Here is a 58,566-nt window from a genome sequence, read left to right on the forward strand (position 1 = left end):
TGAGATAGAAGAGATGAGAAGTATTCCATATGCTTCGGCAGTTAGAAGTCTCATGTATGTTATGCTTTGTGCAAGGCCTGATATTTGCTTTCCTGTTGTCATGGTGGCAATATATCAGTCGAATCCGGGCCAAGGACATTGGACTGCCGTAAAGAACATACTCAAGTACCTTAAACGGACTAAAGAGTATGCTCTAGTTTACAATGCAGCCGAGCTCTGTCCTTTGGGATATACTGACTCAGATTTTCAAGCTGATCAGGATTCGAGAAAGTCTACTTTTGGATATGTGTTCACCTTAGGAGGTGGAGCCGTAATTTGGAAGAGTGTGAAGCAGAAATGCATCGCGGACTCTACCATGGAAGCCGAATATGTGGCCGCTTCGGAGGCTACAAAAGAGGCTGTATGGTTCAAGAACTTCCTTATGGACTTAGGTGCAGTTACGAATCTGCCCAAGAGCATCACCATTTATTGTGACAATTCTGGTGCGGGATGGGCAGTGCAATATTACTTCTATAGTGGCTGCTCGTAATATTCCAATATAAGCTTATGTTAAATTGTGGGTTTAATTTAATTAGTAAGAAGCTAATTGGGGGAGGCCATATCCAAATTCTTCCATAAATCCCTGACTGGGCCCAATATGTGACTTAATATAAATAGGAGAATAAAGGAGACAGAAAATACACATTATTTTCATCAAAATTTTCAACCCCTCTCTGTATTGAAGAGGGGCGATTTTCAGCTCTCCTCCGTGAGCAGTTTCCGTCTTCCTTATTTGAGTCCTAGTATTCTGGTGAGATCAGCCCACACTGATATCAATTTACAGTCCGGGAACCAGTCAGAAGATTCATGGTTTAGTACTCAAGATCTTCACGTGGAGAAGGCGCTAACTATCTTCGATTCTTTGGAGAATCAACGAGGTAAATTGGCTAACTCCGTAGTAAGCATGCTTTAGGTGTTAATTGCGCTAAAGCATGTTTGAATTCAAGTTATGAGCATGATACATGTAAAACTCTTTGGAATTCGAATGTTGAAACTTGAAGATGAGTTTTGAGAGAAAGAAATCTTGAATTGAGCTGAATGAATCGAGTTACAAAACTGCATCTCATCTCTACTATTTAACCGAGAGAAGAAAACAAAACAAGCTAACTAACTTGATCAACTAACTTTGATTAACGGTTTATATTCAAACTAATCTAACGGTCTATAAATCAATGGACTAGATTTAACTATCTGTTACACCTTCTTCCTCACCAATTCTTGTTGTGTGTGTGCGTTGAATCTGCATGGAAGCTGCGGGAGTGACTTGATCAAGCTGCTTGTGTGACTTGATCTAGCTGCTTGAGTGACTTGATCAAGTTGTTCGAGTGACTTGATCAATCTACAAATCTCCACTTTCACTCAATCAGCTGTACCACAAGTTTGCAGCATGATCAACTTTCTACAAAGCTCCACCTTTTCTCTAGGCAAAGCTTTAGTAAGCATATCAGCCAGATTCACCTTCGTGCTCACTTTAAACACCTCCGCCTCCCTTTCTTCAATCTTTTCTCTGATGAAGTGTAAGCACACGTCTATGTGTTTACTCCGCTCATGAAACACTTGATGTCTTGCAAGAGCAATAGAACTGCTACTATCACATCCAACTGCAATGCACTTCTGGATCACCCCCAGTTCTGCTGCCAGACCTTTCAACCAGAAACTCTCCTTGATAGCTGCCGCAAGTGCCAAATATTCAGCCTCAGTTGTGGACAATGCCACCGCATTTTGCTGACTTGATTTCCAACTTATTGCAGAGCCATACATTGTAAACACATATCCTGACTGTGACCTTCGATTGTCTACATCTCCAGCATAATCTGAGTCACAGAAGCCAAGTAAGGCATTACCATTTGAAGTCTGATTTCCTCCATACAGAATTCCCAACTTTACAGCACGTTTCATGTATTTCAGCAGCCATTTCAGAGGTAACCATTGTTCTCTTCCATGATCAGCCATGAATCTGCTTGTAGTGCTGATAGCATATGCAATGTCTGGCCTTGTGCAAACCATTGCATAGATTACACTGGCAATTATATTAGCATAGGGAATTAGTTTCATTTCCCTTCTTTCCTCTTTACTCTGAGGTTTCTGATCTGCTGATAATCTGAAATGTTGAGTTAGATGAGTTGCATTTTCTTTTATGTTATCAATCTTGAACCTCTTCAACATCTTCAGTATATAATCAGATTGGCCAAGCCATATAGTCCCTTCCTTTCTGTTTCTTACTATGTTCATTCCCAGAATCTTTCTGACAGGTCCGAGGTTTTTCATATCAAAGCCAGACCTTAGATCTTCCTTCACTTGCTCCACCTCCTTCATGCTTGATCCAGCAATGAGCATATCATCCACCTTTCTTCTTGAAATACACACAAGAATCAAATCTTGATCTAATAAAACCACTGGCCAGCATGTGAGAGTTGAACTTCTTGTGCCACTGTCTACTTGCTTGCTTAAGACCATAGATGCTTTTGATCAGTTTACACACTTTTCCCTCTTGTCCTGTAGCAGCAAAGCCCTCAGGATGCACCATATATATAGTCTCTTCTAAATCCCCATTGAGAAAAGTTGTCTTCACATCCATTTGCTCAAGCTCCCAATCATTTTTTGCAACAACTGATAACAACATTCTGATGGAGCTATGCTTTACAACAGGGGAGAACACCTCGTTGTAATCAATGCCATATTCTTGAGTAAATCCCCTTGCTACTAGCCTGGCTTTAAATCTGATTGAACCATCAGCTTCAATTTTCCTTTTGAAAATCCACTTACAAGTGACTAGCTTTCTGTCTTCAACTTTATCCACAAGCACCCAAGTTTTGTTTCTGGTGAGAGAATCCATCTCCTCTTTCATTGTTTGTAGCCATCTATCTTTATCCTTGCTTTCCATAGCCTCTTTATATGTGAGAGGCTCCTCAAGCTCTATCTCTTCTGCACCAATCAATGCATAGAATATAGTCTCATACTCAGAAAATCGGCTTGGTAGCTTGCCAACTCTTCTTGCTCAATCTCTGGCCAACTGATAGCCACTTAGATCATCATTCCCATTATGAGCAATACAGGCTCATTATCAGAAGCTCCAGCTACTCCAGAAGTTGATTCCCCATCCTCTGCATTAGAACTGCTATCACCTTGAATCTGATCTGTGCGTTGAATCTGCATGGAAGCTGCGGGAGTGACTTGATCAAGCTGCTTGTGTGACTTGATCCAGCTACTTAAGTGACTTGATCAAGTTGTTCGAGTGACTTGATCAATCTACAATACATATGAGAATTACACGAATAGAATTTGTCTAAATAATTTGCTAAATAGATCAGAATTATTATGTGATCAATTCCATGCACGCTTCCGCTGCCAACCCGTTCAGGATTCTTATCGTGTTTTGTCAAATACTACTATATATTGCTCCATTGTGATTCTTTCCTATAATAATCTGAAAATTTAGTAGTACTGTTAAATTAAACACATACGTTTTTTTCTGAATTTTATTGTACTAGTGTCACATTAATTTATTTTATTAACATAAACAACTTGAGATATAAGTACTTCACTATATATAGTCCTTAGCCACACGCAACATATCGAATTGAAATGATACCTAAGGTTAACTTAAATCTCTTTCTTGCGCATGAAAAATGGCTATTCTTGCTTAGTTTCTTCCATAAGTTTAAAACTAATGATATTAATAATCTCGTGTTTAAAACATAGACGCAGATCAAATACTTCATATATTCACAAAATATAATCTTATCTTTTAATTTTCGATGGTTCACCACAGTTAGTCATATATTAGAAAATGAAAAGTTACTTTCAATTTAGCAGTACTTGCCTTTTGTCTTTTTCTCTCATATTTTATTTATATTTTATCTTATCTCTCTATCTCTTCTATTTTATCTCTATATCTCTTATATTTTATCTACTTTATTTATTTTTTCTCATAATTTATTTTTTTACATTTAAATTTATACTCCCTTTGTCCCTCAAGAATATGCACTCTTTTCTTTTTAGTCCGTCCCACAAGAATATGCAGTTTTCAATTTTGGAAACTTTTTTCTCTCTTATGACGTGGGACTCATTCACCATTAAAAATACTTTAATTATCTTTTCTCTCTACCTCTCTCTTATCTTACCAATTTTGCATTAAAATCTGTGTTGAATCCAAAGTGCATATTATTTGGGTAGAGAGGGAGTATTACTCCCTCCGTCCCCGAACAAGAGTCGCTAATTTCCTTTTTGGGTCGTCCCCCATTAAGAGTCACTTTTCATTTTTACCATAAATGGTAGTAGGTCCCACATTCCACTAACTCACTCCACTCACATTTTATTATAAAATCAATATAAAAAGTGGGTCTCACATTCCACTAACTTTTTCAACTAACTTTTCTTTACATTTCTTAAAACTCGTGCCCGGTCAAACAACAACTCCTATTAGGGGACGGAGGGAGTATTTATTAATAACACTGTTTTTTATGGAAGAAAGGAGTACTATAATTTATTCATCAAAACTCAAGAAATTGTTATTTTGAAGATGAATTTAAATGACTGAAAACTTGAAATGAAGGGTGAGATCGAGAATGGTCAATGGGAAAGTTTATTAAAAGATTGATAAAAGTTAAGGATTGACGTGTGCATAGAATTGGTGTATGTGGGCCAAATAAGGGACGAAGGCCGGTGGCGTTACTTTAGTGTGGGGCCCACCGCTCCAGCTATGATCAATAGCAAATGGGACCCAGCAGTCGGCCGACGTGGACTCCTTTTCGATATCTCAATCTTGTCCACCATCCGTGGGACCCGCCAAATGCTGCTTTCCAAGAGTAGGAATCTCGTGACATGGGTCCCACATACGTGCCGTCAGATGGCACCACGCTGGATCGCAGTCATCACCTCTCAATTCCTGTCCATTGTCTCCCCTCTCTCTCCAGCTAAATACCATTATGTTTTAAAGCTTGAAATAGCAAAAATAATTATTTCTACATAAATTTCTTATGGGCACCCACAATGGGGCGCACAATGGCACGCTCTATGCGTGCCATCGTCCTCAGGCACGGACGATGCCTTCATTGTGAGTGTTCACCATAGGGCGCGCCCTATGCCCACGCCTTAAGCTTCGGGCGCGGAAGAAGCGTGGACGATGGCCTATCGTTCGCGTCATCGGGCACCATTATGGGCTCGGCGGACGATGGACGATGACACGCATTTTTGAAATTTTTTTTTCCGAATTTTGTCTATTTAAATCTCGTTATTCATTCACTTGTTCATACGAACATCTCGTCTCTCTCATTTCTCTCATCTCGCACATTTCTACCTCTCTCACTTACCAAAATGAACCACGACGACGACACTAGTTCTAGTTCCTCGGAGTCAGGTAGTCCGACCTCGGAAGCCTTAGATGCAGCCGTTGAAGAGGTCATGGCGGAATGCTTAGTCGAAATGCAGCGCGAGGAGGCGGCGGCGGAGCAGATCCACGGTTGTCCGACGCGACCACACGGCAGCTCACCAACGCCTGATTGCAGACTATTTTGCCGAGCAACCACGGTGGGGACCGACCATTTTCCGCCGCTGGTTTAGAATGCCGCATTACCTTTTTCTCAGCATTGTCCGTACTTTGTCGTCACGTGATGAATACATGACGTATCGGGAATATGGAGTCGGCAGACCCGGCCTTACACCGTTGCAAAAGTGCACGGCTGCACTCCGTCAGTTGGCCTACGGCACCACGGAGTACATTTTTTACGAGTACCTCCACGTCGGGGAGACAACAGGCCGGGAGTGCCTGAAGAGATTTTGTAGGGGAGTTGTGGAGGCCTACGGCGACACATATTTGCGCAGGCCGACTGCCGTTGATTGTCAGAGCCTGATGAAGATGCACGAGACGGCGCACGGCTTTCTTGGGATGCTAGGGAGCATCGACTGTATGCACTGGGAGTGGAAGAATTGTCCGACGGCGTGGAGAGGCCAATTCAATAGTGGATACAAGGGCAGCCACCCGACGATGATCCTCGAAGCCGTCGCTGACCATCGGCTCTGGATCTGGCATGCTTACTTTGGCGTGGCCAGGTCGAACAACAATATTAACGTCCTCAACTCATCCACCCTCTTCACCGAGCAATGCAATGGCAATGGCCCGGCCATCGAGTTCACTGCCAATAGGCGCTAATACCACATGTGGTACTACTTGGCCGATGGCATATACCCACGGTGGTGTTTTTGTGAGGACGATCAGCTGCCCAATTGGTGAGAAGAGAGTTTTATTTGCGCAAAAGCAGGAGGCGGCGCGGAAGGATGTCGAGCAGGCATTTGGTGTGCTCCAAGCACGGTGGGCAATTGTGAAAGGGCCGGCTCATCTCTGGTTCAAGGAAGTCATCGCCGATGTCATGTATGCGTGCATAATCATGCACAACATGATAGTCGAGCATGAAGGTGGGACCATCACCGACTGGAACGATGATGAAGGTGCATCTAGCTCTTCCAGCACGGCGACCGAGCCCCCGCTAGTGGATTACCGACGGGCTTCAATGAGGTTCTATCTAGACAGGCCTCAATGCGCAACCAACAAGACCATGCCCAGCTCATGAACGACATGATTGAAGAAGTGTGGGCCCGTAACCGCCGTCGCTGAGTTTGCGTATTTTTTAATTCGTATTGTAATGTATTAATTTTTATAAATGAAATGAAGTTTTTTCCCAATTTTTGTAGTTATTTAAATATTCAAATAAAAGAAAATGCATATGGCACGCCTTAGGGCGCCACACTGCAGGTGGGAGGGTAGGAGGATAAAAATGATGACGTGACGGTGTATAGGGTGCGCCTTAGGGCGCCCCATTGCTAATGCTCTTAAATGTCGAGTTATATGAAAAAGTAAAATGAAATACATATATTAGTTCTTCTATATTCTATACATATGTATGTATGTATTATTAAATAACTGAAGGATATAAGTTAATTTTCATAGTATTAGAGTTATTCAAAGTGACGTAGACATTAGCAAGAATACACACTACTTATAAAATAATGTGGGATGTTAAATCATTAGATTAGAAAAGGGAATATTTAATCGTAAAGATAGGAAGAAATGGGCGCAGTATCTCATGCCAATTGTGTAATCAAGAATATGGTCAGTGTTCTATGTTAGATCCAAATCATTTGATTCTGAAGAATTAGATTAATTGTTAAAGCATGATTTAGCATAAGAAGATTAGATGATCATTTCTACGGATTCAAGCGGCCAAGAATTAGGATGGCCAAGATTATATGCATATCAATAAAATGGTGGCCTATAGATGTTTATGACTTAAAAAAAATCACCCTATCGTATAGAAATGCACTTTTCAGTATATATCTTGAGCCTTGAGGTTGAAGCACAATACAAGTAGAATAATTGTAATTGATGTCCAGCCACCTTTAAATGAAAAAAAAAGAAACACAAATGCATCCATAATCCATTGCCATAAATTCTATATACGTGGAAGCTAATAGATTGTCAATTGTAATCCGACGCAAAAAAATTAAATCGAAAGGACTAAAATTTTAAATTTGACACGATATGAATTTTTAAAAATATGAAGAAAAGTGATTGAAAAAAATTTGTGAAACATTATTCTTATTTTTATATATTAATTTTATTATAAAATATAAGTTGATTGTTGTAGTAAAATGGGTAACTTATTTATCAAACATAGACTAAGTAAAAAAAGATATTCTCTTATTCAAAAAAATTAGTTTCATTGTGAATGTAACAATGCTAATTGCTAAAGTACGAGAAAGAAAAAGAAAACATGATAAAGTACTCCCTCTGTCCCATCATTAAAAATGAAACGTTTCTTAAAATGGAAACTACTCTATCTCTACTTTTTCATCTATCTCACTTTACTCTCTCTTCATTAACTTACAAAACAAGACTACATAAAATCTCATGCCGATTCTCAAATGTTTCATTTTAAGTGGGACGGAGGGAGAAGTAAACAGAAAGAGAAAAGAATGGGAGAATGTTCTATAAATAGATTCATCCCCTAATAACAAAGATTTTTTTGACGATATAAATTTTAATGTGAAATTAGTATAGTAGTACGAATAATAAAGAGAAAAATAATTGAAGTAAGTATAATAAGCAGAGGCGAAGCTAGGATTTTGACATTGAGGGCCCCAAACTACTATTAATAGTTGTGAGATATATGATTAGCGTTGCTGGAAGTAAATTCGACATCAACAATAGAAGTCGCGAGATAGATGATAATGTTAATAATATGATTTTTTTGGAGTAATATAAACTAGAGATATATACGATGATTGTTGTTAAAAAACATCATTGTCGAAAGATCCTGCCTTATCATAAAAACATTAGTGGCACTAATAACAAGGCTTCCTTAAACTATACAATCAACATCTTTAATCATAGAACTCCATGATGTAATTCACGATAACTAATAAAGAAACGAATAAATAATATACTATTAATTTTTATAATAAAAATCATTGTTTGAATATTATATTTACAAATATTAGTAGTATATGATATACTAGAATTTATTTATTTAATATTATTAAAGTCCACTAATAACTATTCAGTTAATTGGTTCAATAAAATATAATATTAAAGATAAATAAATTAGTTAGAATAATATTAACAATAAGGTAATAGAAAGGCGTAAATAAAGCTTAAAATTAGGAAACGTAAGAACAAAACAGTTAAAACTTGAAATAAATAAGTAAGAATAGAGGCAGAAATAAAATTAAAACATCCTGACGAATCGAACACGCAACCTCTATTTCAATTCAAAGACAAAAAAAATGACCAACTCGGCTACGTACTGAATATGTTTGAATCAATGACTATATAGTACATATAGGAATTATTGTGAAAATTTGGTGGGGGGACCATAGGGGCCCGGCCACTACGTGGCTTCGCCACTAATAAGAAGTGGTGAAAATGTTTCCAAAAATAGAAAGTGGACTAATTTTGTGTGACAGATTAAAATGATGAAAAATATTATTTTTTGAGACGAATGAAATAATGAGATTATTTTTTATAGATGGATAAAATAAAAAAAAATGAAATAATTATTTTATATAGGATATTTTAACAATATAGAGTTGGGATAGGAGATTAGTTTGAAAAATAAAGTAGAGAAAGAGGATATCCCATAGTGGCAACTGGAAAGCTTAGAGTGTCCACTATAATACCGGCGCGGCTATAACCCCGGCGGGGGCGACGGGGGGACGGTCTATAGTGCGTGGGACGTCGCCCCGCGGTGGACGAAAAAAAACGGGGCCGATGGGCATTCGGCGAGAAATGTGCGAGGACGCGCTGGTCGGCCATCGCCGCGCCTATAGGCGCGTCGGCCTATAGTGCGCGGCGATAGGCGCGCTGGGCCCCCCCTTCCGATTTTTTTTTCCGAAAATTAACCCTATAAATACCACTCCTCCACCACCCATTTTACACCCTTTTCACACACTCTCCATTAATTCACTATCTACACTTTTACTCTCTAAAAATGCACGGTGGAGATGACGAATCACCCGACTAGCACGAATCGGGATATGGCGGCAATCCTTCACAGCCGTCGGGATATGGCGGCTATCCTTCTCAGCCGTCGGGATATGGCGGCTCTCCGTCCCAGCTGTGGAGTTGGAGTCAATCTCCCCCGCCGTGGGCATCGAGTCCAACTCCTCATCCATCTCAGCCGTGGAGGTCTTCTTCTAAGCCCCAACCTTTTCAGCGGAATCTGAGTCGTTCGGCGTTCGGAGATTACAGACCCAACCTCAACGCGCTTAACCAGCCGCGTCCGGAGACCCCTTTCCAATCCAGCCAATCTCATTTCACCGAAGCAGATCAAGACACACTGGATACCATGATGGGTCTGCTCAGTTCCGGCGTACCGGATACGGCGGGTGGAAGCAGTGGCGGTGGCGGCGGCGGAAGAGGCAGTCGCGGTGACAGTGGAGGCGGCTCGGGCATCGGCCGCGGCGGCGGCGATGGCAGCGAGGCAGCGGTGCCGGAAGCCGGACACAAACGGGGCACGCACTACACCAAAATGGAGTCCATTGCTGTGGCGAGGGCGTGGGATGTCGTCATATCGGATCCCATAGTGGGCACCGATCAGACCGAGGGGAGCTTTTGGAAGCGCGTCCTGTTGGCATACAACGAGTTCAAACCTCGAGGCGCCAAACCGTGTGACGGAGAACAGCTCTGCAAAAAGTGGTCTAGGATTCTGCCGGCCACCAAGCGGTTCGCGGGCATATACTAGAACAACCTGCGCAATGCTGAGAGTGGTCGAAGCAAAGGCGACGTGAAGGCACTGTCCATGGGCCAATACAAAACGGAGGGGTGGCCTAAGTTCACAATGTTGGAGGAGTATCAAGTTCTCGAGCACTGTCCGAAATTCAAGGCCATCTGTGCGCAAGAGCAGGTTGGAGCTCCTGAGCCGAAGCGTACTAGACACAACATTGCCGGGGACTACAGCAGCGGCAGCGGCTCGCAATGATTCGACCTGAACGACGAGCAAGCTGAAGAGCCCTCCGCTACACACTCTAGGCGCGCACGCCATCCGGGACAACAGGCCTCTATCCGACGCGCTAGAGAGGCCGGAATTTCCTCCCGCCGATCTTTTGCCGCGTCTGGATCGCGCACCCCGCAGCCCGCCCCTATACCGCAGCACAGGGTCCCTGTTGCCAGCGAGGTCTTGAGGGAGAACCTAGATGTGCAGTTTATGCAACAACTGCATGAAGTCTGCAGCAAATACGAGGCCGCAACCGACCCGTTCATCAAGGATATATACTTGAAACTCATAAGTCGGATCCAGCGCCGTCTATGCTTGGCTGATGAGGGTCCTGAGGCAGGGGCCGCCGCCGGCAGCGAGGGAGACGGAAAAGAAGAGGAGAAATCCGACTCCGCCACCGATTAGACGGTGGCGGCGTTTTTATTTGTATTTTGTTTTAAATGTTCGTTGTATAATTTTACCGTTTCCAATACAATGAATATTCGGTCTCAATTACCTCGTTTTATAATTATTTAAATTTCGATGATTTTAAAACTAAAGGAAAAAATTAAAATGAAAATTGATTATAAAATTTCGGAGCTATTGGAAGTGTCCGCCTATAATGACGGAAACTTTTTTTTTAGTGCGGACAAAAAACTGGAGCTGTGGATAAAAAAGAGGCGGAGCTATTGAGGACGCTCTCATGCTGATGTATACTCTCAATCTCTACCCTGTAAAGAAGCATAAAGCGAATGAGCCCGTCCTATAATAACTGGCCACGTGGAGGCGGAGCACGATTGTATTGGTGGCGGGCCCCCCGTCCCACTTATTTTCATTTGATTTACATTTACGTGTATTGTGCTGTGGCCCATGCCTTATGCCTCGGCGTCACTACCCCAATTGGACACCCACACACCAAGAGTCTTTGCTACCCCGACTTCTATTTTATGTGACATCTGTCCCTACACTCTCGTAGTATGGATGGTGAAATATGAAAAACTTGAAGAGATGTTGATGATAGAGGTCATATTAAGACAAATAAAATGAAAGAGGACTTACTTAAAGTAAAGAGTTGTCACTTGCGTCATGAGTTGTCACTTGTCTAAGCTTGAGGATTCATCAAATTCTTTTACTATTGCGTATCAAACTCTTCTATTAACGATAGTGAGAACCTACCTTGTAACATTCTCAATCGTGTTTGATTCATTAATATGTTTGGTCGATTCTATTGAATTTGAATTGAACATATAATGTTACACTCTAGGTGAGTATACGTACCGACTTACCGTTATTGAGCAAGTGTCACTTTTGTTCCACATCTTATATCTAGAAGATAAGATTTGTTTGGCCATGTTCCAATAAACCTTCACTAGGGATATTTATAGTTTATTAACTAAAGATTATGATTCAATTAATTAATGTCGATCAGGAAAATTCAATTTTAGGGTGACTTGGGAAAAAAATTCCGGAATGGAAACGTTTTTATGTATAATCTATGAAAGGAAAATACGCCAATGAAATTGGTGTGTTTAGAGAGAAAAAATACCAATATCATTGACGTATTTCATTTGAAAATAAAATAAAGAATAAAAGTTGAGCACACCAATGTTAACAGCCTTCGTATTTCTCTTTCACGGAATTTTAAAAAATTCTCATTCGGTAATCTTCTTTTTTTCCAAATCACTCTAAAATTGAGTTTTCTTTCATTACTGTGGGGATGTTGCATGGAAGTCTAGTCCTACCAACAAACCGGGTATATGCTTTTTAAATATTTGCATTAAATTTGTATATGTAAAGAATTTGACATTGTTGTATTATAGAACGGATGGAATAAGACATTTAAAGGACGACGACGAAAGAAGAAATATGGAGTATTACTTATATTTTGTAACTGTTGTTCTCCTAGCCGTTATGAACACAATTACTAACATGTTTATCGTTGTTGTGTTAATGTTGTATCAAATGTTGATATTTTGTCTACTATTTATTGATATTTTTTATTCAATCTCAGCCTTTGATTTTTGGATCAAAGGGTCCATATTCAGTCTCAATTTGGGATTAAGGTGATAATCTCAGTTGAAGACGACCCATATTTTATATATTATATATTTAATTATATATGTTTAAAATAATATTTCGGTTCGACCAGTGGTTCGACCATTGAACCGGTTGAACCATTGAACCAGTTGCTTCACCGGTTTGCTTACCGGTCCGGTTTTTAAAACATTGGTTGTATCTATGAATTAGTCAACTTTTGAGTCACCGTATTTAACTCCTATTCAAATTACCGTTATTACACCCTAATATGAATATGGACTTCTTTTCGTATTATATACATAAAACTCACGAAGCGTTGGATTCGCATTTCAAAAGTTGGATTAGGTTTTGGTGTTTTGTACTATTTAGGCTCCACATATGATATGTTTGGATGCTAAAATGAATACTGTACTATTAAGAAGGAAATATTGCCCTCAACAATCGAAATTGAGGAGTGATGTTATTAGTATCCAGACGATTTTGAATTTGGAATGGATGAGTCACTGATTGATCAAGCTTGTCAAATTATGTACGTGTTTGATTGCTTTTAGTAAGTATCAAGGGCCACGCTATCAACTGAATAAAGGGGCCAATATTACAAGTAGACGTTCAAGAGTCGAGGACGAGTCACCTCACCTCACCTCACTCAACAAACCTATACTAATCTAAAGTGCAAGTTTAATGAAAAGTCCTTAATACCCTTTTTTGAGGGAAAATGGAAAAATGAGATGTCTTCTATTCAAAAATATTTTTTTAAGGCAAAAATAATTGGACAAATAATAGTCTAATAAAATGCTAACTTCTTGAAGAAGTGTTAAAACACATTTAAATAGTGCACTACCATTAAATTTTTTTATAATTAAGTTATTAAATTTATATACTAATTAGTCTTATATTTGGGTTAAATTGGAATTATGCTAGAGAGTTTAGTTTGCCTTCCATTTATTTAGGTTAAAATTGAGATTTAATCATTTATTGCAATACTTTTTAATATAAAGAGTAGTGTAAATTCTCACATTATTCAAAACAAACAAGATGCATAAAATATTATCGTTATTTTAAGTGATAGTAGTAATTTACTTTTTATACGTATATGTGGCGGGAAGTAAGAAATTTATTCTTTCCAATATAAAAAATTCATTTAGTCTTTGGAAATGTATATCAAGTTATGCTATGGTCTGAAATTAAAAGAAAGATATAAACAGTCAACTAAAATGTGATTATTGGATAATATAAATTTTCTAACTTGACTTCTCAAATAAGTTTTAAATTTATATGATTTAAATTATCCATATATTTAATGTGGATATGTTTAATATTCCATATATTTTTTTCAAATTAATTTTTTATTAATTAAGCTATTAAATTTATATATTAATTTACCTTTTATTTGAATTAATGACTTGCATAGCACTTTCAATAAACATCTTTACTCACACATATTTTCTTTATTTGTATATCTTATTCTAATTAATTCATACTCTTTGATCATTAGTCACACATCTTATTTTTGTCATTAATTTTATTATTTTTACTTCACTTAGATTATAAATTAAAATTGCATAAATGTTTCATTCACTGTGGATTAGTAAATTATTCATTTTGAGTGAGACAAGATAATTACATTTCTGTTTTTTTAAATCTCCATATTTCTTTCAATTCTTATTTTCTATATATTTATTATATTTTATATTCATTATTTGAAAATCTTATGTCCCGTGCATAGTTCGGGTGTTAATACTAATTGAAGCACGTTTGTAGGAATAAGACTATTATTTAAATATCACGCATACCAATTAGTCGACATTAATAAGCGTGTCTGGAGAGACACATATCCCATGAAGCCAAGATGATTTTGGGGCATCATTAGCTACAATTTGGTAGACATGTGTAAGTCCAAGGTTGTCACTGCTTCCCTTCTACATTATTTCATCACCACGCAACCCTTTGCATTTTGCCCCACTTTCCAATTCCCGTCTCTCGCGCCAAAACCAATTCACATTCATAAACCCATTCCCAACTTCAATTACTATTCATTGCACGAAATAGAATTGTAGACTCTCAATTTTCAAATATTATAATATTCCTTCGGTTCACCATTTAAAGTACGATTTTAAGTCAGGCAAGAGTTTCAAAAAATTATTTGACTTCTACCCAAAGAATATGCTCAATTTATCATTTTAGTTTGTCTCACAAAACGTTACTCCTACTCAATACGTGGTACTTTTTTTGCAAACTATCCTGGTACATTTTTATTCCATCTTTATAATTTATTTACAACAAATCCAAAAATAACCATTATCTACTTACAAACGTACCTCTATAATAAAAGCGAGATCTATTATCCATGAAACCCCGCCACTATCTACATTTTAAAACTCGATCCTATAAAGAGAGTAGTACACTCTCTTGTCTGACAAAGTATACTACCCTCGTTTTATAGTAATGGAGTTATTTTGTCATTTTGGTATGTTCCATAATAGTAAAATCATTTCTGTTTTTAGTAAAAATCAACACATTTCTTCTCACTTACTTTATTATCTCTACTTTTTCTTTTCTCTTACTTTATTATTTTTTTATTTATTACTCATTACACATATTTTCCTCTCACTATGGTCACTACTGTGAAATGGAGGGGGGTACATGTTTTTAAACGAAAAGAAAAATACACTTTCACGGTAGTAGGATTGGGAAATTCCTTAGGGCACCCGCAACGCGTCTCGCGGGTGTCCCTTCTCGTCCCTCCGAGACGAGACGGGCGCGGGACACGTTGCAGCGTCTCGTCTCGTCCCCAACCCGCCGAGACGCCCGTCCCTCCGAGACGGCGCGCGAGCTGTCTCGCCACGCCCTTACGCGACGTGGAGCGCTCCGGCGCCATGCGTGACGCCCACTCGCCGACCAGCGAGTGGGCTTCGTCACGCTGACGCAATAATTTTTTTTTAAATTTGAATTTAATAAAAAAAATTAAAAACGGTCATATGACCGTTCAATGGTCATTTTCCTTTTTTTATTTATTTTTATTTTTTTACTCTATAAATACTCCTATTTCATCCTCATTACACACAAACACACATCTATTCTTCTCAAATTACCTCCATTTCCTCTCCAATTTTCATCTCAAATCATCTCTTTTATTCTTCTACCAAAGTTAATACATTCATGGATCTATTTGAGCAAATGCGTCGAATAATGGAAGAATCACTTGAAGAAGATCGACGTAGGGAGGCGGAGGAAGCCACCCCGCCCCAAAGACGATCCCGGACTTATATCCATCGTAACCGGGAGGAAGCCGCCGCAAGGTTAGTACGCGACTATTTCCGTGATTACCCGGTATGAGGAGATACCTACTTCCGTCGCCGTTTCCGCATGCGGCGACCGCTATTTCTCCACATCGCAAATACATTGGCAGCCCGGGAAGTGTTCTTCCAAAAAGGGTTCGACGCTGTTGGCCGTCCTAGCCACACGACACTGCAGAAATGTACTACAGTAATCCGCCAGCTTGCGAGTGGACAAACGGTGGATTTTTTCGACGAATACCTACACATTAGAGAAAGCATTGGGAGAATGTGCTAGATGCAATTCTGCAAAGGCGTCCGTGCAGCCTTCACCGATGAATTTCTCCGGAAGCCAAGCACGGCAGATTGTCAGTTTCTGCTCCACCTTCACGAAGAAGTGCACGGATTCCCCGGGATGCTTGGCAACGTCGATTGCATGCATTGGCAATGGAAGAATTGCCCTGTGGCGTGGAGGGGGTCATACACGAGCGGCCACAAAGGCACCCACCCCACCGTTATACTCGAGGCCGTTGCCGACTACCGGCTATGGATTTGGCATGCATACTTCGGGGTCCCCGGATCGAACAACGACGTCAACGTGCTCAACCAATCCGACCTCTTCGCCGAAGTTTTTGATGGTAAAGCGCCGGCCATCAACTTCATCGCTAACAACCGGCGGTATAAAATGGGGTACTATCTTGCCGACGGCATCTACCCGAAGTGGCCAACCTTCGTGAAGACGTTTAACAAGCCGGTAAACGAAAAACAGGCTCTTTTTGCTGCAGAAGCAGGAGGCTGCTCGCAAGGATGTGGAGAGGGCGTTTGGGGTTTTCCAAGCGCGCTTCAACATTATCAAAGCCCCGGCTCGTACGTGGTTCATGGAGAGTATGGTCGATATCATGTATACGTGCATAATCTTGCACAACATGATTGTCGCCGACGAAGGACCTGAGGCGGGAAATTGGTTCGACCCTAAAACCCCTGAAAGCTCTACCGCAAGTAGTCCGCCTCGCAGTGGAGTGCATCCATCTTTGCAAGATCGGTTGTCTATTCGGGCAAGGACACGTGATTCTACCGCCCACGCCCAACTCCAAGATGATCTAATGGAACACATTTGGGCAAAATTTGGCGGAAGAAATTAAATTATGTATATTTCATTTTTTTAGGATTTTTAATTATGTTTTTTATAATTTTTTAAGAATTTTAAGTTGTAATTTTATTTTATTTAATGAAATGTGTTTTTATTAATTGAATTTGTTGAAAATAAAAAAAATGAAATTGAATGAATAGTAAGTTAAGAGATGATTAAAAGACGGATAAGAGATGAGGTTGTAGGTTCTGTCTCTTAATTAAGAGATGAAGTGAAAATTACAGTGGGACCCATAAATAGTTAAGGGATGAGACGGTTAAGAGACAGAGTTGCGGATTGCCTTAGGAATAACAATACTCTAATTCCGTGGCATAAGATGTCAGCAGCTAGGCACAGTATTACCATTAGTCAAAATGGAAAACCAATATCAAAGATAGTTTCTTTAACTAAAAAGGGGGGAAAACAATGCAAGGCATGCGGTTTTGGCTGATTTCATCCACGACAATAGACACCCTTCCATTCTGAAGTACTTGGACCACGGCACATAGACACCAAGAAGAGCATGGTGGATAGCAGCAGAAGAGCACTAACGTATGTACTCGGTTATTTCTGGACAAGTTTCTTCAAAACTGATTCTGCTCGCTGCTCAAATTTTGGCAACGCCCAGTCATGTTGGACAATGTCCAAATTATCTTTCTCTGCACCCAAACTCTGATCCAACAAGAAAAATATGGAGCTATCAAAACAAACATTCATGATGACAGAATTTATTAAAAAAAAGACATCCACCACTTTTAATTTCCCCCCAGAAACAGCATAACATTGTCGCATTTTTAATATCTATATATAAGAATGGAAATTTTTAATAATGACTCATTATAAGGTGTCAACCTGCTTAACACTTTAGCTGCCGATTTCATCAATTTGAATTGTGCATGTTCTTTGACAGACTTGCATTTTGTTATAAATCATAAGGTATCCAGTGATCAAAGTAACCAAGACCGTGTGAGTAAATTGTGCAAGTTCTACAATGGTCTTGAACCTATTGACAAATTGGTTCTTTTGCCAAATTGACAGATAAATGTTTGGTCAGTGAGCTTTTCAAAAGTTAGGCACTCACTAAACAATGACCACATCTACAAGAAAATAATGCTGATGTAGGGCTGCTTGAGTGTCAATAATTGAAACACTGAGGAAAATTATAAATTATAGTAATACTTTATTCGCATTCCAAATGGAGAGATCCTAATAAACATATACTCCCTCAGTCCCAACGAAGATAACCCCTTTCTTGGCCGATACATGATTTTATGTAGTGTAGTTTTGCGTGTTAAGTGGAGCGATAGTAATGTCTCCATTTTTAGAAATATGTCATCTTCATTGGGACAGAGGAAGTAGTTGCCAACCGGCTAAATTATTGAACCCAGTAAAAGTTGATCAAGTGCTGAAAACTTAAAAAACCCCTAAATATTTACATATTGAAGAATATAATTGAGCACCCATAAAATTGAGAAGACAAATTAGTTACTCATCAATTCCTCAAGAAACCATTATTCAAAGTAGAACAAAAAAACATCTTTGGAAAGAAAATTATTTAACTTTTTCCCCCTCCACAGCCACCCCCAAAATAAATCAGAAAAGAACATGTGAGCATATCATACCCATTTTATTGACTTCGGGAAAATGGTTTCATATAACCTAAACGTGTTTATTGGAGACTAAATAAGCTGTTCTTGTTCATAAAAGCATATATGAAGGGGGGAGGGAAGGATAAAATGCATAGCCTTACCCTGGTTGGGTCAAATCCAAATCCACCCATTTGCATCATGCGCTGTGTATCATCAGTTGCTGGTGAAGATCAAGTACTCATGTTAGTTTCCTAATAAAAAATAGTCTATAGATATATATCTGGTTGGTTCTACGAATTCTCTAGTGTTGTTTCAAACTAAGATACAATACTGAGGATTGGCAAAAGGTCAAGAATACTGACCATTATCTTCTCCAAGAATAAGACTAAAGAGACCCCTTAGCCCAAAAAGATTTAGAAAATACCTGCCAAGAGAAAGATGTTAATCACTTTATACATCAGCTACAATCACAAATCCAATCAACAGAACCTGTGGTTGCGAATTTGTGATATAATTTTTTTTCATGACATGAGTAGGGAGAATACCAGGAACGACTGCTGACGTAACTAACATCGACTGTGCTCAAGTCTATGCCATTTTGCAGCATTGCCCTGAATCTCTGAGTAAGAGGAAATGGGATCTTTGCTGCGAAAACAAGATGTGCACCATTTATGCCAGGCTAGCTAGGTTATAAATAATTCAATACCAAAATTCCACCATTGACACATCACACATGATATTTGAGTTTAGTAGTCGGACACAAAAATCAATATGAAGTGGTCATAAATCAACCACATGGAAAGCATCTCTGGTTGTGCAACATTCACAAAATGTAAGGAATGAATGAAAGAAAAAGGAAAAAAGACACACCTGCTACAAATCCAGAGAAGAAAAAGTTGACCCATGCAAAAGTAAGCGTCTGTTCAATAAAAAAGCAAGCACGTCAGTAAAGACAGATCTTGTGCAAAATACAAGTATCAATGCAATGAAACAAGCAGAATCTTCACCTGTGGAATAATCATCGAGAGATTTTTTTTCATCATATCCATAGCCATGTTTGGGTCTGAAAACATCTGTGCCTGTGGGTTCTGCGCTTGACCCTTGGGTACATGTAATAATCCATTCTCCTGCAATTCGAAGTCCAATATTTAATCATAAGAAAAATTATCTTTTTAAGTCAATCTTGGTTGGCATCAGACAACAAGTGCATAAACATAAAAGGCTATATAGAAGATGTATGATAAGTAACAAGTTTTTGGATAAAACTCAGTTCCACGCACACTTGCAAGTTAGACATCTCAAATGAACCCAATGTATTCTTACAAAGATATTTATCATAAACATGGATTCAGTGGTTGTTTCTCATGATGAATGTTCTTGGAAGGTACATGAATGGAAAAAAGAGGAATTCGGTTGTTTCCTTGTAAACCTGTTAAAGGGGAGACCAGTGGTTTTCATATGTAGTACATTAAAAAACCAGCTGTCACAAAAAGTCTTTAAAGTCATCTATGAATGCCAGTGGCAGTAGATTTCACAAGAAATCCCTGTCAATTTCTTAGTCGGGTCATGCATATATATATTTACCATAGCAATGTTCAGCTTCTAGCAGCAAAAATTAATACTCCTATCAACCTACATACTTTTTGTTTGAGTTGGAGATGGGATTGAGATTTTCATTGAGCTCTCTCATAAGGGAAGGGGAGGAATACTACAACAAAGCCACAAGGCTGATTTAACTTAAGTCTCTTTTTTACTGATCAAAGTACTCATATTTGTTCTTATCATCTTCATTGAAATTTTTGCTGAGACCTAGAAAAGAATAACGACAATTCCGGTAATATGATTCTATACATGTGCCTTATGCGATACATAACATGTACTCCCTCCGTCCGCCATTAGGAGCCCCGGTCACTTTTGCACACTTATTTTGTAAAAATAATAATAAATAGTTAAAGTGGATAAATGGTAAAGCAGGAGAGAGAATAATGTTGAGAAGAGTCTTATTAACATTATTCTCTCTTACTTTATCATTCCTCCTAATGGCGGACGGAGGAAGTACTCGTTAATTACCACACCACAAGCACTTATACAATGAAAATCGTAAACAAATTATGTCACCTCATTGCTGTAGTAGTGCTTACGAGCACGGAACGACTTAGCAGGGATGAAATTAGCAGCCGCCCTAAGATTCCTCGCCCTAATTATCACTTGCCTGTAAATGGAAAAACAATAAAAAAAATTCAATAGCTGGTTACAAGCTTTTGACATCAACTGGAAATTATAGAAAAAAAGAAGAAATAAAAGTTTCGAGATACCCTTCTTTGACGATTTTGAGATCGGGAACTTGATCGGAACGCATGAGCTTAGATACGAAGTAACGGAGGACGCCGATGAGCACCATCACCACCGATAATGGTATCAAAACCCAGTCTCTGATCGCCGTATCTAGCACCAAATCTTCCGCCATTATTTTTCTCGGAAGGTTTCGGATCCGGCAAACTCAACTCTCTAAACTTCTACCTGAACTCGACGATATCACTTAAAATTCTTAAATCCTTCAGTTTTCGATTACCAATAATGGGCCGAATGAAAACCCACTCCACTGTTGGGCTTAGCCTTTAATATATGTAATGCTGTTTTTACTAAATTATATACTCATCCCTCTGCCTGAGCCACTTCTTTTCTGCATAAAGTTTAAAACTTGATACTCCCTCCATCCTTAAATTTTGTCTCAAGAAATGTAATAAAGAGTGAATTGAAAAAGTTAGTAGAATATGAGTCCTATTTTTATATATTAGTTTTATAATAAAATGTGATTAGGTATGAGTCAGTGAAATATGAGATCCACTACAAAAATGATAAAAAGCATAATGGGATAAATTTTATAGGACGGACGGAATTAGAAAAATGGAATAAATTTTCAGGAATGGAGGGAGTACTATTAATTGTGTTAAGTGGGTATAATAAAAAAAGAATAAAACAGAAAAATTAATAAAGTATAGAAAATAAACTAAAAGTAGAATGAAGTTGAAAAGAAAATTTGAGTTGATTATTAACATATATGGAAATACTCAACAATAAAATAACTTTACAAAATGGAAAAATGACTCAGCTATGAAACAACAGCGGAGTATAACTAATCAAATTTTGGTGGAAATGTGACAATATTTTCCCATCACTAAATTTAAAGTAATACTCACTATGTCCCATAAAAATAGCTCATTTTTCCTTTTTCATCCATCCTATAGAAATAATAGCTCATAAAAATACTCAATATTTTCCTACAGGTAAACATGCACAAACCAAATCGGCCCGGCGGTTCCGAACCGCCGGTTTATGAACCAGAACCGGAACCGGAACCGGCGATTCAGGTTCGCGAAAATCATGAACCGTGAACCGGCGATTCAAAACCGGTGGTTCGCCGGTTTGAATCGGCGGTTCAACGGTCCCAACGGGCAGATTCCGGTTAGGGGCGTAGGGTTGCAGGCGATGGTTGCAGAAAAACCGGCGGTTTCCGACGGTTCCGGTGATTTTTCAGGTGGCAGAGCGTAGGGTGCAGTGTATAGGCCTGAAAACCGGTCAGAAATTGTCGATTTTCGGCCAGAAATCGGCGGTTTCCGTCAGAAACCGTGGACTGAACCGCCGGTTCAGGCGGTAAACCGGCCGAATTTGAAATTTTAATTTTTTTTATTCTTCCAATTTTACTCCTATAATTACCCCACTTCTCCCCTCATTTTTACTCACCCCATTCTTGTGTTAACAAGGATTTCATTTTCAATCTCCCTTTCTCTATTCTCTCCTCATTCTCTCTAATTGCTTAAGTTGTTTACTAGCTACTACTTACTACTATATTTGTTGTTGTGTTCGTAATTTACCATTTATTCCATACTCCATATTCTATCCATACTACTTTCATTTATCACTATGTTTTATATCTCGTGGTGGACCGGGACGTGGTGATCGGGGCAAAGGAATTGCCCAAGATCAAAGTAGTCGTCCCTCAAAATCAAGGCGACCTATTCGTCGAGAAGTTATGGAAGAGGTTTCCCGAGTGGCGGCTGAACGCCTGCAAGTAAGTTCTAAAAAATAAAATTATTTTTACAATTCATAATTTCATAAGATTGAGTTTTTAATTTTTTTTTTGTGTTCCTAATTAAACTTCAACTTATATTATATTTATAGATAGAAGAAGATCATAAGATGGCCATGCCACTCGCTGAAATACATCAAGGTGGGGGCGGGGGCGGGGGCGGTGGTTCCCAACAAAATGACGAGTACGATGTGTCTATATCGTCGGACTCGGACGTCTATGTAGCGATTGGACAGAAACGCCCAATTGTGGCACAATTAGTTCAAATTCTTTCAGAAGCCAATGCTTTAGAATATTCCATTCTTGTAGCAGCCACCGCTTCGGATCCTGCTCCTCTGCAATTTTTGGCCCCATATTCTGGGTGTGCCATGGGGGAATATTTCCGCGATAATGGAATGCACGCATTAATAATCTATGATGATCTTAGTAAACAGGCCGTGGCATATCGACAAATGTCATTATTGTTACGCCGACCACCAGGTCGTGAGGCTTTCCCATGAGATGTTTTCTATTTACATTCCGGTCTCTTAGAAAGAGCGGCTAAACGATCGGACCAGACAGGCGCATGGAGCTTGACCGCCATGATAGATCTCATTCTCGTTTTCTGTCTAGCACCGACGGAAATTAGGAGATGCCTCCTCCCCCTCCACCCACTAACACTACAAAAGCTTTGAAATCTGATATTTTTGTTAAACACTACAAGAAGGTCCCGGTGATAATTCCAAGTCCTCACGATCCTCACTCTCAAGAAGAGACATCTGCGTTTCATGCATATTGTAACTATTGTGATAAAGTCTATAAATTTGCGAGTGGTGGGGAATATGGCACCCTCCGTCGTCATTTGGTGACAAAGCATCCGGTAGAATGTGGCACTACCTCTAACCAAACCCAACTAAACTTCCAACCCTGTGGCTCAGGTTCGTCAGGTACGCCTCTTTTCAAATATGATAAAAACAAATTCTGACGTTATGACTAGATGGACTGCAATGAAGCATTTTCCTTTTAATGTTTACGATGACAAAATATTTGAGGTTACTATGCAAAGTGGTTTAAACGTAGCTATCAAAAGAGTAGGTTGAATGACCGTTCAACGATCTACCGTTAGACAAATGTTTAGAGAAAAATGTTGAATTATCACGTTATTTAGTTAACTTGGGCCACAAAGTGAACATTTGCTCAGATGTATGGACTGATTGTTTTAACCAGCATTCATACATGGGCATTACGGTTCACTTTGTGCACAATAGTTGGACTTTGAACAAGCGTTTAATTGGTTTTAGAGAATTTGAGACACCACACACTGCACCCGAAATTGCTTATTTAATTATTCAAGTTTTGAATGAGTTTCAATTATGCAATAAGATATTTTCTATTGGTTTTGATAATGCAACTGCTAACACCGAAAGTATTAGTGATTTGATTGCGGCTTGTGCTCCGGTAATTGGAGGTAAGTATTTTCATCAAAGATGCATATGTCATATTTTAAATTTATGTGTACAAGATGCGCTTGAATTATGGCAAAAGCATGTTAGTCCTATTAAAACTGCAGTTAGATTAATCCATCAAATGCCAGCTAATGGCAAAGCTTGGAAGAAATATTGTCATCAAAAGAATGTAAGATATACGAATTTTACTATGGATGTGTCTCATAGATGGAATTCGACATATGATTGTCTGAATTCTACTTTGACGCATAAATATTCTTTATGTGGTTTTTTTAGAACCTATCCCATTCATGATTTATATCTTTCGCATAGTTGTTGGGAACATAGCGTGACTTTATTTAAATTGTTCAAATATTTCAAAAATGCTACTGTTGAATTATCGGGTGTTTATTATTGCACTGCTGTTCGTGTTTTAGAGCATTGCATGTATATATCACTTGGTTTTAAAACTACAATGAAAAATGCTTCCTCTTTACCTGAATTGATGTGTGTTTTATATTATATGATTGAAAAATAGCTTAAGTATTTCAGTGAGATTCCAACGGTGCACTCTAGGATTTTAGATTTTTATTATAACAATTTGAGTTCTATTGATCTTGGTCCACTTCAAGGGGTGCAATCGGATACCAGTGACGAATTTGGAGTAGACCTCTCAGAAACATTTCAAATAACCCTCCCGGACCGGTCAATTATCCAACAAACCTTGAACTTGCATACACATATAATTAACAAAATTAAAGCATTGTGTCGATGTTTATCTAAATGTGTCTTATCTTCTTGACAACATATGTAGGTATATGTATTGTGCCGACAATATTAAATTGATAAAATTTCAAACGTTCTCAATGCAACGACAAGGTGATGTTGAAGTTGACACCATATCAAATCCTACTTCTTTAGCAAAAAGACTTTTTGGAACCTTCTCAAACAATTCAGCATGATGTGCCACATGCACCATCGATGCTGAGTACCAATCAAGACATGTTCGATTGCAGATTTCATGTCGGATCCTTGCCAGTAGTTATCAACTTTGGATGTGCACCCATACATTATACAAAATGAGTCAATAACCATGAAAATGATTCTATATTTTCATGTGATAGAAACCCTACTGCAAAGAGTGACTTGATTGGGTCAACCATAGAGTGACTATGTTCCTCAACCAAGTGATGCACAACATAAAATGCTTGTACTTGGGTCAACCATAGAGTGACTATATTCCTCAACCAAGTGATGCACAACATATCTAATTACACCAAAGCCACAGACAAACTTAAAAGATATATTTGCCTCACATTCAGACCTCTTGGATACACTCCTACATTTACTAGAAACACTTTTTTCTGAATTCAATGAATCTAAATCATGTAACTACTTCACACCCTCCTTACTACATATACTACATACTGCCAAGTAAAGACGTCGCCTACTATTTTTTATCAGATTTTTGAGGGTCAAATCCTACCTCTTTAGCATATTCTTCATAGAAGGATATAGCAGCATCAAGTAACTTGAAACCTTTTCCAACAAAAGACCTTAATTCTTCTTTGCAAAGAGATGTAACTTTAACTAAAACATAATTTCAACATTTTTAGAAAATAACTTAGGTTACAACAATCAATAAACAACACTTCAGTAATAGAATCGGATTCAACATTGAATCACATTTAAACATTATAAGAATATAAAATCAATAAATAACATTGCGATTATCGATACACAACATAAAGAATAAAACGTACAAAATATGAATAAAATTGACCTAATGATTACCAAACAAACTGTGCCAAAACACACTAAACGTACTAATCAATGAAAAAACTGCTGAAAACGTAAATGAAAGCTCGCTCAGAACGTGCCCTGTAAATTAAACAAGTAGGGTTGCAAACGGGTCAAGCAGATTTACCAGACCAGACTGGTCAAGCAGAACCTAGACCTATCCTCGTGTCGTCGGGCGCGCTATCAGAGCTATTTTAAAAACCTTAACCCACAATACTTTTAATTAGTATAGGGAAGTAAGGATCGATCACACGAGGAAGAAGGTGTTAAGCATGCGTTCGTGATGTTTCGGGAGGGTTTTTGGCTGTTGCCACACAATCTAAGTGAGTTAAGAATCTACTTGACTTAGTGGATTAAACACAACTCTATCTAACGGGTCAACTAGATGGACTACGTACGGACATATGCATGATGACTAGACTTGAGATACTGAATATTAAACAATCAAGAACACCTGTATCTAAATGATGTTGCTAAATGATGTTGCTGGAAACTTTCCTAAAATGGACAGACAAGACGCAAAAGTGAAGTGGGGGTCAATTTTCCTCAACCAGCAAGTCTGCCAGAAAAGCTGTAAAAGCGTAAAGCATAAAGCAAATTCAATTTCGTTCTAACTTGTAACATCCCAAAAATGACCTTAGACGGAAGTTACTATTCCGATAAAAAAATCGGTGAATTAGAGTTTTCAGTGAATAAATTGATATTAGAAATAGTGATAATTATTATATATGAATGATAATTTTTATAAGGTCGAAGGTAATGAAATTAAGGATTTATATTAAGATTTATAAAGTTTATAAACCAGGATTTTGACAAATCGTTTTGAAGCTAAAGAAAGGGTAAATTAACTAAAATGATTATTAATAATTTTAGAGGAACAAAGTATCATTATTAGTGAGTTTTAGAAGTATAGATGGGTGAATCAAGAAAGAAATCAGAATTGAATCGTGGATTGATAGAAGGGCAAAATTGTCTTCATATGGAGACAACCAAATTTCTTCAAGGATATTTATGGGAACCTTTTTTTTAAAGCACGGTGATGTTTTAGATTTTTAACATGTCTTAGTAGAAAATTCTAGATTAAATTGATTGATTCAAATGGGTGCCATTTGGCACTACTATTTAAAACAAATAAAATAATAATAGGAGTTAGCAATAAAAGATCTCCCAAACAAATGGGTTTCCATGTAGCCAATGTATCGATGAGCGATTCCTTCAGCCCATAACTGTCAATCCACTGGTAGCAGAATGATCAATCGATAAATCCCATCAAAGCCTGTTACTCCGTACTGATGGGCATCGACCCACAGTCGGCGATAGTGTAAAAGGAATTCCCCTAAATCATCATTGGGACTGAGAGTGTAGTTCTGGTATCTTGCGATCACGCGGGAAGCTCGTGCAATGTTACGTTTTCGTTCAGCGCTTTCCTTACTAGTCATCTGTAGAAAACACTCATTCAGCATATATTGCATATAGAAGAAATCTAAGAGGGCTTAGATTCTTAATCATTTATTATTTTCAAGCATTGGAAAATGCTTGGGTGATACTCTAAGGTATCATATGTGATATTTGCATTTAGATAATAGTCGATTTGAAGTATTCATATGGATAGAATACTTGAAGCATGTCTAGCAATGTTGTTCACTTACTTTATTCATCATTTGTTTCCCGCTCAGGAAAGCGGGAATGAATTCTTTCTATTGCAGATAAAATCTCTAAATAGCGTGACAAACCGATTCAGAAATTCCTCAAGTTGATTCGTCAATCTCCTTGATAGAATTACCATTCCTAATAAATTCTCAGGAAGAACTGGAGGGGTCACGTCTGTCCCACTTAAAATCCAGACTCCTATACATAATTTATCAGCACAGTGTAGTTATCACTATTAAGGCCAATGTAGTAAAAACACACTACTTCATTCAAGGATTCACTTTAAAGAGTACGAGTTACTTCATTCATCTATCATGCACACAAATAGAGTAAGAAATCTATATTACTCACGTGTTCGAATATCATCAACTTTACCTTGGAAGAGGAAATTACCTCTTTCTTGGTTGAGTTTGATGAGTTGGAGTGCTGAGACCTTATTAGGCTACCGAGTTAGTCTAGCAAAACGAGTCTAGACTATGGCTGCAAGAAGACTCTCGGGTTCAAGCCAGAAAAGAACTGCTCTGATACCACTCTGTCACGACCTAACTTTGCTAATTATAGCAAGGTTTGATATACCGTGACTGGGATGGATACTAAGAATGTGGGTTGATTACGAAAAAAAGGATTTAATGGTTTAACTTTCTGTCTGTAGAGTATAAACGGTGAATACATGAATAGAATGGCTCGATTACAATGACTCGAGTCAGGGACCATACAATAGACTGGCTAGTTATTAGAGTCTTTAGAGACCTAAAGGATTTCAATGCACAACGGAAGGAACTGAACGCGGTTCCATGTATGAAGACACGAATCTCCAAGAGTATTGAATGGAAATAGAAGTAGGTCAGGTTTAATCAGCACCCTCCACTCCATCACAGCTCAACCTGCACATTTAGAAATACGTACAGGGCTGAGTACAAAGGTACTCAGTGAAAACATTGTCGAAAAAATACACACATACATTCATAAAATAATGTCAAACCATCATCACAGTAATACTCGGGGATTTTTTTTCTCAAAAAGGCCCAAGCTTACTAAATTCTTTTACTTGAAAATTCGACTGGTCAGTCTTAGTTCCTTCTGTAATTCGCCATATCTGAATATTCCTTCTTGTGCCGGGAAAGTGGCCACTCTCCACGGACACCGGACCGACCAACCTTACAGATGTCGCACAGTCCACATGTACACTAGTCCAAGTAGGGACTCTCCCCTTGCTGGGACCCGAATTCGATTTCTTACTTTATTTGTCATAGCACATTTGGTATAACCAAACAAATAGGCATCATTACATAAAATAACATTCTTAATGGCAAGACAACATCATTTGGATAAATAAATATTATCTCAAATATACTTCATATTTTTATCCACATTTGTATGTAGGATAGAAAAGTTTACCTCGTATGCTTCCGACTCCGTATAACAATATTAACTCACTTGGAGTTTAATTTTGTGCAATGGACCCTGTCCAATAAAAGATAATAATCTATTCTAGTTCGATTTAATTAAATCGAGAGATTTAATTATTGACTTTAATTAAATGAGAGATTAATTAATTTAGTAAATCTAAGGATTTACTTGAATCTAATCATGCAAGCTCCATCATTTAAATTAGTCGAACGAAACTTAAGCCCAAGCAATTAATTAAAGACTGTTAGGGTTTTGTATACTAGAAATCACCTTTCGAGTGATTGGATACTGTAAAACTCTAATGGTTATTTTCCAATAAATGCAACAGATTATTTTTGTCATAATGTTGTTATGTTTTACATTTAATGGTTGTTTATTGCATATTTAAATGTATGAGCAAACGTAACAAAGTCTAAATCTTTGTTTTAGTAGACCGGTTGTGGGCGTCGTCCAATTTAAGGTAACACGGTCAGTTCTAAACAAAGAAAAATAAGAATTTCACAACCTAGATAGGCCTAGACTACCTATCGCGAAAGGTTGCAATGTCAGTCCGATTATTTCTAAACCTTATTGAAATAAGATGACATTGGTGTGGTATAGCACTGAATGGATCTAACAGCAAGACGAGTCTTTATGCTATCTACTGAAAGACGAGGTCTTGAGAATTAATTTCTTAATCAATGTACGTTAGCATTGAGCATACGATATTGAGTATCCACTACTTTGACTTACCAAAGGTGCGGGTTTTTCGTAACCCAACGATCTAGGTATATTGGGTAGTGGTGATCATTATCTAGAGGTGCTAGGATTGCTATTATGTTGAAACGTGCGCGAGGAGAGTCTCGTTTGATAACATCCACAAGAGGAGCTCGAAACGAGGTTTTATTATTCGGAACCTAGCTAGTTGGAGTTTGATTACTCTATGAATAATAAATAAGAGTTTCTTGCTAAGTCCACTCTTGGAATTCGAAATATGTTAATTAATTAAGTCTATAGCAGACATTAATTAATTAATGGATGTTTCCATCTTAAGCGCGGGAAATAAATCAAATACAATTAAAGGAAACCCAGAATACTTGTAATTTCGGATTTGGAAGGCAGTGCAATATAACTTCTGTAGTGGCTGCTCGTAATATTCCAATATAAGCTTATATTAAATTGTGGGTTCAATTTAATTAGTAAAAAGCTAATTGGGTGAGGCCTGTTCCAGATTCTTCCTTAGATCCCTGAATGGGCCCAATATGTGACTTATATAAATAGGAGAATAAAGGAGACAGAAAACACAACAATTACTTGTCAAATTTTCATCCCCCCCTAAAGAATGATTTTCGAAAATTGTGCTCTCCTCCGTGAGCTGAGTTCTGTCTTCCATTATTCGAGTCCTAGTACGTTGGTGAGATTTGCCCACACAAATATCAGCGTATAGTCCGGGACACCAGTCAGAAGATCCGAGGTCTTGTATTGAAGATCTTCACGTGGAGACGGAGCAAGCCATCATCGATTCTTGATTGAATCAACGAGGTAAATTGGCTAATTCCGTAGTAAACATGTTTTAGGAATTTTATGTGCTAAAGCATGTTTTAATTCAAGTTATGAGCATGATACATGTGATAATTACGCGAATAGATTTTGTCTAAATAATCTGCTAAATAGATCAAATTCATGTGATCCGTTTTGTCCGCACGCTTCCGCTGTCAGCCCCTTCATGCTCGCCCAAGATTTATATAGTTGAAGTCCAGCAAATTAATTCATTCAAGCCCACTGAAAAATAATTATATGAGTCCATCAACTAATAAAAGTAAAGAGTGTGCACTAACACTTACGCTTCCATCTTCTTATTTCTCATTTTGTCTCAACATATCCCTCTCTCTATCTCTTTCTTTTTAATTTTCGCCAAAGGTGTATGACTCATAAAGCATCATTCCTACCGAAGGAGATCAAACTTTAACGGTTAGATCTTCTGTTATTAAGATTTTAAGTGGCTGCCGTTTCAACGATAACGTCGGTTTTGTACACGATCGGAGGTTCAAACATTGTCCGATCGTTCTGAAATTTTAAAGGAAGGTAAACAACTCTTCTAACTTCACTATACATTTGAACGGTTAGATATTCTGTTAGGCTCTTCAAACATTTGAACGGTTAGATATTCCGTTATAAATTTCCAAAGGTGCTTATCTTCCAAAGAGAAAACATTTTAGGAGTTTTTCCTACTTCCTAATTATTTTATTGATTCTAAGACTTTGCATATGTGTATGTAAATTAGGCTCTTCATAGAATAAAATCGTTTTCATACATGAATTTAAAAAGAAAGAGTTGAAAGATTGTTTATGAAGCATGCTTAGTTGCGATTCTATGTTCTATATGAATTCATGCTAACATGACATGCTTGATAAAATCATGCTTTAAAAGATTTAACTTGTGGTTTGATAATCATTACCTTAAAGAATGATAAAAGATTTATTTAAATGTGCTCCTACTTGAAATTATCCTTCTTGCAGAATGCTTGCTTGAAAACTTGCCAGGAAAGGTGGAAAACGTTTTCTGTCTACTTGCTTAAAATTTTGGGTGAAAAGCGATTTTAGGTGTGTAGGATTGATACGCTCGGATTTTGTACTGTTTTAAGGCCTTTATTTGGTCTATTTTAATGTCAAAATCACGATTCATGCCCATATTTTACATATTTTGTCTAATTTGGTATTTTGACGTGTTTTGTGAGAAATGTGCATATTTGAGCCTAAAAAGACAACAAAAAGTTGAAGTTGGAAATCTGGAGCATTCGAGACTCCCAGCGGTCCGCTGCAACCCATACAGCGGCTGTTGGTGCCCAACGACCGCTGAGCCAGTAGCGGTCCGCTCAGGAGAAAGTTGTGCTGAAATGAAGAACATGCCCAGCGACCGTTGGGGAGTGCATAGCGACCGCTCCAAGAGTTTCCGAAGCTACGGGATTATTTACAGTGACCACTGAAACACATTGTACCGACCGCTGTCCAAGAGGCAGAGGCTACGGATCAACATGCAGCGACCGTTGGCCAAGGTGCAGCTGCCCGCTGGGAATTGACCTACTTTCTCCCCAAGAATTAACCTACTTTCTCCCCAAGATTTATCAAACTTAGTGATAAGGCTCGTTTCATGCATTGTTTTTTGGTAATATTACATGCTTTTTGGGGGAGATAATGCGCAAATTTGAGCTTAAGTGTGCAGATATTTGCTGGGTCAAGTATATGCTGCAAATTGACCGAGCAGATGCAAAATGAGCAGAAAATGAGTAAAAAGTGTCAAAAATCCGCTAGGTCAAGGAGAATTATCAGGAGACCAGGAGCGTGAAAAATCTGCCGAACCCAGGAACGCACACAATTACCAGGAGCAGGGAAAATGGAGCAGAGCAGATTTAAAAGATCTTATTTTAAGGGTACAAACGTCAAATCATGAAGAGCATACCCTAGGGATTCGAGCTTGAAGCCTCCCTATATAAAGGGACCAACATGAATGAAGAAAAGGAGCGCTTAACGCTTTGGTAGTTTAGGTAGGGAGCTCTCGGTAGCGCTTAACGCTACCGTTCTCGTAGTTTAGGTAGGAAACTCTCATAGGCGCTTAACGTCACTGCTCTCTTAGTTTAGTTTAGTTTGGTTGCTGATTTCTTAGCTTAGTTCAATGGTTTCGACGGTGGAATTGACGCCTCCGACATTGGATCCTTGCTTTCTTTACCGTTTTTGAGACGATGTAGTAAAATCTCGAGTTTCATCGGAGGAATTGGCGACTCCGCCTTTGGATCTCGACTTATTTCTGGTTTTATTAAGCTTTGGTGTTTACTTTCATGTTGGTGATGTTTTTACTTATGTTTCTTGATGCTTTTCGCAATTGATGGCTTAGATGTTTAGATCCATGATGTTTACATGATTTCCAGTAGTTTAGAGGTTGAGATCTAGTTGTTCTCGTGCTCGATTTCTGAGATCTGTTAGTTTAGGTGATGCATGCAAGGTATATCTGTGTTTATTCTGCTTTCCGCTTGACCCAGGAGAGTAGATCTGTTAGTTCTAGCTTAAATTTCGTGTTTACGAGAGGTTTTGAAGCATGCTCTGTTTTATTTCGTCAATGGTGTTCAATGCTCTGTTTTCACTCTGTTTTAGCTTAGTTACATGAAGAAGATGAAGTGGGAAGTTGGTTAGAGAATCATATCTGTTTTGCTTTTGCTTTTTGCTTTTACAATTTCTGTCAGGCTATTTAGGGAAATCTGTTCTGCTGCTTTTCTTAAAATCTATTGTCTGGTTGTTTTAGGAAATTTATTTGCTTGACCCAGGAAATTCGGTGAATGTTCCAAAGTTAAATTCAGTTTTGAATCATGCATGCATTTATATTTCAAGCAATTTCATTCTCTGGACCCAGTAGATAGAATAGATTAGGTTTAATTTCTCAGGTCTAGGAGTTAAAACTCAACCCTCTCGTTGCATGGCAGCAGCCGATCACTTTTCTGAATGTGTCGTAGAAACAATCTCGAGTAGGTCCCTAGTCTCAGTGGTTCGACCCCGCTCTTGCCACTTATACTTCGTAATATTTGTTGCATTAGTGGGAAATTTATAAATCTTGTTGAAAGGGGGAACACGTGCACACGACACACGTGCAAAAATCCTCTCTTCACTTAGCCACTTTTTACCTTCTTTGCTGGAGCTCGAAATTTCCTCTATAAATACCCCCTCAAACCTCTTCATTAAGGATCCTCTTTTTGCCATTTAATTCTAGAGCATAAATTTGAGAGTTCTTCATTGTGCAAAAGGTTGAAGAAGGAATCAAGAGAAGATCAAGGCTACAAGGATTCAACCTTTGGGTTTTATTACTTTAGTTCTTATATTCACTTTGTTTTCCCTACAATCTATGTTTTTAGCTTATTCAATTATGTGTAACTAAATTCATAGGATTCTAGGGATGTGTTAGTAACGACTTTGGTTATACAATTCCGTTTTCTATTTAATATCCGTTTTATTTTTACTTCATTTCTTCCCTAAGTTGTTGGATAATACTTCACATTTAAGTGACACATTCGGTGATGATTTAATATAACTTACTACATAATCGTGAGAGGAGGTTGGCGAGTTAGATCCACTTAGTAGACACTACAATTAGCTTCCCTTAAAACAGCACTGTTAATTGAGAGTGAGGACTTTATAAGGGTCTTAGGAGCTTTTGGGAGTTACGGATCTAGGATTGACAACACTAGTGTTAGTAATCTACGCTTGTGCCGCATGGGCAAAACTTATGTGACTCGTTCTATCGAAGTATAAAATGTGCTAGGGTATTGTAGTTGGAATTTGTATAACCATAAATGTGAACGAACATCCCTGAAATTCTCTTATCTCTCATCTCTCATATTTGACCTCTTTAATTAATTGCAATTAGTTGTTTACTTGCTTTCAAATTGTTTTTAGTTTTCAAAAATTCTAAAACTTCGGTTTTCCAAAATAGTGAACGAAGCTTAGTAGAAGGTAGCCAGTCTGTGATTGTTTTCCCCGTGATCGATATCTGGTACTGACCTTTAGCCATACTATTTCTACTCTGTATACTTGCAGGTATTTATAGTGCTAATAAAAAGTGCATCAATGATCTCGGTAGAAAAAAAATCTGAGAGCACGTCGAAGAAGTGTGAAACTGGATTTTGGTGTGTGTAGTAAAGCTATGTGTTGGAGAAGTTATGAAACTAAAATCTTTACAACTCTCCTTCTTATACTAATTTCTGCCGACACCCACGCGAAATGAAAATAATTGAATGACTAATGAAATCTTTTAATTCAATGTTCTTCCTAATTTTGGGGATGTCTCCCTTGAGCCCAATTATTGTCTGCAGATTTTGTAGAAAATAACTCACCTTTACATACACATATATGTATATATATATACACACTTTAATTATAAATCGTGATATATATACATATGTGATGACTTCGGGTCGTTTTCAATGAATAGTGCCGCACTATTCATATGTTCACTATGGTTAAAGATGGTAAGAGTTGTTTTTGTTACTGTATTATTATTGCACTGTCGTTTCTGACTTGTCTCATCATTTGTAGGAAGTTGGTGTTTCCTGAAGATAGAATATTAGCTTTGCGAAGAAGCTTTAGCTCGTTTGTCATAAATTAAATACAATTTGTACATTTCTCATTTGAAGAGAAATTACTATATTTATAAATGGATATTTAATATCGATCTGATTTATAAATGGACATTTAATATCCATCTGGTTTATAAATGTACATGGACAATTATTTTATCGTTTCATGTATCTTCTTGCACATCAAAGTCGTTGATCAAAATTAGTTTCACATTCTATCAATTAAAACCCATCAAGGATTTTAATACAACGAAACATAGGAGTTTAAAATACTACTTGCTTTAATATAATTATTTACTCTATAAACGTTTAATGACGTTAATTTGAGCGGGGTATTACAAGGATTGAATATAATAGTGACTAATGAATAAACCTAGTGATTATGTGAGTGGATTAAACATGGAAGTAACACTAAATAATGAAATAAAGTTATAATAGAGTTTATAGAATAAATGAATGGTCATGAGATTAATATGATTTGTGTGTAATTGGTAAATAAAGAGAGAGGCTTCTCGGCGATATCCAAAGGGAAGTAAAGGATTGGAAGAACAAGTGTAGTCGAGAAGAAATGGTTTGGAAATAAACGTCTAGGTAGCATTCTCCGCACTTAAATGGCCTGATTCTCTTATGTGCTTTAATGTGATTATTATCTGACCTTTTTTCTTGATAAATTATTATTATGTGATAAAAGACTTATGAAGTAAAATATGAAAGTAAGAAGAATTGTTGAATGATTTGGTAATAAAATATGAAAATGGAAGAATATGATTGTTACAGTAAAGATGGTTAGATAAATGTGGAAATGGGTATTAAGGTGAACGTGATAAGATATATGCTGATGAGGTGTATACAAATATGATTATATGTGATGATATCTGATCTATCTATGATGATGTGTGATCTGTCTGTGTTAGATGTGTTATGTTGAAAATTGTCGGAAATAAAGTATACTTGCATGTGCTTATGCCCCGTGCTTGAGAGTGTTCTGTGAGTACAATTGGCATGCCATAGGACAGCAGCGCTGCATTATTTGTGATCACTCGACTTCTGGATAACCGAAGCGAGAATCGTCTGTTATCTGATCTGTCTGATATGCACCCTCATGGGTGGTCTGATTATCTGTCTGTACCCTAAATGGGTGGTTTGTGTGGAGTCCTCTCGAGGACTAAATCCGCATCTATATCTAATTCTATTTTTAATCTGGTCTGGGTACCATTGTCTGTCACTAAGCACATAAAGTGGCTATGTGTGAAATTTTGTGATGGTGTCAATCAAACATACATGATGATTATGTGATAAAACATGTATGATAATATATGAGTTTGTGTGGAATATTTGTTATAATGTGATAGGTTTCTTATATACAAAAATGGATTCTGTTATGATATAAATATTGAAAACCTGAGAACTTACTGATAATATTCGTATTATTATACATTTTCTGTTGTCATAGTTTGGAAATTTAAGGTCGTGAGTGAAGTTTTGGCTGCTAGTATGATTACGTTAATATCACCGGTCAATGAATAAGTAATGATATTGCTTATTGTTGGTTTTTGGGAATGTGTTGGTAATGGAGAGATGCTTCCCATTTTATGTTAGAATTTAATAAGGAGATAATAATATGATAGATGTGGCAATAATTAGTAAATAAAATAATAATAATTTTTTTTAGAATTTTAAGTTGTATGATTTTGCTTGAAGAGAATTTTTGGCTAAAGTGTTGAGTGTGCAACAGGTTAGTCGGCATTGGAGAGTACTAATTGATGTTTCTTCATGTCTGTTTCAGCGCGTTTCAGCGCAACATCCTTGGCGGGTCACTGGGCTCTATTAGGGATAGATCTTCCGAATTGTTATTGTGGTATGTTAGCACTAAATTTTATACTAAGTTGTAAATATTAAATAATGATTTAAATATTTGGTTTTGAATGGTTCGAAAAATCAAAATTTTAAATTGACATATTTGACAGGTGACATTACTTATTCGGCCTGCAGACGCAAGGTAAGGGGTGTTACATAACTATCACTACTCCGTCTTCTACATGAAATCAAACTAAAAACAGAGAGAAAACAGAGCATAGAACAATCATCAACGAAAAAGAATAGAGCATGCTTCAAAACGAAACGTGAAGGAGAGATTTAAACTAAGAGAGACTGGATCTAAACTAACTGACCAAGCGGAATGACGCAAAAGCAGAAACAAACCATATTCATGAAGATTTAAAACGAACAACACCAGATCTACGAAATTAAACAGTAATCTAACATGGATCTACTGAAATCAAACGTTAACAAGCGAGATCTAAACATCCTACACTACCAATTGCGAAAAGCATCCAATCGAAACGTAAACAAAGCTCAATAAGACCAGATCCAACATAAACATCAACGAAAACTTCATAGCTTCCGATTCAAAACAGATCCAACGTCAAGATGCGACTTCAACAACAAACGACCACTGAAATTCTGAGACTAAGCAGTTCAAAGCATTAAACACGTGCAAAGCGAAATTCAAAAGTAACAGAACAGAGATTCAAATTGTTTCTTAGCTCCTTGAGCTATGGAACACGATTACTACTTAGAGAACACAGCCGGAACAAGACCCCCCTTCCAAGTGTGAGGCAGAAAAACTGGAAAGTGAAGTTTGGAGTGGTTTTGAGCTCAGAGCTAAGGGAGACTAAAGGAACTAGAAGAGCGGTCCTCTTCTTCAATCTTCATCCCTTTATATAGGGAGGCTTGTAGCCCAAATGCCTAGGGCATATTTCCCTTAATTTGACAATTGTACCCTTAAAAGTAAGGGTGTCTTCACGTTTTAGCTCCTTTCTTCCTGCTTCATGCTGCCGCCTTTATCTGCTCAGATTCTCCTAGGTCGGTTTGGTGGCTCACAGCAATTCTACTCCAATTCCACTCATCCTGCATCTACTCGGGCCAGCTAACACGATCTTCTAGACCTGGTAGATACCTGCACACCTGAACTCAAATTTTGCACATTAACTCCACGAAAGTATACAAATCTACTCAACAACCAATGTATGAAATGAGCCTTATCAGTAAACAAGCATCAGAACATGAACATAACAATCGATTGGTTATGAAAAAACTTGAAAAATTACTAACAAAGATATAAAACATCAAATGAATCAGAAACTTCAAATACAACAATTGAGAAGATGCATATCGATCAATTCAAAATTAAAACATAACAACACTCACATTAGTTACATGATTCAGAGCATATGATTTTGGAACCAAAAATTCGTGATTTAAAGAGTGAATTTGAAGATACGAATCTGGAAGAGAAAAAATAGGAGAAGAGAGATTTTAGGGGAAAAAATCTGATTCGTGGTTTAGAGTATACTCATGCACGTTAATTTTGATAGACTAAAATACCCTTTTCAGATTAATTAAAATAATTAAAAGTGAAAAAAAAGATAAAATCAAAAATAAATCAGGCCCTTGGATTAGAAGAGTGAATGGATATGATTAAGTCTTAATTTAAGATTGTTAATCATTTAGCAATTGATTACAACCCTACATTTATATATTCCCTCTGTCCATCATTTAAAGAATTATTTTGTCATTTTGGGTTGTTCCTGATTTATAGAACCATTTGTTTTTTTTCACTTTTATTATGCGAACTCACATTCTATTAACTTTTTACATTTACAATCTATTATAAAACCAGGAGTACTAAAATTGGATCCCACATTTCACTCACTTTCTACTTTTGTTTTTCTTCACAAAATCAAAAAAATTACTTAAAACTCGTGCCGAGTAAAAAAAAGGACTCTTTAAATGATGGACAGGGGAGTATATTATTTATATAATAATTAATTTATATATATAATATTTAAATTTTAAATGACTTACACAAATTTGAATCAGATTTTCTTAGAAAGAAAACAATGATAAAATGTTTTAAAAAACTATTGTGAACAGAAATACACTCATTTATGAAGGGGCTAAGGCCAACATAACAATACAATATGAATATAATTTACAATTCAGACCCCAGTTCAAGTTTAATTTAACAAGCACCTTTTCTTCTCCAAATTTCTATTTGCCCAAGCTCTCGTCTTCCTATCCTCTAAATTGCTTCCAAATTTCCAATCTTGATTTCCTTTTGATGATATTTCTTACCAGGTTCATTCTTCTCCGTTGATGATTTATATGTAGTAGTATTTCTTTCTCATCACTCCTATGTTTCTCTACGCTTGAGGCACTGCCATAAGGTCGAAAAGGAAAGAGTTTCAGAAAAAATGATCAAATTCACTTATCTTTCGATATTTTGGATTAAATTCATTGACCTTTCAAAATATTGGATTGGGCATGCGAATTTTTCAGAATGCAGAATTTTTGCTTTTTTTAATCGTTTTTCTTATTATTTTCCTCACAACATTTATCAATTGACGAAATTACATCATAAAATTTATCAATTAGAATTTTGTGTGGATAATTTGGTTAATTCATAAATATTATGAGTGAAATAATAAGATAAAAAGAAGAGTTAAAAGAGAAAAAAAAAATAAAATTCCCTTAATTATGAAAAATTCACATGCTCTGATCTCATGTTCTGAAAAGTCGGCAAATTTAATCCTAAATTTCGAAAGGTTAGCGAATTTGATCCCTTTTTCTGAAATCTCTTGTCGGGAATGAACCTACGGGTTGTTACGAACCAATTAAAATTATTTTCCAACAGCATTCATGGACCGACTGGGGGTCGGCCGACCCCGCCCGCCCCTACTTGGGTCTATCGTTGCCTTGGGTCTATCGTTGCTTTCGTGTCGTGTATTTGGTGTACCGTATACACTGTTATTGAATTTAATAAAATCTCTTTATTTGCGTGTTGTTATAATCAATCTTGGAGTAGCACTTGGATCACAATAAAATCAATCAACAATAGTTCGTAGTTTGAGATATCTTTGTAGATCTCCCTCACCTACGAAGCCCCATGGCACATCTACAAAGATATGCCTTAGAATCAATCAACATTTGTAGGGATATCTTTGTAGATCTCCCTTTCGCCATGAAAGTAAGTGGTAGGGAGAAGTGTACGAGGAGGTTAAAGAGAAAGTGATCTAAATAGTTTTGTCCCCTTTACGGCGGTTTTCTTGCACGTAGGATATTTAAGAGCACCTGCATCGGTGCTTGATGCTAAGGCGGGCCGCCCTGCCGACGGAGCAGCAAGCAGCTGCTCGCCGATGTGCTCTTGCCGACGGCACGGCACTGCTCGATGCATCGAGCACCGCCGTGCCGTTGAGCAGGCTGACGTGTCATGTTCTGATTGGCCATCGACATTTGTCGTTGGCATTTTCCTTTTTAAAAAAAATTCAGAATCGATTTTAAATTAAAAAAAATATTTTCCCACTTCCCAATAAAATATATCCGTTTTTTCTCCACTTTTAATTTATTTTTCATTATTTTTATCTCAAAATTCACATTTTCATCTATAAATACCCTCATTTCCACACAAAAAATTTTGGGCCATACTACACAAAATACTTCTCTCATCAATTCTCTCTAAATTCTCTCATCAATTTTCATCTAAATTCACACTCTTTCACTCTTTCATAAAATGTCTGGCTCCGGCGATCACCCCTCCGACTCCCGCTAATGGAACCACGAATGGTTCGTCTCATCGCCATTCCCTAATCCGGATACGAATTTCTCGCCCCCTCCTCAAACCCAAGGTTCGCATATTCCGGGTGGCTACCGGGCTTACCCGGTGGACTAGCAAGATGCCGAGGGGCAACGGGTGGGCTCCCGAAATTGGCACGGGAGGGAGAGCCCCAACGCCATCGGAGGGCGGTTCCGGCGCTCCTCCTCCTCCTCGTAGTGTCTGTGTTCGTACTCGTGGCAGTACCGGCGGTGACCCCAACGTCCGCACCCTGTACACTCCAGGGGAGATGTAGAAGTTATTCAAAGCCTATTTGGCAATCTCCGAATATGCAGAAACCGGCATGAACCAATCTGGGGACAGGCTCGCCGGTACAATGCCATCCGACCGGATGACACCATCGAGCGTAATGAGAGTATGGTGCGCAATGCCATCGGAAGAGCCAACGATGAAATCCAAAAGTTCCATGGGTATTACCTCCAGGAACAGCGGTCGGCAGGGAGCGGCACGAGCGAGGTCAATATCATCACGGCCGCCATGTCGACCAACCAATCAATTAAGTACAAACCATTCAAGCATCTCAACGCTTGGCAGGAGGTGCGTAATCATCCGAAGTATAAGGGAGGCGTCGCATCCTCCTCCAGCAAACGGTCGAGATTGGTATCCCTATTCGATGTCGGCGAAGATGAGGTGACTAGCCAACTTGTCGGAGCTCACTTGGGTAGCCCCGACGCCGGCCCGAGCAGTTCCCAATGCCGGCCTCAATGAAGGAAACAGGCGACGGCAAACCGTCGTCGCGCCGCGACCCCAGCCGCACTGCGACCTCTCGTTCCCTTTGTGCCGCCTCCACCCACCATCAACTCGTTGTGGGTCCTTTTGGGTCAAGTCAATATGGCCGATACGTCTCGGATGACTCCCGAGCAACTTGATTCACATCACGCAATGATTCGAGCTCTCCAACAACAATTGGGGATACCTCCATCAGGCTAGTCTTCTTTAAATTTCCACGGATGTATTTTTTAGGATTTAATTATGTAATTTTTAATTTGTAGGATTTTAAATTATGTAATTTTTAATTTATAGGATTTTTAATTTTGTAATTTTTATTTTTTAGGATTTTAATTATGTAATTTTTATTTTTCAGGATTTTAATTATGTAATTTTTAATTTTTTAGTAACTCTATTTCACGTACTTTTAATGCATTTTAATATTGTGAGAATGTTTTATTTAAATTGAATAATAGAATGGTGGGACCCTTGAGCATGCTCTCGTGGGAGCATGAATGTGAGTGTTGCGTACATCATTAAACCATAAGACATCATTAAAGAAACAAAATCTACAATACATAAAAATATTGATCAATAGATTATTTCCTTACAATGTGTACTTCTCCATTTTGTATCTCTCTAAACAATCATGACTAATACTTGGGAAACAACAATATAATATGAGAGAGATTATTTCCAAACACGTACTACCACTTTTATCCAATCACTAGCTAGCTCCTCTTTCTTTCCAACCATCCTTGTTATAACAGCAGTTCCTCACCTTCTCTGGCATCTTCTCTTTCTTCAGAGTGGAAAAAGAGCATAAATATCCCCGTCCCAAGTTCCGGCCCCAAGTCCCCTCCACGTCATTATTCATCTATAGTTGCAGCCCGGCCTAAGAAGCCTCTAACCCTGCAGGCCGCAACTCTGGCCGTAACTAATAAATAACACTATTCACAACTTCAACCTATTTTAAACATAAAATAAAAAACGCCGGAAATTTATAACACGGAAGATTTAATTTCGCCGAATACTGCAAAATTACAACATATAAATTTTAAAACTGAAAATAAAATACATAAAAACATAACGTCAATGCTGGAAAACGTTGGTGCGAGTCCAAATTTCTTCGATTAGATCGGCTTGGAGGCGGGTGTGTTGTTCCTCTTGGCACATCGCAGCTGAACGGGCCATGACATTGAGGATGTCGGGAGGAAGGCCCTGCACGGGCGGCTCGGTGACAACGTAGTCACTCCCGGTGCTGGCGAGCGGATCGTCGCTCCACGATGTGACGTTATCTTGCTCGTCCTCAACGATCATGTTATGCATTATGATACATGCATACATGCTGTCGGCGATGTGTGACCGCTGCCAACCACGGGCAGCTCCCTTCACGATAGCCCACCGCGCTTGGAGGACTCCGAATGCACGCTCGACATCTTTCCGAGCCGCCTCTTGCCTTCGGGCAAACATTGCCCTCCGATCGGTTGTCGGAGTTGTGATAGTCTTCACGAACACGGGCCATCGAGGGTAGATCCCGTCTGCCAGATAGTACCCCATACTATACCGACGTTGGTTGGCCATGAACTCTATGTTCGGTGCTCGCCCGGCACACAAGTCGTTGAACAATGGAGACTCGTTCAACACATTGAGGTCGTTGTTGTACCCCGCGACACCAAAGTAGGCATGCCAGATCCACAATCGTTGGTTGGTAACGGACTCCAAGACAATCGTCGGATGTGTGCCCTTGTGCCCGCTAGTGTATTGTCCTCTCCAAGCCGTTGGACAATTCTTCCACTGCCAGTGCATACAGTCGATGCTTCCAAGCATCCCCGAGAAGCCGTGGACCTGCTCGTGCATGTCGACCAACTTCCTAACATCGTCGGTCGTTGGCTTTCTCAAGTACGTATCCTTGAATTCTTCGATGACTGCCCGACAGAATCTCGCGAGACACTCCCGTCCAGTAGGCTCGCTTACATGGAGATACTCATCGAACATATCTGATGTAGTTCCGTAAGCGAGTTGACGAATGGCAGACGTGCATTTCTGCAACGTCGATATACTTTGCCAGCCCAAAGCATCGGTAGTTTGGCCGAAATACATGTCACGAGATACAACTGCGTTGACAATGCGTAGGAACAAAGGCCTCCGCATCCGGAACCGGCGACGGAACATCTGATCACTCCATAGAGGATCTCTTGAGAAATAATCCGTGAAAAGCCGCAACGCAACTGCTTCACGGTCCCGGTGAATATACATCCGGGAACATGGTACCCGGGTTTGTTCTTCGTTCCAAGCTTGGAAGCGTTCAACTTCGTTGTTCATTTCTTCTTGGATTGCCGGCAGCGCCTCGCCTAACACCCGGGTAAATTGATCTTCGAATATTCTTTGACGAGGATGCATTTTTTGGAATTATAAGAAGAGATTTGAAGTTGAATGTGTATGAAAATGGAGTAGTATTTATTAAAAAAAATTTGAATTAAAAATAAAAATAAAAATCGGTTGCGGCCCGGCCCGAGAAGCGTGTAACGCTGGGCCGGGACTCGCGGATGCTGCCCGGCTCCCGAATAACGCCATCCCAGGCCGGGCCGAGGGACGGGCACCATGCCGCGATCGCGGCACGGGGACCGGCCCAGGCCGTCCCGCCTCCTCCTCCAACGCGCGGGACGGGCCGGGACTAGCGAGATGTCGCCCGGCCCCAAGCGTAATTCATGCTCTAAGGTCCCGTTGCATCTCAGAAAAGGTTTCAGCTTCTATACATGCCATGTTTACCACGGAAAGGTGATGATAAGGCAAGTCATTGGTCATAAACTTACACATGCCTCATAGCTTAATGGTATTCTTTGAAGTGTAATAGTTTGTTTATCTAGGAATGTGGAGATGTTCCTGGAGCCTATACTTCATATGGAGCCACTAAGACTGGTAAGAATCTTGAATCAAGGCAGGCTAGGTCATGTTTTGTTTTAATGATTGGCAGGAACTGATAACTCTGGTGACGGCTGCCATAGACAAGCTTAATCCCCAGTTAAAGTTGAAGAAGAGGGCAAGAAAGGCCGTAATCCTCTTGTTCACCCTTCTCTTCCTGGCTGCACTTGTAACGTTCATGACCACGTCACCAATAACCCCATGCTTCTGCATTTATAATTCAGTACAGCATCTCATTTTGTATACCAGTAAGTCCTCTTAAAACCAAATTCATCGCAAGAAAAGAAGGCATTAGAATTTAGAACTAGTTGGATAAACATGTGTGATACAGGGGGCATTTGAACACCAGCAGCAGTCAAGTGGAAAAGAAGGCAAATAGATTAACACCACCCTAAGCAAGCTACAGCAGCATAATTACAAAACAATTATAGCCTACATTCAGGTACCAAGTCGCACTGCAACTATAGTCGCTACCTGTGAGTGATTCCATACATCTAAACATTAGACAAATCAAAAGACACTAGAATTACATCTCCGTTTGGCAGCATCAGTCATGTCATCATAAACAACTAGCAAACTACAGCATCAAGAGACCTGCAAAAGTAGAATAAAATTGGTGATCAATTGTTGTGCTATCGTAACTCAATGGGGTTATTTCCTAGTGAATTCCATCAAGTAAAATCAAAAGTTCTTAGCTGCTATTGTGTTGTTACTGTTCTTTTATTCAACATCCTGCTCACCATTAGACACACCTCTTATGCTCATCATATCCCATAAAGAAGTTATCATCATAATATTGCTTCAACCAGCACAAGTAGCAGAATCACATAATCAGAATAAAATCAAGAACACTGCTATGCCACCAATTGCTATCATACGAGGACAATAGCTTTTTGATTTAAGTAGAAAAACAACGGGTGAAAGAACAGAACCACATCAGATCTAATGAACTCCACCATCTCTCGTTTAGTCATCAAATTTCCCCTTTATAAAGGGGTTGTCCATCTATCTGATTAGGGATAGGGTGATCTCATCTCGAGTGGGCTACTAGCACTTTAAAGAATTGCAATGATATCTATATAGTATATATTACCGAACCGAGGAGGGTTAGAGCAGAATGCAACAAGATCATCTCAACCAATTAGATTCAATTACTACTTAATAGCTTTCTACTATAAATCATATGGCAATTTGCAAACTAGAAAAGGAAAGGGTGGAGAGAGAAGAGGAAAAAGCAGTCTAAGAAGAGCAAGGTTCTCTAAAAGAGTGACAAATGAGCAGGTACACCGATAAAAAAATGTAGAAGCCTAGTTATATGTGTCGTATGTGCACCAAAGACAACTTACTGCTTACCATTCACACAAAAGAAAACATTAACACTGCTTAAGTAAATGATGGCGCAAAAGCATCTCCTGAATTCCCAAAGCAGAAATGCTTTCACACCCCAAAAGCTCCTGAAGCTTCGCATCACAGTGAATAACCATAGAACTCAGTGGATCCTATGAAAAAGAATCAAGGTCAAGAAAAACTTGTAATGGCGATATTTTAGTAACAAACCCATTATGGTACCTAACGTTTAGACAATATTTTGAGGAAATTTCATAGCCTATCCCAACGCAGTGTGTACCCAAAAATGTCCCAACATTTAAAACATAACATTTGGTACCTCATATTTAGACGGTATCACTAAAATGTCATGAACAGTTTCTTGAGACAGAAAATCTACATGTCAAATTTAATTTGAAGTTAGAAATTGGATTGAGATTCAAGGATTGCAAGGCACTTAGGCCCCAGCATCACACATTGATTTTTCAAGAGCAAAAAATGAGGTTCAGGGCCTTTTGACATTTGTGACACTCTCAAATCATTAGGTACCAAAATGCCGCATCTTAATTGTTGGGACATTTTCAGGAATACGCTTAAATGTTGGGGACAATATGTGATCAGATTGGATGGAGAGAAAAAATATAAGATAAACTAGACATACCACATCAGATAAACAAGCATGCATAGCATACATTAATAGTACCTCAAGTTCGTTAGATTTTATGTACTCCCAGACACGACCCAAAGCCTCCGATTGAAGCATCTCTTTTTCTCCAGTTCCAAAAAATTTAGCTAGTTCATCAGATATCACCACAGGAAGAAGACTGGGATAAGACTTTTGCTTTGTAGAATCATCTTCAACTTTTGATTTCTTGGCTTGAACAGGTTCTTCTGCAAGCAATTAACGATTACTATAATAACCAGATATTTGTCAATAAGATTATATTAAAGATGTGGCTGAGCGTACTCGTAGGTTCAAGTCTCAAGATGTGTTTTGCCAACAGCTTATTCATCTTGAACATGTCAGTGCAGTCTGTCTCAAAAACCAATCGCAAAGCATCATCACATATAATCTTTCTCTTGTTCTCTGGATCCTGAAGATTATGTTTCCTAATATACACCCACAGCTGCTTTACTATCTGTATCGACAACAAAGCAATTCGTAATGCATCATGCATAGCTTAGACAGACAAATATAGTGTGATGTGATCCCAAAACAAGATAAACTGCTATCTCGTGCGATCCAAACCTCCGTCCTTGGCAATTCTGGCTGCCCAACAATCGCTTGTAGTTTAGGTGAAACACCACACAGTTTGTTTAGGCCTCCCGGACCACCCTTTCTTTTGGTTCCTGCTGGGGCTCTACAAAGAAAGTATATTGATTGTATTACATTTAAAAGTTGATCACAAATTTCTCAAGAAATAGATGCCAAACATCAAGTTTCTTGAAATGGAAGTGCCTAGTACGACTCCTTCCAAAGCAGGGAAATAACACAACAGAGAATCATTTTTGCATGTTGACAACTACTAATTTGCATGTTTCATAGGCGATAAAACTAAGCGCTGTTTCAATACATCAATGCGTTAACAGCTTGCAAACTGTAAATTACAAAAAACATTTTTTTAAAAAAAAATACCCCGAATGTAAACAAATTATATTAAGAATAACGCTTAGTCAAAGAACAAACCCCAATTTCAACCCCCATCAACAAACACTGATAGTGACGTCAAATTGTAAGTCTACGAGCAGATGCACCGAAAAATGTACTGGGATCTTAAAAAAGGCTACTAATTTATACATTTCCACAAAATCCACACACTCACCAAAATAAAGCAACTCATGATTCTTGCGTAATGCAACAGTTAGAACTTTACCACTTAATTAACCAAAAAGCGAATTATTTTAAAGACAAAAACCAGAAAGGAAATGCATTACCTTCCTTTCGGCGTTTCAGAAGCATTCGCCGCCGCATTCTCTTCTTTCGGAGGGCGCGAAGGCTGTGGGTGTTGCACTTCCGGTGGCTGGGTGTAGGCAGGGTCAGTTAGCTGCTGGAGTGCGAAATGAGGAGGTTGGTGAAATGGCTGAGGAATGAGGTAGTGGGGGTGGGGTTGAGGGGGCAGCTGGTCTTTGGGAACGGGGTGGGAGCGGAGGAGGAAGGTGATCTGATCTCTTATGAACTCAGCTTTGTGAGCTAGGCTCAACCCTAGATTTGCCTCCAGGCGTTGCACGACGCCGTTCAGAGAAGTCACGGCGTTGGGGTCCGACTGCCGGAGAACTGTCTCCACGGCTTGCGCTATCTCCTGGTCCGACACCATGGCTACACTATATACTCTCTTCTCACTCTCTCAAACGGCTCTTCCCTCCCTCTCTTCTCGCTTCTCTCTCTCTCTCTCTACACGGATGCAGTGGGCAGTGAGGTGTTTTTTGTAAAAAGAGGAAAGGAAATAATATTCAAAGGAGAAAAGAAAAAGGACGTGGAGTGAAACAAAAGCGTCTCATTTTTCGCCAATGACCATTTTATCCTTCCCTTTTTAATATGGTTGGGTTTGTTCAACCACTAAAATCCGAAATGGTTTACCTTTTTTTGGGCCAGCCCGGCCCATGATAAATATATGGCCCGCAGTTGCAACTCAAGAACTGAGGTAGGAACAGAACAATGGCGCAGATTCTGAGTCTTCCTTCAGTAATCTCAGGTTACAGAAGCCGAATTCCGGCTCTACCCATAACGGCCGCTTCCACCAGTTCTACTCACAGCTGGAACACTCTCTCACATTCACTCAATTGCAACGGCAGGTTTTCTTGCCTCTTCTCCGACAATCGCAAACATGTTCCGTCTCCACTTTTGATTTTTTTTACACATACTAACTGTCGATTCATTCAAAAAGGTGGATTGGAATAGTTTGGTACATGTGTGGAATCGATATGCGAAATACGGTTTCATTTTCCCCTTAATTTGGGTATAATAAGTTACTGGATAAGCCGTAATGTATAGATTTAGCATGTTATTTGGAATTGAATAAGAAATACGGTTTCATTTTCCCCTTAATTAGGATTGATAAAAGAATGAACAACACCTAGATAATTTGCATTCGAGAGAAGGAATTCTATAGTGAGGACTTGAATCTTTTGAGCATAGGAGTTAATTGTGAAGTATAGAAGGAGACTTCAATATTAATAGTTAATCAACGGGTTGAGTGCACTCGAGAGGGGGCTTAGCCTAGAATAGCGATTGTCCTTCTAATCCTAGAGACTTCAATGGGTAATCAAAGTTATTGAGTTGTTTACATTGTGGGTATTGTAGTCGGATCCAAAGCTCTACCTCGTTCTCTTATTTGAAACTTTATCTTTTGTCTTTTGTTTTACTTTGTTTATGTTTAATAGTTAAATATCAAAACCAAACATTTGCTTTGTCTAAATAGTAGTTGAAATCGGTTTGTGGTACTTGAGTTTACACAATTTGTCTCTGTGGGATACGATACTCTTGCTTACTTTGTGCTACACTAGCCCCGTACACTTGCGGGATTCTCTTGTGTTAAAATAAGTTGAGTCAGGGTACTACAACATGTACCCGTGGCAGCAGATGATGCCCGGGGCCCCAATGGGGGGGAGTCCGTCGGGGGGGTTTCCGCCGATACCGGGGTGGGTACCCGGGATGCAGATGATGCCCGGGGGAGCACCGGCGACACAGTGGACTCCGGGGGTCGTACCGGCGACACAGTGGACTCCGGGGGTCGTACCGGCTACACAGGGGACTCCTGAGGGGTCCCCGGCGACGGCGGGGGATGTCTATCGCCCCAGTTTTGATTTTTCGACTGGGTCTTCGCACACATCGACCCAAACACCCTTGGGGTTTGATAGTTTCTCCTTAGATGAGTTGGGGTTTGATACTATCGGAGCTCCGGAGACTCTAGTTCAAGGGGGGGGGGGGGGGGTGTCGGGGCGTGGCGCCCCAAAGAAGAAGGGCAAGAAGAAGGTCGGCGAGTCGTCGCAGCCGGGTGAGGAGGAGGTACGGAGGAGGTGGACGGACGACGAGAACGTCGCGCTCAGCAAGGCGTGGGTGAGTGTTTGCGACGATCCTCTCGTTTCGAACGAGCAAAGGATCGTCAACATGTGGGGCAAGATAGCAGCAGCCTACCAGAGATTTTGCCCGGAGGGGAGGCCCCGCAACGGGGAGGATTGCCGGAAGGGCTGGAACCGAATCAGGGCGGCGGTCTCCCGATTTTCGGGTTTGTACACCAACACACTCCGCATGATGAGCAGTGGCCAAACGGAGGATGACTGCAGGAGAATAGCGGAGAAAGCCTTCCCACTGAAGGGTTTATACAAGGACTTCACCTACTGGAACTGCTATCTTGTACTGAGCGAGTCCGAGAAGTTCCGAGTAGGTGTCGACTCTGGCTGGCCGAAGAAGCAACGACTGAACTACACCGGCGATTACAGCGGCAGCAGCGGAGGTTCCCACGACCTCCCCGAGACGACGCAGGAGTTCCCCACGCCGCGTTCGGTTGGTGGCCGACTTCGCCCGATTGGGCGCAAGCGCGCTCAGCAGGCGGCGAGAGGGAACGCCGGGGCTTCCCAGGAGGTCCAGTCGGCATCCCCCCTTGGCCAATCCACCCAGGAGCTCAAATTCTTCGCTCGCGCCCAAACGCGCGCTCAGTTGATCAAGACGATGGCCGAATGACGGGTGGCGACGGATCCCGTGGAGAAGAGCGTGCTTCAAACCTTGCTCATGAGCCTGCAGGACGAGTTGGAGGCTATACGGAGGGAGACCGGTGGCGGCGGCAGCGGCGTAGGCGGCGGAGGCGACGGCGATGGTGGCGGCGGCGATGGTGGCGACGGAGGCGACAGCGACGGAGGCGACGACGACGGAGACGAGGAGTGAATTGTCACTCTTTTTTATTAATGTATTTTTTTTTTAAAATTAATGTACTTTTTTTAAATTATTGTACTTTTTAAAATTTTAATAGTATTATTAAACTTTTCCCGTATATGTCTCGTAAATTAAATTCCGTATATTGTGTGATTGTTAATTATGTCATTTTATATAATTGTTATTAGTGATGTGGCTATTGATGTGGCTGGGCTATTTATGATGTGGCAGGAGGATTTTTAGTGCTGATGATGTGGCAGTGGCTAGGCTATGGCTGGGCTATTCCTATTGTGGATGGCCTTAAGGAGGCTAATGCAACAGGATCCAAGTTTGAGGGATATTCGGTTTTGGCTAATTGATTTTAGTGCTAAATTGATGTTTTTCCTAAGTTTCGTATAAAAAGGGAAAGACGTCTACAAGTTTACTTTATAATTCAAGGAATGCTAAGACTCGAATTCTCTTTGCAGATGCATCGTTATAATGCTAGACGAACAAACTTCTCCTTTATTGCCTCAGATTTGCTCTCCTCGGGCAACTAACAATTCATGATGTTAAGCAAATCCAAACAATATTGAAACTTGCTATGCAGGACCAGCTTAGTGAACATATCAACAGAATTATCAGTGGTAGTAAATATTTTTTTCACCACAATTCTCTTCTTATTCTTCAGAAAATGATATTTCATATCAATATGTTTGGTCATCTCATGATAGACTTGATCCTTAGCTGAACATATAGCGTTCTGACTATCACAGAACACAACAGCTTGCTCTTGATGTAGACCAAGATCACCAACTAGCCCTTTCAGCCGTATTCTCTCTTTAGCAGCTTCTGGCAATGCCATATACTCTGTTTCAGGCGTAGACAGAGTAACTGCAGCCTGCAAAGTTCTCTTCAAACTAACAACGGAACCACCAAGAGTGAAAACATAGCCAGTCATAGGTCTTCTATCGACAACATCTCCATCGCAATCAGAATCAAAATAGGCAATCACAGAACAATGAGTATCACCCCCATAAATGAAGAAAAATCCTCTTCACAGCCTGCCAGTGCTCCTTTCCAGGCTGTCCCATGAACCTGCTGACGACACTAGTAGCATGTGCTATGTCTAGTCTAGTGCAAACCATAGCATACATCAGACTCCCAACTGCATTCGAGTACGGAACTCGAGACATGTTCTCCTCAACTTCAGATTTCGGCATGATCAGATGACATATGAATGTTTGTGGCAGTTGGAGTATTAATTGGTTTAGATGTAGACATGCCCAAACTTGACAAGATCTTCTCAATGTATCTCTTCTGTGACAAGGAAAGCTTCTTCTTTTCTCTTTCCCTAGATATCTCCATGCCAGGATTTTCCCTGCAGCACCCAAATCCTTCATATCAAACTCAGCACCTAGATGAGCTTTCAACTTCTAAATCTCATACTTCGCCTTTGCAGCTATAAGCATATCATCCACATACAGAATAAGATAGATCATGGAACCATCATCAGCTTTGTTGTGATACACACAACAATCATACAGACTCATACTGTATCCCTGTTGGATCATGTAGCTGTCAAATCTCTTATACCATTGTCTTAGAGACTGCTTTAGTCCATATAAGGACTTCTTCAGCTTGCACACATAATCCTCTTTTCCCGGAACCACAAATCCCTCTAGCTGAGTCATGTAGATATCTTCCTCGAGTAATCTGTGTAGGAAAGTTGTCTTCACATCTAGTTGCTCAAGCTCCAAATCATAATGTGCAACTATAGTAAGTAACACTCTAATGGAAGTGTGTCAGAATATCTCATTATAGTCAACTCCCTTCTTCTATGTGAACCCTCTTGCAACTAGCCAAGTTTTGTATCTAAAACCCTCATTTGGTGTGTTTCCTTCTTCTTGAAGATCCACTTGCAACTAACAATCTTTCTCCCTTTAGGTCGTTTGACCAGCTCCCAAGTCAGATTTTTCCACAGTGATTTCATCTCTTCTCCCATTGCAGCAAGTCATTTAGCACTCTCATTACCCGAAACAGCATCCTTGTAGGTGGATGGTTCTTCAGTGGATGGTTCATCTTCCACCTCATTGGCAACCTGTAGTGCATAAGCCATCATGTCCTCAAAATCGTATTTCAACGGAGGCTTCACACCTGTCCTCCTAGCTCTGTCAATAGCAATGCTTCTTTGACGAGCTTCTGGATGAATATCAGAACTAGTAGTTTCAACAGGGGTGTGTTGATCTTCTCCACCTTGGAGTTCTTATTTACTCTCATCGTGAGTGACTTGCAGCTCCACCTGTTTATCAACACTACCGGAATCCTTATGTGAGCACCACTTCGTTTGACGCATGTTTAGCGTTGTTTGTTTTGATTTATATACTTAGTTTGATTTTAATATATTAAAAAATATTATTGAAATTTTTTATTCACAAAATTAAAAAAAAATCAAATCTCAATTTGTTATTTTATTAATTTATTTGAAATTATAGAGAAAATGAGCAAATCGAGCTTTGATTTTGTATGAATTTTATGAAATTAAAAATTTCAATAACATTTTTAATGTATTAGAATCAAACTAAATATATAGATCGAAACGAACAACGATAAATGTGCATCAAACGAGAGTGGTATTCAGATAAGGTATATTGTATATCATTCCTTTCAATTATACATGAAATATGTAGAAACTTTCCATATAATTAACGGTGTTAGGTTATATTTAGAGTGGTTTTCATAAATTATATATCTAAGTTGGAATTAGGGCAAAATATATTTCTATTCGTCAACTAAATGCAGACAAAATGTTTACAAACGATGAAATCTACAAAAGACTCCAACTAAAAGATAAAAACAAATCTAAACCAAAGATACTTATAAATCTAAACAAAATATAATATCAAATCTAAAAAATAATATCAATACAGATGATAATATCTTCCGAGAGTATAGCGGTACTAGAATAAAGATATAATCTCTTTACTCCCTCTATCCACAATAATTATTACTCTTATTATGGGCATGAATTTTAAAAAAAGTAAAAAAAGTTGGTTGAAAAAGTTAGTGGAATATGAGACCTATTTTTTATATTAATTTTATAACAAAATGTGAGTGAAGTGAGTTAGTGGTAATAAAATGTGAGTGAAGTGAGTTAGTGGAATGTGAGACATACTTACCCCTTTATGGTAAAAAAGAAGTGTGATAATTATTGTATGACGGATTGAAATGATAATGAGTGACAATTATTGTGGGAAGGAGCGAGAATTATACTGTGAGAAGATATTTATTTCAAAACAATACACGTCTTCAGGATTGTAGTTTAGGTATTTATTAGCTTTTGAAACTATGTCCATACTATAAATATGAGTCTTGTCAAAAGTACTTAGTCCATTCCTTCCGGCTTCCGCCATGTCTACAACGCAACGATTTGATCAGCTATTCTCTCTATACCACTCCTTTCCCCTGGAGAATAACCCTCATATCCATCCGGATTCTCCACCGGGTTCCATCCCTCTCAATCCACCTCCTCCATTCCACACCTCCATCAACCCTGGTTCCTCCCCAGGTCCCCATATCCGCCTTCATACTCGTAAATTCGATGGCAGTGACCCCGCTGGCCTCTACAGCATCGACGAATACTTTGACTTCTACGCTATCCCTCACCACGAGCGAATGCGCTTAGTAAGTATATGTATGGAAGGCCAAGCTTCAAAGTGGTTGTCTTGGATGCGGCGGAGCAACGCCCTTTTGCAAAGCAAAATTTTGACGCCCACGGTGTTTGCAGTTCTTCCACCACCATGGATTGAACTGCCTGCAGACGTAACGGGGCCAATATTTTGCAGAGGCTGGGGCCGGAGGGGATATTGACAAGTGCACAGCAAGTATGTACTACTTGGTGGAAGGTTTCCAAGGATCCCTCCTTGCGGCGAGTCATCAATTTTAACAAACCCTAAGCAGGGGGTTTTCAACGACACGTATAATGTTATGTGCCGCCGTGCCACGGATCGTAGCCAGGGACAATTGGTCGACCTCACTATCCAATACTTCGGCGACGACGCACTCATGGACTACATCGCCGATAGGTAAAATTATGAATAATAATTCGTCTCTGAGTTTTATCATAAGAGCAATTACAACAACAAAAATCATACAACCCATGATTTCAAACAATATTTTAATTTTGTAATATGTGGTTGATTTGGCTTATGTGTTTCAGTTTGCTATGTGTGAATGAACAAAATTTATATCCCGAGTTAAAATTGAGAAAATCTAACTTAAAATTCATATTTTTTTCAACAATTTATGTTCATTGTGTTCTATGATTCTGCCAGCGTGATTGTTAAAATAGTCTCTTTTTCCAATTATTTCTCTGCTTATTTTTAATGATTTTAAATTCGAGATTTGCTTAGAAATTTTGTATCGTTAGTAATTGATTCGTCATTTATAAAAGATATTTATATTTATTGGGTTCCATGCGAGTCTGCTATGATTGTTGAAATAAAATATCTGCTTCCTTTTAAATTCGACAACTCTGAAATTCTAGTGTCTCTTCAATCTATTGCTTCTGCTCCATCGTTTATATTTTGTCCGGTTGTTCATATATTGCAGTGAACGTGAGAATATATTTGAGTTGTTTTCAACCTTATCTCGTAAAGAAACTTTGTTTATATTGCTCTATGTAAAAGTTATCTAATCATTTGTTATTTGATAGATCACCAAATCTCAAACACCTTAAACTTGGAACTTGTTTTTTCATATCAAGGATACTGTGCAATTAGATCGGTTGCAAAACTTAGACTATTGGAAGAATTACACCTTACTATTAGACCATTAGATCAGGGACTATTCTAAGCAAGAGAGCACGGTTTTGAAGAGGATTTGAAGGCTTAGGAGCTTTCCCTTTCAAGAGATTGAAGGAGAAGACTTCCCACCATCATTTAGACCATTAGACCAGGGACTATTCTAAGCAAGAGAGCAAGGTTTTGAAGATGATTTGAAGGCTTAGGAGCTTCCCCTTTCAAGAGATTGAAGGAGAAGACTTCCCACCATCATTTCTACCATAGTGAGTTCTAGATTCTATTTTCTATCCATGTCTTCTTTCATTTGCTTTGTTTTTCCTTTTGTTTCATCTTTGAACATGAGTAGCTAGATTTTCCTTAGAGATGTGGTGACATTTACATTGAAGCTATTGGCATTTCTTGTCCAACGTTGAAATCATTCTCATTCAATGGATTTAAGTGCAGGCTTCCGATCACATATGTATATAATGGCCTTGTTGATCGATACATTCAAAATCTGTATGCTATCGCAATCAGCAAAAGCATGCCTAATCTGCACCATCTTCAAGTTTTTGCACATTGGATGAGAAATGAGGGACTTGAACTCATCCTTAGTGGTTGTACACACCTCAAATCACTTGACATCCGTCGATGTTTTGATCTCGATCTTGAAGGCGATTTGGGGAAAGATGTCGTCAACAAATAAAAGATCTGAAACTCCCTAATGACTCGGTCAGTGATGTTCCGTGGCCAAATTGCGATGGTGGCGATCCTTTCAGTACTTCTGCCTTTTGCATTGAACATTATGTTTACGACTATTACAAAGATTTACGTATACAATTATAAAAATTATTGTGAGCCAGCACTCCTACAAATTTTTTAGACGATAAAGACATACTATGTGAACAAATAACACTCACCTTTTCCCCCATTTTGTTGGTTTTTGTGTTGCTGTTCTATCATTTTGGAGTTTTCATTCTATCTTCAATTTATCAATTGTAGTGTCACTAATTTTCGTATTTTAATTAACTGAATTATGAGGATTTTTGTCGTGATTTGTTCAGTTGTGGAATTTGGATTTTTATGTGATTGATATTTGTGCTCAATTAGGTGATGTAGTTTAATTTTTGTTAAAACCAAAATGCTCGTTTAAGTAAGTTGGTTCATGCAAAATTATTTTTAGCCTTATTTTATTGGAATTTTACTCTTGTATTTGGAAGAATAATATTTATCCAATAATTAAATTCAAACCACAAAAATGGACCCCTCCTCAATTTTCTTGGAGTTTTCGAATTTTTCTACATTTTAGGAGGAGGAATTATGTTTTGAATTTAATTAATACCTTTGTGTATATCATTTCTTATTAAATCCAATCAAATCTTACTACGTCTAATTTTTTCCTTAATTCTATTTAAATTAGGATTTAAATACCTCCGGATTTAAATACTAAATTTTCGCCCCTGTGAGTTGTGGGAATTCTGTTATTTTGTTACTTATTTTGTCGATATCTTCCCCATAAGTTAATTCAAATTAAATTATATGATCAATGTCGAACTAGTTTTAAAGACGGAACTTGATACCAGATTAGCCCTAAGGATCACATATAGCATCCCCTACTACACACACAAATATGATAAGTGATGGTGGGGTCCATCACTTATGTTTGTGTGTGTAGTAGGGGATGTTATAGGTGATCCTTAGAGTATCCACAAAAAGGCGGACTAATCAACAACCTAGCATTAGGACTAACTACAAACACCTCCTGCCACATCATTATGACTAACAAACAGCCTGCCACATCATTAGGACTAACCACAACACAATAATAGCCTAGCACTAGGACTAGCTGATGCCTAGCCAATAAAACAAATTCACAAATTCATTAATACGGAATTAAAAATTCGACACGAATAAGAAAAAAGTGCAACCATTTTATTTTATAAAAAACATACATATTTCAATTTTAAAAAAATTACATCATCCAGCTCATCATCCCGGGCATCATCCCGCTCATCCATGTCATCCCAGACAACATCCCCCCATCCCAGCACTCATACCGGGCATCAACCCGCCCATCATCCCGGCACTCATGCTTGTCATCCCGGGCATCATCCCCACATCCCTGCCATCCAAGGGTACATATTGTAGTACCCGGGCATCATCCTCTCCATTTCGGGCATCATCCCGGCCATCTCGGCCATTTCGAGCATCCCAGCGGCATTCCCGCCCATTCCAGCTGCGTTTCCCCCATCTCCAACGGGGAACGTCGGTGTTTGTGACTCACTCGTGGCGGGAGAATCACTGTCGTGCTTCATTTATCTTCAAAATAAATTGGAGTAGAGAGAGAGAAACTCGTTAATACAAATGGTGCAAATGAAGTGACGTGCAACGATCCGTTTATATAGAGTTGAAAAAAAATTTGAAAAACGCCTTCCCGATCGCATCACCACAATAGCGGACTAGCGATCGTCTCACGGACTACCACTAGTCCTACCCGTTCGTCTTTCGCCCGTTAGCCGGCTCCAGTAGGGGACGTCCCCGCTCCCTAACTACTAGCTCTACCGTTCGTCCTACCGTTAGGGCGCTATTGTGGATGCTCTTATTGCCAAATTAGGGCCATTAGATCTAGTTTTTTGATAATGCTTGGAGAGAGCTATAGGAGGAATTGCTTTTCCGGTTCGGCCTTTCTTTAGAGGAGTTCACGCATAAGTGAAGAATCCTTAGTGCTTAATTTTATGGTTAAAACGCTTTAGCAATATTACTCAGCCATGTCATTCTTATGGTTTCTGGACTCTCTGTCGGTATTGTGGCCAGTAAACCTAATACTCCCTCCGTCCCCGATTAGGAGTCGTTGTTTGACTCGGCATGGATTTTAAGGAAGTGTTTGAATGGTTGGTGTAGTAAATGGAGGTAGGTAGTGGAATGTTGGACCTCTTTGACTTTTGGTGTAATAAATTTAATTGAATCAATTCAATGTTCAATTTAAATTTAATTTTCAATTTAAATTCAATGTTCACTGCCTCAAACAATTCAATTAAATTTAATTGTGTAGTCATTAACTAAAGTCAATGTTAACTGCCCCAAAATTGAATGGAAAAAAAGGTGCAAGTTGCACTGTAATTGCAAAAATTAAAGCAAGGATGGAAATAGAGAGGACACGTTGCACTGTAATTCAACTTCCTCCCAAAAATAGAGAGGGAAAGCCAATTTCATTTAGTGGAGGGATTTTTACAAGCAAGGACAGAAAATATACAAGGAATTTCAAAGTGTTCACCAACTCCTATAAATACA

General features: G+C 38.9%; 3 protein-coding genes across 3 annotated transcripts; 1 reads left to right on the forward strand and 2 right to left on the reverse strand.

Moving 5' to 3' along the window:
• Positions 1–17,144: 17,144 nt before the first annotated feature.
• On the reverse strand, positions 17,145–21,073 carry LOC121742378 (ER membrane protein complex subunit 3-like). Its single transcript, XM_042135502.1, has 8 exons — positions 20,854–21,073; positions 20,657–20,750; positions 19,546–19,665; positions 19,409–19,457; positions 19,084–19,183; positions 18,901–18,962; positions 18,700–18,758; positions 17,145–17,621 (listed from the first exon to the last, which is right to left on the reverse strand). The coding sequence occupies exons 1-8, from the start codon at positions 21,003–21,005 to the stop codon at positions 17,514–17,516; spliced, it is 744 nt and encodes a 247-aa protein (XP_041991436.1). The 5' UTR covers positions 21,006–21,073; the 3' UTR covers positions 17,145–17,513.
• A 1,665-nt stretch (positions 21,074–22,738) lies between these two features.
• Positions 22,739–23,128, forward strand: LOC121810696 (ATP synthase subunit alpha, mitochondrial-like). The gene has a single exon (XM_042211445.1). The coding sequence runs from the start codon at positions 22,739–22,741 to the stop codon at positions 23,126–23,128; it is 390 nt and encodes a 129-aa protein (XP_042067379.1).
• A 21,449-nt stretch (positions 23,129–44,577) lies between these two features.
• LOC121741344 (SWI/SNF and RSC complexes subunit ssr3-like) lies at positions 44,578–48,522 on the reverse strand. Its single transcript, XM_042134066.1, has 6 exons — positions 47,581–48,522; positions 46,895–47,006; positions 46,613–46,784; positions 46,349–46,536; positions 45,673–45,818; positions 44,578–44,913 (listed from the first exon to the last, which is right to left on the reverse strand). Exons 1-5 carry the CDS (start codon positions 47,958–47,960, stop codon positions 45,693–45,695), a joined length of 978 nt encoding a protein of 325 aa, XP_041990000.1. The 5' UTR covers positions 47,961–48,522; the 3' UTR covers positions 44,578–44,913; positions 45,673–45,692.
• Positions 48,523–58,566: the final 10,044 nt, after the last annotated feature.

This window comes from Salvia splendens, chromosome 7 (genome assembly GCF_004379255.2).
Source record: "Salvia splendens isolate huo1 chromosome 7, SspV2, whole genome shotgun sequence".
Lineage (NCBI taxonomy): Eukaryota > Viridiplantae > Streptophyta > Magnoliopsida > Lamiales > Lamiaceae > Salvia > Salvia splendens.

Coding starts and splice junctions, on each gene's coding strand:
- LOC121810696 (XM_042211445.1), top strand. CDS start 22,739: ATGGCCATGCCACTCGCTGAAATACATCAAGGTGGGGGCGGGGGCGGG.
- LOC121742378 (XM_042135502.1), bottom strand. CDS start 21,005: ATGGCGGAAGATTTGGTGCTAGATACGGCGATCAGAGACTGGGTTTTG. Junction 19,666..20,656: donor AGCACTACTACAGCAATGAG/GTGACATAATTT, acceptor TTCGAATTGCAG/GAGAATGGATTATTACATGT. Junction 18,963..19,083: donor TACGTCAGCAGTCGTTCCTG/GTATTCTCCCTA, acceptor TTCTCTTGGCAG/GTATTTTCTAAATCTTTTTG.
- LOC121741344 (XM_042134066.1), bottom strand. CDS start 47,960: ATGGTGTCGGACCAGGAGATAGCGCAAGCCGTGGAGACAGTTCTCCGG. Junction 47,007..47,580: donor TCTGAAACGCCGAAAGGAAG/GTAATGCATTTC, acceptor CTTTCTTTGTAG/AGCCCCAGCAGGAACCAAAA. Junction 46,537..46,612: donor CTTGAGACTTGAACCTACGA/GTACGCTCAGCC, acceptor AATTGCTTGCAG/AAGAACCTGTTCAAGCCAAG.